Genomic DNA, 72,089 nt, shown 5'->3' with positions numbered 1-72,089 from the left:
TTAATTCTGTTTCTGAAGAATCATTAGTTATAATTTTTCTTGTTTAATTAAAGATTGTTTTACTACAAATTATGCAAAATGCAGCGTAATTTAGTTATTATTAAGTTTCTATAAGTACAGTTTATGGTTACAAAGTAAAATAGTTTTTATATAATTAATTTGTTAATATAGACACAAAATTAAAGTCTATTGAGGATGGTAATGACGATAGATTAGAAGATATTATCCTTTCTATATGCGATATATCGCTTGAATACGCAAGTTTGAGAAAATCTAATTGATGAACTACACATTACATTATTCTAACATTATTCTAATTAATAAACTTTATATTATTCTAATTATCTACTTAAAAAATTACTATGACATCTACATTTTAATATATGGATTTTTATTTTAAGACTTGGAAAATACATATATCATCTAGTGTCGCGGAAATTTTGAGGTTACACACATATGAGTTATAAAAACTATGTTGAAAATTGAATATTACATATAATTTTTTTTTTACTATCTAAAACATTATTATAAATATTTATTATAAATTTATAGAGATAATTATTTTAGAAGAATTTTCTGATTATAGCAATAACTTTTATTTTATATAAATAATGATCCATTGATTTTTATAACTATATTTTATGCTATATAATAATTTATTATATTACGTTAGTTATTATTTAATTCCGTCAACCGAAATAAATAACAGTTCAGTATACATATATTATATTATATTATAATGTATATTTCAGTTAAATAATAATGTTTTTTATATTTTATAAAAAATAATATATACTTAATTAGTTTAATTATGTAACAATCAAATCCTTGACAACAATAAATAAACTTTTAATATAACTTCTACGCAGTTTTTAATGATTATACAAATATAATTGAAACATCCTTGAAAAATACACGTGCCTGCTTTTTATTGATTTTTTTATACATAGATTATGTTAAAAAAAAGATTATGTAAAAAGAAAAAGAACAATCTCATTTCAATAAGCAAATTATATTAGTTCCTCGACTTGATTAGTTGATTAAATAGCAACATATTTTTGCAATTAAATTGTTTGTTTAGTGATGTTATATTTATGATGGACGTGATCTAATTTATCTTAAATAAAAAAATCAAATATATTTATTAATATTATTAAAGTTTACCGTTTTCTGCATTTATATAAATGTTTTTTTCATATTTGTAAGGAAAATACGCGTTGTAAATAATAATGTAATAAAAAATTATGTAATAAAAAATTACAGCTTGTAATTACGCGTTGCAATTATTCAAATATAAACGTTTTAATTTTTTATTCGTACTATATATAAATCTAAATTTTATTTAAATTTTAATTTTTTAAATTTGCATGTAGCTATATGTAGTTAATTTAAAATAGTATAGTGATGTTTAATTTACATTAATTTTTACATTTATTGAATAAATATCGCAACTGATTGAATGTTACTGTAAATCCTGTTAAAATTACAGCACGTATTTATTTACGGAATTTTTATATTTTTTTGTCATATACATAAATGTTATTATAGTAATACACAACATATTTATAATTCTTCATGTCTGTATAATTGAAATGATTATAACATGATTATTATATAACATGATGATTATAACATTGTAAAAGTGTTTGCGGACTACTTTGACAAAAACCTTCGCTTAATTTTTCAAACAATTAATATAAATATAAATAATACTTCTAAATAATTAATATATAAATAAAATTATTAAATTTTTTATGATGGTATATGTAGAAATTTGAATTATCGATGCATTATTTTCCGTAAAATTAATTCCGCTGTGTTGAGAATCCAAACGCTCGCGTAATACTATTCACGGAGTTCTGATTGCTACCCATAAAGTCGATCTTTCTTATCGACCGCTCTCCCTCAAAGGGACTTCGGGTGTCGCTTTTGTCGTCCCCTATATCTCTTACATATATATATATATATTCTAACCGCGCATTGTTGTTCTCTGTATCGCGTACATAATAAACCTTTTGTACTCTTGATATAGATCTCGTGAGTGATTATTATAGACACTATTGCTGCCCTAACAACGTCTTACTCAACAGGTTATGGGCCCAGGACGAAGTCTGTAGTGAAGTGATTAAGGATCTTCAACCGAAAGACCAAGTACGTGCAGATTCAAGGTTAGGTGGAAGAATCGACACCCATAAAGAACAGCCATGGAACTTTCGGGAAACACGACACGAATTCCTCTACTATCAAGAGATAATTATGAGACATGGAAACTTCGCATCCAAGCAATAATGGTCAGGAATAAAACGTGGCCATACGTCAGCGGACGGAATCCGAAACCGGAACCCGCGGCGGGAAACGCGCAGGCAGTAGCAGTGTGGAAGGAGGAAGACGAGAAGGCAAAGGCGGATTTGTATCTCGCGATCAACGATGCGGAACTCAAGCAGGTAAAAAAATGCGAAACGGCGCAAGACATCTGGCAGAAGCTAGAATCGATTTTTGAGTCAAAGGGGCCCGCTAAAAAGGCCTCCTTATGGAAACGACTCATAACGCATCGACTCAAGGTAAGCGGCAACGTACGCATGCATGTCGATGAATTTTTCGACATCGTCAATAAACTCTCAGAATTAAACATTGAAATTGGCGACGAATTACAGTCTATCATGCTTTTGCACAGCCTACCCGAGAGCTTCGACAATTTTCGATGCGCCATAGAATCAAGAGACAATTTGCCCGAACCTGAAGCACTGAAAGTAAAAATCTTGAATGAGGATACAACAAGGACAGAGAGGTCTCGAAATAACGACCACGACGCCGCCCTGTTTGCACGGAAGACACAACCAAAATCGAAAAAGAAGAGGCCGGACAAGACAGGAACAAAATCGACCGACGAAACCTTCAAATATAAGTGCCATAAATGCAGGAAGGTAGGACACAAAGCTATCGAGTGCCCCGACAAGAAAGAGAACGCCAAGGCTGCTGAAGACGAATCCTTTTTTGCGCTGCAGTCTGTGAATCTCGCGCTGATTGCGACGCAAGGAAGGCCAGGTGGTGCTTAGACAGCGGCTGCACGTCCCATCTTTGCAACGACGGAAGGCGCTTTACCCAATTCTCCGACGCGGGAAGTGCCAAGCTGAATTTGGCGAGCCACGCGTCAGCGGAAGTGAAAGGAAAAGGTACTGTTAGAATCGAGACCACAGACGGCGATACTGTCAGAGGAATACGGCTGGAAAACACATTACACGTACCAGATCTCCGAAGCAACTTAATGTCGGTAACCAAAATCGTCGACGCTGAGTGTATCGTGACATTCGATAGGAATCGCGCCGAGATAAGAAAGAAGAAAAACCGCGACATTTTGCTGATTGCGGATAGAATCGGTGACCTTTATTACGTGCGAGAGTCACCGGAACCGTCGGCCTGCACATCGTCGACAGACATCGAGAAGTCACAACTACAAATATGGCATGAGAGGCTAGGCCACTTGAACGAGAGCGACCTTCTGGAGATGCACCGAAGAGGAGCGGTTCTCGGAATGAAAATTAAGAAAGGCGAGAAATTACCTCCATGCGAAGTCTGTTCCATCGGAAAACTCACGGCGTCAAGCTTCCCGAAGTTGTCGCAGAAGAACACGAATATCCTCGACATAGTACATACCGATCTCTGTGGACCGATGAGAACCGAATCGAGAGGGAAAGCTAGGTACTTCATCACATTCACAGACGACTGTTCTAGATGGACCGCGGTATATTTCTTGCGGAACAAAAACGACGATTTGCGGATTTTCAAGGAATTTAAGAAATACGTCGAGAAGCAGACGGGAAGGAAAATAAAGTGTCTTCAGTCCGACAATGGAAAAGAATTTTGTAACAAGGGCTTCGACGACTACCTGAAGGAAGAAGGCATCGGAAGAAGATTGACGACCCCATATACTCCGCAGCAGAACGGCATAGCCGAGAGGAAGAATCGGACCCTCGTCGAAATGGCGCGCTGCATGATAGTGCAATCTGGGCTGCCACACTCGTTCTGGGCGGAGGCAATATCGACGGCGAACTACATAAGAAACAGGTGCATAACGAGTGCACTTCACGGCAAGACTCCTTTTGAAATATGGCACAAGGAACGTCCGAACGTCGAAAGCTTCAGAGCCTTCGGAGAATTGGCATACGTTTTAGACAAGAGCCCTGGCAAAGGAAAATTCGAACCTAGAGGAATCAAGTGTCTCTTCGTCGGATACGACGCCTCGGCGAAAGAGTATCGCGTATGGGTACCCAGCGAGCAAGGAGTAAGAGTTTCCCGTGACGTAAAGTTTTTTGGAGTTATAGATTCCGAGGGAGCTCGTGACGAGTATGAAGCTGAAAACCCTGTCATTAAGATAGAAGCTGAAAACCCAGTCATCGAGACAGAAGTTCAAAACCCTGTTGTCGAGAATGATGCTGAAGAAATCCCAGAGAGAAATAACGCACCTAATACCAAGCGGGGACCTGGCAGGCCAGCAAAGGTCCTTACTGGTCAAAGAGGACGGCCGAAGAAGAAATACAATCTGGTGGAAAGCTGCGACAACCTGGAGAACGTACCCGGACCCGACGACGAGTTAATTATAGGCGACGAGCCAGTTGAAGATTCTGCCAACGTTGCCGAGATTTCTTGGAATCAGGCTCTGGAAGGTCCGGATGCCATCGAATGGAAGGAGGCAATACTGACCGAGATAGAGTGTCTAGTTAGGAATGACACGTGGAACATCGTCAATCGACCAAACGATCACGGTGTAATCAGTTGCAGGACGGTTCTCAGGAACAAATACAGGCTAGACGGTACCATCGATAAGAGAAAGGCCCGCATTGTAGCTCGAGGATTCTCTCAACGTCCGGGAATCGACTACCACGACACGTTCGCCCCCGTAGCCAGACTCAGCTCTGTGCGCCTGCTGATGGCCTTGGCTGTCCAATTCGATCTAAAGGTGCGCCAGTTGGACATAACCACCGCATACCTAAACGGGAGAATCGAAGAGGAACTCTACATGGAGAGCCCCAAGTTGTTGATTGATTTTTTACAGGAAATCATCAACAGAAAGGACGAGCACGATCCTGTAGGAAGAAAGGCCAGGAAGATGGTACAGGACTTACGAGGCGGCAACAAGGTGTGTAAGTTGAATAAGGCATTGTACGGCCTGAAACAGGCCGGGCGACAATGGTACCGGACGCTCGATGGACGACTTCAACAGCTGGGATTGAAACCGACTACCGCCGACCCTTGCGTCTACGTCACCAAACGACATGGAAAGGTATTGCTGGCACTTGTGTACGTGGATGATATTTTAGTTGCATATCATCGCGATGCGGATCTAGAATTTCTGCGAGAAGGCTTACAGAAAAACTTCGATGTCAAGGATCTTGGTGAGGCCCATTATTCCCTCGGAATAGAAATCGAAAGAGACAAGGATTGCATCAAGGTGTCACAAACCGGATACATCAATGAGATCATTCGGAGATTCGGGATGGAATGTTCGAATCCAGTCCAGACGCCCACGGATCCAAACACCAAGTTAGGTCAGGCTACAAACGGCGAGGATGAAGGATCGGAGAAAAGGCCCTACCGTGAGCTCGTGGGGGCCTTGAATTATCTTGCCGTAGGAACAAGACCAGACCTAGCATACATCGTGAGTTCCTTAAGTCAATTCAACTCCTGTCACGAAAAACAACATTGGGTCGCGGCGAAGCGGGTGTTGCGATACCTGAAGAATACTGCAAGTTACGGCATCACCTATCGCAAAGGATGCAGAGAGCTGAATGGGTTCACAGACACAGATTGGGCCGGTTGCCCACTGGACCGGAGGTCTTACACCGGTTATGCGTTCACACTCAGCGGAGCAGCCATAAGTTGGGAATCCCGGAAGCAACGAACGGTTGCACTATCTTCAACGGAGGCCGAGTACATGTCTTTGACGGAGGCCACGAAGGAGGCCATGTACCTGCGTAAACTACTAAAGGAGATCGGGATTTTCGAGGCGAACGAGATCTCGATCTTCTGCGACAACCGAGGAGCGCTGTCATTAGCGGAGAACTCGGTCTATCATTCGAGGTCAAAACACATCGATCTGAGGCATCACTTTGTTCGAGACGCGCTGAAGGAGGGCTTCATCGGGCTCGAGTACTTGAAGACGGAGGATATGCCCGCAGATGTCCTGACAAAAGGATTGCCGAGGGAAAAACACTTCAAGTGTATGAATCTTCTTGGAATAAGACGATCACTTACGGAGTAATACCGCGTTCGATTTGAGAGGGGGTGTTGAGAATCCAAACGCTCGCGTAATACTATTCACGGAGTTCTGATTGCTACCGATAAAGTCGATCTTTCTTATCGACCGCTCTCCCTCAAAGGGACTTCGGGTGTCGCTTTTGTCGTCCCCTATATCTCTTACATATATATATATATATTCTAACCGCGCATTGTTGTTCTCTGTATCGCGTACATAATAAACCTTTTGTACTCTTGATATAGATCTCGTGAGTGATTATTATAGACACTATTGCTGCCCTAACAACGTCCTACTCAACACGCTGATTATATTAACAATAGTCGATTTTATACACATAAAATGAAATAATACATATTAATATGAAAACATTTCTGCACACACACACACAATAAATATACGCAATACGATTCATCTGAATCAGCTACCTGATAAATACGGCTGGCGACGTCGTCTCACGAAGTAGATCTCGTCCTTTCGTTAAGGAAGTCTCTTTTTCCGCTCTCGCAGGCCTCTAATCTCGTCGCGCGCTCGCCGAACAGTGACGAGCGGAAAGCCCGCAGAAGTCTCGCCGGCAAATTATTATCTAACAATAAGTAGGCCACGAGTGGCGCTATCGGGGCCCGTCGCGCGGCCTTGTTGATCCTGCCGGCTGTCGCGCTTCTAGAATTTTTGAATTTTTACTTTTTGACTTATAAGGCTTGAAAATTACAATATTGCCGGCATACGCATTACTGATGTACTACGTGAAGGTCTCCAGTCGGATTTACATCTCATGTGCGCGCGCGCGCGTGTGTGTGTGTGTATGTACAATCTATATCAGCAACCACGCATAGTTATACTATACAGCCGACTATTTCCGCTGATGGTAGATTATTATCGCCTCTTTTTATTGTATTGAAAGAAGTTACAGGAACGTTTGGTCCAAAAGTGCAGGAAACATTATTTGAAGCGCCTAATATTTTTGTTATGGCTTCAAAATCAGGCAAATTAACATCAAATCGTGTAAAAACTTGGTTAAAAGATGTATTTTTTTCGAAAGTTAGACCAAAATTGGTATTATTATTAAATTCGTGGAGTGGACATTGTCCTAATATAATTTCAGAAACTAGACCAAATTCTGCAACAGATATTGGTTATTTAACTATTCCGGCGGGTACAACGGGAAAAATACAAGCATTAGATGTATATTTCGATTATGAAAAAATTTTATTAAACATTTTTCTGATACTGTTATATTGTTAGACCTCGCCATAGATCTTCATGTTAGAAATAATATTTTGAAATTGCAATTATTAATACATTATTAATTCTCATCGTCCAGGTTTCAAAATTTATTTAAATTTGCGTGGTTTAAAAGTCGATATATACAGAATAGACCGAAAGAATTTCAAACACCAATTGAATTTTGTTTCAAAAATCATTTAAAACCAACATGCGACATTTGCGGCGAAGTTGCTATAATTGCATGCGCATGGTGTAAAAAATCTCTTTGTATAAAACATTTCTTTCACGATCATCATTTTTGTAATCAAACAATATGGACCATAAATATAATAACTAAAACAACAAAAAAGGGCAATGAGAAGCAATAAATATAATGTTCACATTACTTATATTAACTTTTCTGATATTTTATACACTATATTTTTGGTGTGGGATATCATAATGTACAGTGTATTTTATGTATACTTATAAAAAAATGTCATATAATGAATAAAGCACTTATTAAAGCATTTTATATTATATTATATTATATTATATTTTGTATTATATTTATTTATTTATTTTTCCTTTCCTTTAAAAATAAATATTATATTTAATATATTTATAAAACGGAATCAATCCTTAATTGTTCAAATATACTATTTTTGAATATTGTAATAAAAAAGAACAAATTTACAGGTACAGATATCCTATCGAGTGTAATATAATTTAACATAATTAATCTCAAAAAGATACAATAAAAACGTATTTATTAATATATTAATTAACAAAAAATAGTAAATTAAGAAATACTTTTATCGGCTCTCAGTATAATAACTAAATGTGATTTTTAAATCCGGCCTATAGAGCCACGCACGAAAATTAATTCTAATTTTCTAGAACTGTATCTCTTGATTTGAGAATACTAAATAGTAAAGTTGAAAAATACTAAATAGTAAAAAATAGTAAATGTAATATGTTAAAAAAGTTGTATGTAATTATAAATAAAAAAAGTTGTATGTAATTATAAATAAAAATATGCTATTGCGTCTATGTCATAGAAATCATAGATGAATCACAGATTGTGTAGTTTGTACATAAACATATCTATTTAATCTCTGATCTTTAACATCGAGTCAAAGAGATTTTCCTTGTTGATTTTCCTCTAAATCTATTTTTAAGTGCATAAAAACATATTTTCTCATTCTCAGCTCACATATATGTAAACTATTTATTGCCAGATAATTGCTCTATAATATATTAATACAGTCGTCAACAAAATTAACGCATATGTATTTTAAGTCCAAATTTCGCATAATTTCAAATAAGCATAACTCCGCTAAAAATGATCGGATTTGAAAAATTTTTTTTTCACTGTCAAGCTTGAAGTCTCTACTTTAAAAACCATTCGTCAGATTTTTAATTTATCCTCCTCCCCCGTACGCCACTGCTTCAAAAGTAAGAACGTGTTTTGTCTAAAAAAAATTGCGTACTTCGACACACTCCCCGGAGTGAAATAAATTTTTTTCGCAAATCTTATCATAACTATCGTAAAATGTGGACTTTTTACTACAAATTTAAAAAAAAAGCAAAGTTTGTACGATTTTTTTTCGCGGAGTTATTACATATGAAAGTTACCCATACATTTTTTTCATTTAATGACTCCAAACCCTCTCTGCTGTGTGTGTGTGTGTATGTGTGCGTGCGTGCGTATGGTTAGGAGAGGGAAATGATATATCAATACTTTCAAAAATACTTTAAATCAATACTTTAAAGAAAGAGAGAGAGAGAGAGAGAGAGAAAGAGAGAGAGAGAGAGAGAGAAAGAGAGGAAGAGAAAGGGAGAGAAAGCAAACAACAAAATAAATTATATATATATATATATATATATATATATATAAAATACAAAAATCAATACAGTACAAACACAAATTATGAATTTAAAACAAAAATTAATTTTAAATACGAGGGTGGTCCGATAAGTACTTAGCCTCACCGCCCGATGGTGCCAGTATCACAAGAGAGATTTACTATCGTGTAGTACATTCTCGTAGACGGCTACTGTCAAAATTTCAACCGAATCGGACTCGTAGTTTTGTTTTGACCGCGTGTGGGAGCGAGCGTGTCCACGGATTTTAGAAAAATGGAAAAAGAGCAATATCGGTCGGTGATTCGATTCTTGTTTTTGGAAGGGAAATCGCGCAGCGAAATCAAAGAGCGCTTATCCAAGCGCTCTTTGATTTCGCTGCGCGATTTCCCTTCCAAAAACAAGAATCGAATCACCGACCGATATTGCTCTTTTTCCATTTTTCTAAAATCCGTGGACACGCTCGCTCCCACACGCGGTCAAAACAAAACTACGAGTCCGATTCGGTTGAAATTTTGACAGTAGCCGTCTACGAGAATGTACTACACGATAGTAAATCTCTCTTGTGATACTGGCACCATCGGGCGGTGAGGCTAAGTACTTATCGGACCGCCCTCGTATATCTAATTATTTCTATCTTTTTCTGTCTTCCTCTGTAAAATTATATATTATTTACTGCTGTTCTACACAATTGCTTTCTGGATCAAAATATAAAATAAAAAATTGCTAATTATTACGTTATTTTCATTCTTTCATTTACATCATGTTTATAAGATATTTAAAAAATTTTGGCAATTATACCATTCGATAGATCAAAGTTTTAACTTTGAGAATCTATTTTTTTTTAATTGCGATACGATAATTTTTAACTGAATTAAAAAATTTGCAATTATGCTTACATTTTTTTTAACTTGTAGAAGAATCACGAGATACATCATTTGCCGAAACTAAATCTCGCAATTTGCCTATCGTCAAGGCACGAATATCTCGGAATGATAATATGATATCATATTCCTTTTCAAGAATCTGTTTTATCTCCATATAGGCCAGCGAATCAATGCCCAGTTTGTCTAAACTGTCATTGAAATTCTTCGAATCAATGTTTTCAATACCAAGAATATTCGCAAACATTTGAACAAAATCAACTTTGCTGCCGTTATTTGCAGATTTGTGTTTCTTGGGTATCACCATGGACGATAGTATCGAATACGGTTGTTGAAAAAAGATATCCATAGTTGCGAGGCAGCTACTCATAGCTTGCGGTAAAAAATCGTTTAAGAAGATATTCTTATTCTTCATATCTGTAAAAATAATAGTATAATAATATCGTAAAAAGCGATTATTATTGATTTTGACAAGATCGGAGGGATATTTTATATATTTAAATTTGTATTAATTGGTTATCTTTTTTTTAATAAAACATCATTAACTACTTTGTATTATTTTACTCAAAAACTTATATATATAATAGTTTATCTCGTACACTTTCCCTTTACTAAATTAATATCTTTCTTACATTAAAAAAATACTTCTTTAATAATATAAATTAAATGAAAAGTTTAATTATATCTTTTTAAAAAGTCGTGGAACATCATGATCTATGTATATATTAATAAACAATTCTTATAGAATAAAATAAGGGAGAGAATATTTGAAGATATTTTATAAAAATCAAAAAAGGCAATAAGATTTGGAAAAAAATTGAGAATTAAAGAACCTCATAAATAAAGATAAAAAGATAAAACTCGCCTATATATAAGCCGACGTCTCCGATAGCACCCCACTGAATAGCGAGACCGGGCAAACCAGCAGCACGTCTTTGCTCTATCATTCTCTCCATCGTCGAATTTGCAAAACCGTAACTGGATTGACCCGAATTGCCGCGGCCGCACGACATGGATGAAAACACGACGAAATGATCTAATGACGGACAGGACTTTCTCGACGTCGCATCCAAATTCCACGTACCGTTGACTTTTGGCAACATTACTTTCTCGAAATCGGCCACGTTCTGATTTTCGAACAGAACATCGCGCATCACGGCCGCTAGATTAAATATGCCACCTATTGGAGCCAGTTGGTTACTCTCTTCGATTAAACGTTCGGCGCCCGATAATGTCGTGATATCTGCCGTAGAAATAATGATTTGGATGCCGCTTTCGCGCCAATGTCGCACGCGCGACTCCTGATAACCAGTGCGTATACCGGTACGAGACACGAGTATGATAAATCTGGCACCGCGGATGATCATCCAATTGGCCAATTCCAAGCCGAATCCACCGAGACCACCAATCAGAATGTATGACTTCTCTGGATGCATGTAAGTACGCGGTACGGCAGTCATCATTCTAGGAATCGGTAGCACACGCTTCTGCGACTCCTCATCTCGAATTTTGAACAATACCTTGCCAATATGTTTGGCCGTCGCCATAAATCGAAATCCTTGTTCGAGATTTTGGCCCGCAAATATAGTTGTCGGCAACGGACGCACCACGCCGTTCTCGATTCCTTCCCAGACGAGCCTAACTGTTTCTCGTTTATCCGCGTATTCCTCGAACAGCGTCTCCAGCAATATACCGTGGAAGGTAATGTTCTTTAAGAATATCGACATATCTATGCGGTTGTTATTCATCATGTCGTATTTCCCAATCTCGAGAAAGCGACCGTTTATAGCGAGGCATCGTACACTAGCACGCAGTTTTTCTTCCGCTAACGAGTTCAGCACGACGTCAACCCCATGTCCTTGAGTCTCATTGAGGATCAACTGCTCGAAACTAATGTCCCGTGAATTACCAATGTGCTTATCGGTCAATTCCGGAAAAGTCTTCTTAAGATACAGTCGCTTCTCCAAAGTGCCAACGGTGGTGAAGACTATGCAGCCGGCGTGCAATGCAATGGCGATCGCTGCTTGGCCAACCGCACCCGCACCGGCATGAATCAACACGGTCTCTCCTGCTTTCAATCGACCCCGTACAAACAGAGCATAGTAACTGGTCGCATAAGCGACCGGTATTGTAGCCGCCTGCTCCAACGTCCATTTGTCAGGTACGTTCCAGAGAAAATCGGAATCCGACAGCACAGTGGTCGCCATCCCTCTGGCTTTGACAATACCCATGACTCTACACCCATTTACATCTCTTCCGGAATACTCAATACCTAACATACAGTCCTCCACAGACATCCCTGACATTGAGATTTCGCTCGCTGATATTTTACCGGTTGCAAGCATGATATCTCTATTGTTAATAAAAAATTTAATTAATCACAATGTTATCGATATATAATCAACTGGATGAACAAATGATGCTCTCCAATACTTACTTGAAGTTTAACGAAGCATAATACACATTACAGAGTGTTTTTTGATATTTTGTCTGACAATATGTTAAGGGACTTTGAATCCATGCCAAACTGCTCAAGTCTCCCTTCGTTAATGTATTTACGTATGCATGTTCAACTTGAGCGTTGCCATACCAATCTAGTTGCAAGTGCCGATAACTACCCCATTGACCTCCCTTTAACACATTAGCTATTAATCCCTTATCCAATTGCTCTGCGTAAAACTGCTCGGATAAATCGAATTTGGGAGCGTTATCGTCTTGAATAAAGATGTAACGTGTATCTGTAATCTCACGCCGAATACAATTCATCAATCCAACTAAACCTGCAAATGAAAATTGATTATGCTTGATAATGTATTAATAATAGACGCATGTGTATAATCTAATTTGTACGTAATTTATATCATAATTTTACCAAGTGGCTCTTTGCTTTGCGACACAAAAAGTATTTCTTGATTTTCATTGTCGAATTTTTTTAATGCTGCTTTTGCAATTTCCAACCAAGAGTAATCTTTTTCTATGATTTGTATTACAATTGGGTCTCTTCTTTTTCCTTGCTTTTTCAATAAAAGATAACTCTTTCCCGAAGAATCCATTTGTTCTCCAGCCAATATCAAATTTGCTTCTTTCAATGCAGTCTTTAAGTCGCGTCCTGCAGCAGTCTCTTCAAAAAGAATAAAACAACCGGGTCTTAAAGCAGCAGCTAAGTTTCTGAGAACTGTGCAAGATTGAATTTCCGCTGCTATGATAAGATGCACATTCTGAGCTAAGGATGCATCATTCCACGTCACAATGTTAATATTCACGTTCACTTGATTGAAATATTTCGTATAATTGTTGGCGGAACTGATGGCTACTTGTAAATCCATCTGAAACAAATGATATTTTCATACGCACTTAAAACCGTGTATGCAATAAAGGATAAAATAAAAAATTGCTTTTAAAATTTGTAAATTATTCGATTTACATTTGCAAATTACAAGAATCTCTAAGATAACTATATGTTCGAGACATTTCTTCATTTTTTCAATGTCACAATGTCCATTAAAATTATGCAATTAGCACTTACGGTACAGAAGGGTTCGCTGCATAAAATATCGTGTACAAGCGGCATCAAGAGGTTTTCTGCGGCTCGATTGCCCGCGACTTCTACAACTTTCATTCTTGATGGCATTACATTCTCGCACACTATTTGTAACAGCACAGTGAGCGCATGGATTTTTCCTCTTGTCTGATCTTTCAGGTTCAAATTGTACGGATTTTTGTAAGGTAGAAAATCGTAACGTTCGTACTTGGGTCTAATTTGAACTTGTAGTCGTAGAGGTGCGGTAGGCTTTACACCTCTAATTTCGATACCACCCGATTTGATAGTATTGATGTTCTTGTAGTAATATACTGGCAATCCACCGTGCTTTGGTAATTCATTTACCAATTGTTTGTGAAAAACAGGATCAATTACGATATATCGGATCCTCGACATATACACCAATCTTCTGTCGCTAGACAATTCTTTAAATTGAATCATACTATCTATGTACGAGGTCCATTCGTTAAACCAGTATAGTTCACCTACGGTGTTGTCGCAATTGCAGGACTTTATCCCTTCGAAAATATCGTTATATTCATATCCGCGCAGCCTCAGTTCCTTATAAACGTCCTCGGCATTCAACGATAATAAGAGCTCCTTATTGACGAGCGACATCGGTGGCAGGTTTAGGTTCTCTTTTTCGATAGCTTTGGCTACGCGGATGTTTCCACTGACAACGACCTCACCGGACTCGCAGATCTCGAAATCACCCGTTCCTTCAAAGATGTTTACGGAAAATTTGATGGTTATTTTCTCCAATATAAAGGTAGCACGTTGAAACCATATGTTTTCGAAGATTACCGGTAATTGCTCGAAATTGGTGTCACGTAATTTGGCGAAAGTTTTCCAAGTTATCATTATAAGACCGGCACCAGGAAAGATAAGTTTTCCATCGATTTTATGTCCAGCTAAAAACGCGTCCGTCTCCCTTGTTAGATTTATTTCCACTATGCGCTTCTTCGACAATTCTTCTGATCTGTGCTTGAAATTAGGCACCTCCCAAGTAACCGAATGGTCCCATTTGACCAAAGATCCGATCATTGGTGTTCCGCGACCAACAGGAAAACTGACCGGCGGATACAATTTGGAGATATCAAATTGCGCTCCGGCATTATACAGTTTTCCTACATTAGATAACAAGAAGAGCAGATTGTTTGAATGATTCCGTTTTTGAAGACTGACATTTGTCACCGTCGATGGTAGCGATCTACGAAGAATAGCCTGCAGCAGACAATGCGGTGAAATCTCGATGGTTATCGCATTTTCTGGGATATGCGCGATCGCTTCCCGGAAGAGTACGGGTGACAACATATTGTTGACGTGATAATCAGTTGAGCTGAATTGTGCGAGCGGACTATTCCACGCGGCCTCCGGCACCGAACTGGAGATCCATCTGTGAGATCTCTTCTTCGGTTTCATTATGATCATGTCGAGTGAGGCGCGAAACTTGGATTCGGCCGGGGCAATATATTTGCTATGGAAGGCAAAGCCGGAGCATTTAACCATCTTGGTAAAAATATCTTTGCTCTTCAGCTCCTCTACAAACTTGTTTAGAGATATAGATGGGCCGGAAATGGTGATCAAATATTCGGAATTGTGACAGGCTGGAATGATATCGGGCGGACATATTTTCTTGGCTTCCTCCCAATTTAAATCAATTGCCGCCATAGCACCTGGTTCCAAGTTAGAATCTACAATCGCCTTGCCTCTATAGTAAGCTGCCAAGATGGTTTGTTCCAGAGTAAACGCACCGTCGGCGTAGGAACAGCCTAATTCACCGACAGAATGTCCAACTATGCCGTCTGGTTGTATGCCTATAGATATCAACATATCGACGAGAGCGATCTGGATGGCCACAATTGACACGAAAGCTATTATCACGTTCTCGTACATCTCGTCAGTGCCATTTATAATGATATTTATTAACTCGATATCTTTGCTCTTCAAGACATCCGCACATCGCCGTAAACTGCGTTGACAAATTTCAATGTCGAACAGTTTGCGACCCATGCCTGGCCATTGAGAACCCATACCAGAAAATAGAAACCAAATGGGACGTTTCTTATCATAATTAACCTCGACTATATCGCGCGTATCGTCATGAGCAAGAATCTCGTAACCGCGAACGTTGTGTCCTAATATATTGTCGCTGTGTACGGCATGTAATAAAGATAGAAACTCGTTATCTTGTCGATACTCTTTTGCCTTATCCAATAACACGTTTACAGCATCTTTTGTTCGACCTGACACGATAACTAGCTTCGGCAGCAGCGGTTCGACAATATCCGGTACCGATGACATCTTTGCTTTTGGATTACTGCGCAGAATGACGTGCGAATTAGAGCCACCAAAACCGAATGCATTGATGCCTACGAGACCGCCGTTCCAAGGTATGACTTTGTCGACCACATGCATGCGCCCTTCGTTTAGGGCAGGAATCATCGGATTTGGAAAAGCAAAATGTAAATTCGCGGGAATCACACCGGTTTCCATCGCAATCAGCACTTTGGCAATCGAGCATAATCCACTAGCGGGTTCCGAGTGGCCCATATTTGACTTGACCGAACCGATCAGCAGTGGCGTCTTCCTGTCTTTACAGAGCACTCTATCGATGGCAGCGAGCTCTTCTGGATCACCCGCCTTGGTACCGGTACCATGAGCTTCCATGTAAACGACGTTCCTGGGATCGAGATCCACCTTGCTGTATACTTCGTGCAACATCTGGTATTGAATGTTCCCGTTCGGATACGTGATACCTTCAGGCTTATAACCATCCGTGTTTACTATCGTATTCATCACTGTGGCGTACAATCTGCGCGCATCAGTCGCCTTCTGCAGATATATTGCAACCACTGCTTCGGCTCTCGCGTAACCGTTAGCCGTGATGTCAAATGTTTTGCACTTGCCATCGTTGGACAGCATATTTAGTTGATGAAAATGAAGGGCATTCGCCGGATCGAGCAAAAGACTCAATCCGCCAACGATCGCGCTATCGCATTCGCCGGTGCAAATCGCGAGGACTGCTTGATGCAAAGCGGTCAAAGACGAGGAGCAAGCTGTGTCTATCGCATAACTGGGACCATTCCAATCGAAAGCATAGGAAATTCTGTTGGCGAACATTGATCTGCAACATCCAAGCAATCCATATCCTGCAAACAGACGATAAGTATTCATGGTATAATCATGGTAAATTCATTCACTTAATCTTTGAAAATATCATACGTAGCTAAAGTTTTTAAAGCAAAAAGAAATTCGCTAATAATGATTAGAACTTGCAGAAATAATAATATATACAGGGCATGTTATTTTAAAATAAAATACACTAGAATTTCTCCGAAAGTAATGCCCTGCGCACAATAGAGAAAATATTAATAATAAGAATAAATATTAAGCATTAGGCCTACTGCACAATACAAGAGTATAAGACAATAAAACCAGAAAATAAAAATATCCATGCATCAACAGAAGCAAATAGATATTAGGGGGATAACAATAGATATTCCTTACTTTTATTGATAAATATTTTCTATTTTCTGTTCCTATTGCTTGTACTTTTGTATTGTGCAGTAAGCTTAATGCTTAATACTTATTCCTATTCGTAATATTTTCTCTATTGTGCGCAGGGCCTAACAAAAAGTTTTAAGATACGAAAATGCAATTTAAATATTGATATATATATGATTCCGAGAGAGATTTAATATTAATTTTTAATAATATTATAATCTTCATATTTAACCTTGGTGTTTATCTCAATTTTTAATTGTATTATAATATTTCTATATCTTATGTTTCTCTCTCTACATAGAATTTATGATTATCTAACATCTGATATCGTATATTTATTACATTTATATATAAATTATATTTATTATTTCTAAAAAAAACTTTTTATAATATTATTTTATTGGTCGAAAATTTTCACGGAAAATTTTCAAAATGTACAAACCGTTCGCATCTTTCTTCCAAAAATTGTTCGCATCTGAGGAGGAAACACCGACGAATACACCAGTGCGTGATCCTTTCAAGGTGGAAGGATTGACGCCAGCGTCAATTAACGCCTCGTATGTCACTTCTAGCATAATGCGAAGCTGCGGATCCATTACGCGTGCTTGTTTGGGATGTATCATAAAAAAGGAGGCATCGAAACTGCCAAGATCCTTGAGTTTGCCGCATCTGGATGGCACTTCGTAGGTACCTGTAGACCAACGGCGTTCGTCCTCGGTGACCATGTCTATTCCTTTCATTAAATTCTCCTTAAACTCCTCAATGTTTGAGGATTCAGGTAAACGCCCTGGAAGAATGTCGATGCGTTACTTCTATAACGACATTGATTCATTGTGACATCGGCACAATTACCTGAAATGCCCGTGATGACGATATCACCTTCAAAACGAGCAGTCATATTGATGTTTGAGTATTAACTTCGACTTTTTTTAATCTGATTTCTCGATCTGCAAAAACAAAATCAACTAATGCTTTTCGTATAATTATGGGTGATTAAATATATATATATATAAGATCTGTCATAGAAGTAGTGAGACTAAATATGCAACGCATAATGTAGCAGCATTGAAAAATTTTAATTACGCGGAATATATAGCGCAATCCTTTCTCTAAAAGCACACCAAGTTTCGATTTGTTACTTTGCGGCAGGAAAAAGAATCGAACAGAAATAAAGTTTATTTAAACTCGATTAATATTTTTTACAAAATACAAAAAGTACAAAAATCAGTTGATTAAAACGTTAATTTGCTAATTAAATTTTAAAATAAAAATGTTATAGAAATTATAATAATAATAATGTTGTAAATAATATATTGTGGGTACCGTCGCTAGGTGTCGATAGGATAGACTGACTTTATATTTTGTCGCTTCCTCCGGCACTGCGTAGGAATGTGTTTAACAAATGAATATTTTGGAGTAAAATACCTCCGAGTAAAATCTCACCGGGTTCGCTCTATTAATTGCTACGAAAGGAGTCTGGGCGATACATGCCGAAGACAATGCGCCTCGGCCATGTGTGTCGAACCCGCGCAGCAGCGCGTACCGGTGAAAATCTTGGATTTATGGTAGGTAAAAGGATGAGAGATATGTGCCTTTATTTTACAACAGCAGTGTGTTAATAAATAAACTAAAGCGACAAAGGGTGGAAAAATGAAAGTTAAGCATTGACGAGCAGGCGTAGCGCATATGCGTCGATACAATATTATAATACTTTAAACTCGAATAATATTTTATGACAGATATCAGCTGATAGCTGTCAAAAATATTAATCGAGTTAAAAGAACTATAACATATTATTTAAATCATATTATTATTTTAATTTTTAATTTTTAAAACATTATTTTAAAATTTAATTAGCAAATTAACGCTTTAATCAGCTGATTCCTGTCAAGAATTATTAATAAATATATATATATATATATATATATATATATATATACGACACTATTGTCTAACTTTACTGTCACTTATAACATTTGGTCCAAAAACTTCACAAAGTTGTCTATTCAATTTCCTAATGGCAAACTAAAGAACGGCGTTACTAACTGGTTCAAGACACAAACGACGGACTTTTACGACAATGAAATTAATAAGCTGTTGAAATAATATCAAAAATGCGTGGAAGTCAATGATTATGTGAAAAAATAAAGTAAGCCTGTAGAAGTTTTTTGGCTATAATAAATTATTTTTATATGTTAAGATCTTCTTTTCATTTCAAAACGGACTTTACTTTAAAAATGCGCCGTGTGTGTGTGTGTGTGTGTGTGTGTGTGTGTGTGTGTGTGTGTGTTTATATATTTATATGCATATATATACACAGTGGTTCACGTAACGGTCGCCACGATTTTTGAGACATTTCCGCCAGTTTAAAAAAACGTTTATACAGTGAAAATTAATCTGCTTTACGCAAGCTATAACATGCAATTAAAAAAATTGAAAAAAAAATTTTTTTTTATAAACAAATCAATGTTACCTTGAATTTTTTTAATGGAACTACCATATTTTTTATATAAATCGATTCCTCACAATATTCTGCATAAAAAATTATAATGGTAAGATGGTCAAAAAGTGAATAGTTTACGAGATATTTTATACTTTAATTTCACATAATCTTATAAGGATGGTTCTCGTAACGATCGCCATGATTTTTAGGGCACTTACAATAATCTGACAAAAAATGTCATGAATCAAAATTTTATCAGTTTGTAACCGTCAACAAATTGCAATAATAAAAATTTGCCGAAAATACTTCTTTTTATAAAAAAGCAAGGTTGGCTTGATTTTTTTAAATGAAACTATTGTTTAATGGAACTATGTATTTTTTAATAGTAATGTAAAATTAATAAACACGTATTCTTCATATTTTAACAATTTACTCGCTAATTGCAATTATATACACAAAATCCCTTGATACACATAACTTTCAATACACTATTAACCCCTTGATGCACACAATTGTCAAAATATGCAATGACAGCCGCTCACGAAATAAACGCATGACAGAACCAATCGGCAACGCGAAAAAGAGACAATACACTTTGAGATTTTCAAGAGAACTTCGAGACTTTCGAGATTCAATAACATGTTTTTTTAGAGAGGGATTACTGTGAAAAAACTGATTTTTTTGCCATTTTGACGCAAAAAAACGTTAACGTAAGTTAATGAGAGAGAGAGTTAACTTAATATAATATAATACAATATTCTTACATTATCATAATATAAGAGATGCCTAGAGTATACAGAAATCTAAAGTAGGAAAGTAGTGACAACTACTACGATTCGGCTGTCAATTGTTTATATGGAAAATAAGATAAAGAAAAACGGATTTTTATACGATTCTCTGATATCGCGGCAAAGAATGTTACAGTCTTGTGCGCTCGATGAGTCTGTGGAGAATTGATATGAGAAACACATAAATAATTTTCTACGTTATCTCTCTTTATTACAAGCAATATGCTCGATCAAATTAAATCTCACCGTTAGCGAAAGTAGTCTATTTCACGTCTGGTTGATATTATTAATCAGTAATAATAGACGATACTAGACGAAGACTAACAATGAATGGAAAAGTCGTTCGTTTCTCGTGTCATTATTTTTGTCAATTACTAACAAGATTATTATTATTAAATAAAATATAAAATCAAATTGCAACGTCGGAAAAAATAAATAGCGATTATAATGATGTTATTCAACTTTTTTTTAATAAAAATGAAACGTATTTAACAAATAAAAAGTCGAAATTTTCTACATTAGTGCGTAATAAATAATAATTAGAACTTCTAAGTGCATGTTATATATATATGTAAATATGTATGATTTAAATAATTATGTTATATCAACAGTATGGTGAGTTTGCCAGAAATAAGATTTAAATCCTATATCTCAAAATTTATAGAAGTTGAAGCAACCACATTTTTGGATAAATTAAAATTGCATTAAAATTTAAAAATACTATATAAAGTTTTATAAAAATGACAGTAAATAAAAGTGTTATCCTATTTTATTTGTATGCCAAATTGGAGCGCTGTAACTCAAACAGTTCTTGAGACGTTTAAATTTTCAGAAAAATCGGTGGACCCATACATATATACACACATACATACGGACATTTAAAAAAAAATATGATTTTTCGATATTTTGAAACATTCTGAACACACTGGCATAGAAATCTGAGAAATAATTTCTTTACGAAAACAAAGCTTCCTCTATGAGGAAGCAAAAATCTATTATTATTATATACATTAAATTAAATCTATCTTTAATTCTTTGATTCCCTAATCTTTTCAAAAGAATCTGATACAAGCGGAATCGAATATCGATGTGTATGTACAAACCTTCTAATAATAATCCGTTCGACAATCCGTTCGAATAATTTGTTCGGCTGTAACAATGCATATTCGAGTTGTGTTAAGTATATATATAATCTGTCCCCCTCTCTGTCAATTTACTCTTTCAAGACATAATGCAACTGAATAGACAAATCTTATTAATAATCTCGGTGATTAAATCTTAAGATTTATTATCAAGCGGCACATCACCAAGTATATAAAAAACTGAGACTAACGTCAGAGGTACATATTTAGAAATGGAGATATATTCCGATTTTTCTTTTTTTTGAAATTATATCTATAATTATTCTTCAATTATAAAGCTCGTTTATGCTTACCTTGAGATGCAATATTGAGTTATGTGATTAATAATCGATATTTGAAAAAAACAACAATTTGCATTTATTACTACGATTTCTAATTTCATATTAGTTGAGTCGGAAACAATTACGTATTACTATTATTTAAGTGTGATTTGAAGGTGACTTAAGAAGATATTGCATTTAAATAGAAGTGCATTCTCAAATCACAGTTTTATAGCAAAATTAATAAAAAAAAGAAATAGAGGAAAGTTGGGTCAAACCGGATACCTCTATTCCTTTGTGATAAGTATATTGTCATTTGTGGCCAATTCGTGTTATTAGTTATAAATTGACGCCATTATTATTCTGAAATGAACCGTGTCCACATTATACACGATACTTCTCTTTTGAGAGAAATTTAAAATTTTCGAAACAAAAAAAATTGATATCGGAGCAACAATCAAGCCGTTGTGGACTTTTTCTATACACACAAAGCATTTATTTTGATAAGTGCAGAACTGAATTCTGTACATATTAGAAAATAGATCGCATTAGTTTTCATCGTTTCTTTTACGTCGGGATATACAGCCGCCGTGTTTATTATTTTCCTCGTGTTAGGACAAAACCGAGTATCTACGTGTGGGGCAAAATCGGGTACAAAAAATATAGGATTAAAAAATTAAATAATAAAAAAAGCAAGAAGAAAAAAAGATGTAGCCTGCATCTTTTGCAATAATTGTACTCAACGTCAATCGAAGGCTAGTTACAGTGCATTACATGCCCACGAGTTCAGCAGCTATGTAGAGCAAGATATTTGTTTTATTTGTGATTTTTGTTTATAAAATACACAGAAAGAATTTTCTCTTAGAATTTACCCTGAAAATCATAGTAATCGTGAGACAATATGGTATGAAAAGAATTTTAAAAATATGTTTGATTAATTTTATCATACTTTTTAGTAAAACTATACTTTTAGTAAAATTAATCAAACATATTTATTGTGATAGATATTATTATTTTTTATTGTGATAAATATTAATCAGAGAAATTCTCATTAAATTCTTTCCATACCGTATTGTCCCACGATTACCATGATTTTTAGGATAAGTTCTAAGGGAAAATTCTCTCTGTGCATTTTTGTATTGTATTATGATTTAAATAAATCAAGATTTCGTAATTGCACAGTGATTTACACGCTTTTAAATGAGTACTCGATTTTATCCTACCGGTAGGGCAAAACTGGGTATTTTGACTGCTTTAAAAAATCTTGTCCTTGATAAGCAAATATTTTTTTTCAGCAACTAGCCTCATTTTCTCATAGTTTAAGGTTCACTAAACACTATTAACGGTCAGTAGATTTTTTGTAGGAAGACAAATCCAAAAAAATACCCGGTTTTGCCCCACTTTTCACTATATATATACATATATGCAGTGTTAGGTAGATACATGTATCTAAATACAGTATCTAGATACATTTTGTGTATCTGAGCCTGTATCTGAGATATATTCGAATTGAAATATCTGTATCTGTATCTAGATACAAAACATATAGTAACTGAATTGCTTTTTTCAGATACATTTTTAGATACATTTTTACATATTTCTTTGAAATGACTAATTCTTTAAATTTTTAAAAGATCAAAACCACGTAGAAACAGCTGACCGTGCTATCGACATTCTCTATTTGTCAGACAAGCAAAGAGATATTGCATTAATATATCGCACGTTTTTCTCATATGAAACATTTGTTTTCCTCATATAAAACATTTGTTTTTAAGTTTAAAGTTTAACACAATTATATATTGTCATCAACACCGGTTGAACGATTATTCAGCATTGCTGATTAAATTTTAGTATTATGAAGAAATAGTTTGAGTGACGATATCTTTGAAGCACTTTTGATGTGTTAAAACTAACGAATAAAGTAAACCAAAAATATCCCTGATAAAAAAATTGATAGAAAACAATAGAAAACGATTGCATCGTTTTTAATCGTATAGTTATGAATCGGAAGTTAAAGAAAAAATATCGTAAATGTACGATTGATTCTTTAGCTTTTCCTTTCGTAATACCCTATTAATATGTTATCGTTTCTTATCATTTCTTTTCGCTAACCCATACAACATTGAATGATTGCAGAAACATATTGCATAGATCTAACATTATAATAGTTCTATAATCTATAATGTCATCGTTCTGAAGATTTTAGTTGCTTAAAGCCAGTCTTTTGTATTGTATAATAGGCCTAATATTTAATATTTATTCCTATTCCTATTCCTATTCCTATTCCTATTTTCTCTATTGTGCTTTGGTTCTAACACGTAAAATCGAAATTAGACTGAATTAACGAAAATCATCAAAAGTTGGTGGCGACATTAGTATAAACAAACCCTGAACGTGATACATGATTTACAATTTAAGAAAGTAACCTCACCAGTTCTATTCCGCAATGATCTAAAGGAGAAGGCTGAAAGACTCCTTTCTTTGGGACACTGATAAAGTGGGACCACAGAGGGTTCTCGAGAATGCTCTTCTCTCAAAGGTCTCGATTCTTCCGATTCAGTTAATTATTGAACTTTATACGTCGAGTTTTCGCGTCTGTCTATTCTTAGAATTTTTGCGATCACGAATTAATGGACTGGGCCTTATATTGTAAAACAAGGTACATACATGCGTAATCAAATCACGTCTTATCATCATGGGCGGCGCATTCTCCGACATATCCCATACAGCAAGATGATAACAAAAAGAACTCTTAATGTTCTCTCCATTAAAATTTGGACATCCAAAAAAAAACCTTTAGAAAGATAACTTAATGAGATCTGAAAGAGCTCTGATGCGTCATATTTAGAAGAAAAAAAGACTTCTTCCGATAGTCATCAAACAGATAACTTTTTTGAGATATCTTGTAATAGATATCAATAAGATATCTAAAATTAGATGTCAAAAAGATATCTAAATTAGATACCTTTAGGAATTCATGTTTATGATGTCAATAAGACATTTATTCTAAGTCATTTAAAACACTAAGAAAACGCAAAGCCTTTGGTGAGATATTTAGTAAGCCTCCCAACTGGGATTTTTGACAATAAAGATCAGAGATCCTTCACATTGTCATTCATATCCTTCCCTTTGGAAAGCTTGCTAAATATATCTCACCAGAGGCTTCGTGTTTTTTTGGTGTTCCCAATTGTCACCTTACATAAAATTATCATTAAATGGTTTTTTAAAAGTGACACTGAAATTTGTTTAGTGGTCATTAAATGAAAACTCTATGCGTTAGAATTAAATTTTATCGATTTTTATAGAATTAATATTTAAAACAAGCCATTTTATGTTAGAGACATATTAAACTAATTTCAGTATCATTTTTTAATGGCTATACTTTGAAATAATATATCCCAAGTAGCACGGTAGATCGGTTGTAGCATTCTAAATTCCACAAACTAAAAAGCAGCTACAACCGCTCTCCCTATACGTTCCTCAATGCTAGCAAGTCGTAATCAATAATGGAAGGGCAAATGTTGTTCTCGATGAGGAAGTTCATACAATATCTGAATTGTATCCGAACACGCTTTTTTAATTGTATTGCCTCATTTCGATACTGTTACTTCATATTAATGAAATTGTAGCCAATTTTTAGTATGCTCTCCAAATGTTAGGAATAATACACATACACTATCGGATTAATATATTTCTAACTGAAGTAAGAATATAGAAACTTCGAAAAGTTATATACAGTAGGATACATGTAGAATGCTTTCGGCAGGAAATTGTTGATGAATTTATCGTGCAAGAATTGAAATAATTTAGTAGAACACAAATGTAGCGAAGAAACAGGTAGCTTCTTCATTAATTTACTATGCGTGAAGAATTGTCAAATATTATTCATGTACAGGTTGTGCGTTCTCCTTTTGCTACCTGGGTATATCATTGGATTATTTATTATATTATTATTTATTATATTATTTTGCTATTTTTTTAAATATAAACAATATAATATAAACAATATTGAAATATTAATTAACAATATATTATATAATGTACAGGGTGTTCCAGACCTACCATATAACCTGTTAATGGCAGATTCCTGGGATTATTTGGAGACGATTTTTCCTCAGCAAAAATGTCGAGGTATCAATAATTTTCCAGTTATAAACAATTGAGAATAAAGGGTTTTCCACAAACTAAGCCTTGTAGAAATAAAATATTAACAAACCTTGATAAAAAAAATCGATAGAAAACAACAGAAAACGATTGCATCGTTTTTAATCGTAGTTATGAATAGAAAGTTAACGAAAGAATATCGTAAATGTACGATTGATTCTCTAGCATTTCCTTTCGTAAGTGTCCTATTAATATGTTATCATTTCTTATCATTTCTTTTCGCTAACCCATATAGCATTGAATGATTGTAAAAACATATTGCATAGATCTAACATTATAATATTGCATGTGAGTTGTGAAATATTCCTGCAATATTACTGCAAGAAAGCGGCAACAGTAAAATGTCCGCTTTTAAAAAAATTACAATGTAATGTTATGGTATTATTACGGTGCAATATATTTAAAATAATATTAAATAATACTTTTTATTTCGATATATTACGCGCTTTCATCATTATGTTTCAGTGATGGATAAGACATTTAAAATGTATTTCGATACAGATACAGATACATATGAAAAAAATGTATCTAGATACAGATACTTAGATACTAAATATCTCAGATACATATCAGATACTTTTAAATTATATTTTATCATAATAATGGTAATATGCACAAAATATATTGAATAAATCTTTTATTTATTAATATTTTTTGTTTACATTACGGCTTTGTTCTTTAACCTTAATACATCAAAAATACCTCAAAAAGATATCGTTACTCAAACTATTTCGCCGTGATACTAAAATTTGACCACCAATGGTAAATATAATCGCTTAACTGGTGTTGATAACGATATAATTGTGTTGAGCTTTAAGAACAAATGTTTCATATATGAGGAACACGTGCTATATTGTTTGTCTGACAAATAAGAGAGAAACTCCATGCCAAACACTCTCAGCTGTTTCTACGTCGTCTTGATCTTTTAAAAATTTAAAGCATTGATCAATTCAAAGAAATATGTGAAAATGTATCTGAGAAAAACAATTTAGATACTATATTTTTTATATCTAGATATAGATACAGATACTTCAATTTGAATATATCTCAGATACAGGCTCCGCTACACAAAATGTATCTAGATATTAGCCAACACTATTAGTAGTAAATATTTACATCCTATCCACTCTTGTGACTCTAGCAGAAGTAAATATTTGCCTATTTTTATCATATCTACTCTTGTGATATTTCTGTGATTTCTTTTATTAGAGATCAAAAATATTTAAATTTGTAATCTATATTATATATATATATAATCCCTATTCTGTCGTTGAATTGATCGGGTACTTCCCGACATGCTAGAAACACCAAATTTCGCATGGTGATAGGGGTCCACTCCCAGGTAATGGGAAAATTCTTGAAATCTGGCTTTTCCCTTAGTATAATATAAGTTATGACTAAACTAATTGATTTATAATAAAAAAGCTTCTTGGAGAGTAAGGAAATCCTATTAAATGCAAATTGTATAGGTGTATTAAATGCAATTATATAAGTAAGTGTATCCAAAGTTTTAGTCAGTAATGTGTGTGCATATATATATATATATATATAATATATAATATATAATATGTATATATATATATATATACAACATCACATACTCCTATTTTATTACCATGTATAGTATAAAATTAAAAATGTAGAGAAAAATAGTATTAACAAAAAATGTTTATTTTGAAGTCTTCTTCTTTCTCCCTTCAAAATTTGTCGGTCTAATTTTTTAACACCCTGTATATATTGGATTAAAAAGTGACAATGAAAAAGTAGCTCATGTATACTTTCACAACAGTTAAGTATCTAGATTGAAATTGTGTCACAAGAAATTAAATGATTTTAACGTTTTTCTTTATTGCCAAATATACTATATATAAAATAAAATACAATTAAAGTATAATTATAAAAGTCAAAGTTTGAGTGAATTCGATTAGGTGCATGAAAATCTTATCGACTCAAAAAACAATTGCTGTATACACTACCGTCAGAAAGTTTAAGACCAAAGTAATAAATAAAGATCCTCGCGAGAATAATTTATTTTTACGCGTTAAAATATGACATTCCGCTGATTGTTTCTTTTTTTTATTATAATAGCTAAAAAATCACGTTATAACACCATAAAAGTAAAAATAGCTTGCATTATTTTTTGGGAAGAAATGATAAATTAAATTTACAAATGTTTTGGTCTTAAACGTTTTGACGGTAGTGTACATACAGCTATATAGATACAGGTGTATACATACAGCTGCATACATACAGCTGCATACATACAGCTGTATAGATACAGCTTAATTATATTTAAGTGAATATAAAATGATATTTGAATTACATCTGATAACAAATCGAGCGCACACAAATCAGATATTTATATTGTTATCGTGTATTAATTAGCAAAGTTTTGATCGACAGTGACGCGATAAACAAGCAACGATTTAAAGTATTTGATCATCTGTGACCTTATGTTTTACGAGAAATACATACGCAAAAAGTGATTGATTTCGATATTTTACAACAGAGGCGCCTCCACTGTCTGATAACTCATAAATAATTAATAACAACTTAAGAGTAAAGTACATAAACCTGCTTTTAAATTTTCTCATGAATATGACGCAAGTTAGGATAGAATTAAATATTTTACGAATAAGTTCAAATGTGTATGTGCATTTGTTTCAAATTCTCTATGATTACTTCGAAAAAGAAATACTTTTAAATAGACTCAAATCTGGACGAAATAGGTTCTCTATAAATATCTCGAAAAAGCTACTTCTAAGTACATTCGATCCTAGATCAGGTATGTTCCAGCTTTCATATGTACTTTGAAGAAAATTGAGGTAGGTGTGAGAGTGGGATCTAATTAAAATCCAAATGTAACTGCCAGATTCGGTTACTTCGTAAGTACTATATATAAAATATTATTTTTTCTGAATTATTCGAATCCTAGAAAGTAGAAAGTAGAAACTTGATTATTGGATTTGACTCGGATTTTTAAGTATATATTGAACTTGATTCTATTTCTAAACACGAGATAAAGATGAACCAAGTTCTTCTAAATCTAGCTTCAAACGTTTTCACGATCGCGACACGAGAACAAAATAATAGCGCAAAATCCGTCAATTCAAACATTTCCACGAAAGCAACACGAGAATAAGCACTTTTTCAAAAATCCATAATAGTCCAGTCAAATTAGATCAAAATATAGCGATTTAAAAAAATAACCGGTAAAAAGCTATAAATTGGTGGAGACCTTTATCTTGGCATACTATTGAACGTACTGAAAGTCCGGACCTCTATCTGCAGGGCTCGATCCGCCATCTTGGAAAAAAGGTGCTTCAATTCAGTTTTTTCCTCATATCTCGGTAATCGTTGATCCTATCGTTTTGAAGGTTATAATGAAAAATGAAGCTCATTAAATTCTTTATAAAAAAGGTCCAATACATTTTTTTCATATCTTTAATAGTTTCTATGACGCTGAAACTAGCAGCCGCTAAGTGATAACGGCGCGGCGCGGCGCGGCGAGTCAGACGCGTGTATCGCGAGTCACAAATGTTTGAATTCGCAGGTTTAATTTTTTTGCAGTAAAAAAATTAACACATTTTTATAATTATTGATCCACTTAATCGAACAGTGTATGTTAAAATCGGGTGCTAGATAAATTTATTAATGTTTTGAGCGAATAAACAGCATTCCAGTTCTCCGATCTTTACATGCCTTGTTCGATGTTTTTACAGTAAAAATAAATTATGAAAAATATACACTAAGAATATAAAGGCTCGATATATATCAAATATAAATCGTCATCAAATACAAAATGTGTTTATTTTTTTACTGCAAAAAAATTAAACCTGCGAATTCAAACATTTGTGACTCGCGATACACGCGTCTGACTCGCCGCGCCGTGCCGCGCCGTTATCACTTAGCGGCTGCTAGTTTCAGCGTCAAAGAAACTATTAAAGATATGAAAAAAATGTATTGAACCTTTTTTATAAAGAATTTAATGAGCTTCATTTTTCATTATAACCTTCAATACGATAGAATCAACGATTACCGAGATATGAGGAAAAAACTGAATTGAAGCACCTTTTTTCCAAGATGGCGGATCGAGCCCTGCAGATAGAGGTCCGGACTTTCAGTACGTTCAATAGTATGCCAAGATAAAGGTCTCCACCAATTTATAGCTTTTTACCGGTTATTTTTTTCTTTTTTGCTAATTTGACTGGACTATAATGTTCAAATAGATTCGATAATTCTATAATCTAATGTCATCGTTCTGAGGATTTTAGTTGCTTAAAGCCAGTCTTTTGTATTGTATAATATAGGCCTAATATTTAATATTTATTCCTATTCCTATTCCTATTCCTATTCCTATTTTCTCTATTGTACTTTGGTTCTAACACGTAAAATCGAAATTAGACTGAATTAACGAAAATCATCAAAAGTTGGTGGCGACATTAGTATGAACAAACCCTGAACGTGATACATGATTTACAATTTAAGAAAGTAACCTCACCAGTTCTATTCCGCAATGATCTAAAGGAGAAGGCTGAAAGACTCCTTTCTTTGGGACTGATAAAGTGGGATCACAGAGGGTTCTCGAGAATGCTCTTCTCTCAAAGGTCTCGATTCTTCCGATTCAGTTAATTATTGAATTTTATACGTCGAGTGTTCGCGTCTGTCTGTTCTTAGAATTTTTGCGATCACGAATTAATGGACTGAGCCTTATATTGTAAAACGGGGTACATTTGCATAATCATATCACGTCTTATCATCGTGGGCACCGCATTCTCCGACGTATAGTCATTTTATATTAAAGACATATTAAATTAATTTCAGTATCATTTTTTAATGGCTACTTTGAAATAATATATATCATTGGATTATTTATTATATTATTATTTATTATATTTATTATATTATTTTGCTATTTTTTTAAATATAAACAATATAATATAAACAATATTGAAATATTAATTAACACTATATTATATAATGTACTGGGTGTCCCAGACCTACCGTATAACCTGTTAATGGCATATTCCTGGGATTATTTGGAGACGATTTTTCCTCAGCGAAAATGTTGAGGTTCAATAATTTTCAAGTTATAAGCAATTGAGAATAAAGGGTTTTTCGCAAATTAAGCCTTGTGGAAATAAAATATTAACAAACCCTGATAAAAAAATTGATAGAAAACAACAGAAAACGATTACATCGTTTTTAATCGTAGTTATGAATGGAAAGTTAACGAAAGAATATCGTAAATGTACGATTGATTCTCTAGCATTTCCTTTCGTAAGTATCCTATTAATATGTTATCGTTTCTTAACATTTCTTTTCGCTAACCCATATAGCATTGAATGATTGTAGAAACATATATTGCATAGATCTAACATTATAATATTCAGGGATGTGCATTTTTGAAATAGAAGCATTTAAAATGGAAATATAAAATGTAAAATGCCTATTTTGTATTTTGCATTTAAAATACATGTTTTCAAAAACTATTTTATATTTCCATTTAAATGGTTTTTATTACCTATTTTCTATTTCAAATGTATTTTTCTTGCAAACCAAAAATTAATCAAAATTTCAATAATATATATGTATAACGCAGTGATGCTACGTCCTCATTTTAGCATCACTGCTTTTGAGCGCGCAGAGCGCGCATGTATGTACGCGTTATTTTCTTTTTGAAAGCATGTTCTAAAAAGAATCAAAATATCATAGAAGACATTAAGTAAATGTTTGTTAATAATAATAAATTTTTTTTTGTAACTCCCCATATGTAAATGTATTTATATATTATGTAATTTTTTGTTTCTCATTTATATACATTTATATTCAGAATATATAAAGTTTATTTTATATAAAGTTTTTAAAGAGTTTAAAAGAAAGTTTATATAAGTTTGATAAAGAAATAAGAATTTAATTAAATATAAATAAATATATACATAAAAATGTAAATATTTGAAAAAAACATTTTATTTTAAAAAACCATTTTAAAAATGCCTATTTTCCATTTCCTATTTTAAATGGGTATCCAAAAAGCATTTTACATTTTGCATTTTCAAATGGAAAGCTTCGAACTATTTTGCATTTTTTATTTTAAATGGATTTGGATACCCATTTTGCACATCCCTGATAATATTGCATGTGAGTTGTGAAATATTCCTGCAATATTACTGCAAGAATGCGGCAACAGTAAAATGTCCGCTTTTAAAAAAATTACAATGTAATGTTATGGTATTATTACGGTGCAATATATTTAAAATAATATTAAATAATACTTTTTATTTCGATATATTAAGCGCTTTCATCATTATGTTTACTTATAGTAATTTAATTTAATAAAATATATATATTTTTATAATTATTAACTTTAAATATAAGTAAATGCTAATTTATGCTGATGTTATGAAACATTATTGATGTTATAATATCAAGCGTAAAATCTAGTATTTACTCAACATTTAAAGTTAAAAGGCAAGTATGATAACCTTTAATCTTAGAGCTATTAATTTCATCAACTATATAATTCTCCTGACTAAAATTTAATTACGAGATAGATAGTGATGAATCGCGCGTGGCATAGCGGTAAATGAAGGAACTAATGATTATAAATCACATTCTTCGAATTATTTCAGATAGTTTACTTAAATAGAATTTTAATTTAAGGCTTACAAGGAGAGGTTGAGGTTGACCCTTCACCGATTTTGATCTCCTTTTTTGAGGTGAATCTGTATTGAATTTAAGTTGATCCGTGTTCGAGCTTTTCGTCCAATGCGCCTTCACAGTTGAAAAATTTGTGTTAAATTTAACAAATATCACATGTCCCAAACGGTCCACAGAAATTTTTGTGTTAATTTAACATAATACGGATATGTTAAACGATGGCACGAATATTGTGTTAATATTTTAACATAAAATAAATGCAAACTTCAAGTAAACTTAAAATAAATTTTGTGTTAAATTATAATCGGCCAATAGAGCCAAGCGCGAAAATTAATTTTAATTATAATATTTTTTTATAAAAATTTTTTATTTATAAAAACATCTTATTTATTTATTAATATAGAGAGCCGATTAAAAAAATAATTTCTTAAAATTATATAATGCGTTAATAATTAATTAGACATGATGCAATCGATTCGAAAATGTTTAAATCGAAAATGAAGACATTTTTTACGCCATTTATATAAGTTGTACATATTATCGGAACAAAAAATGAATCTAGAGAATATAGAGAATTATAATTAATAGTATAGTTTTTAAAAGACACATATAGTATAGGATAGAGAGAATAAATTAGTAATAAATTTATAATGTATGTATGTTGTATTAATTTTAAAAAAATGTAATATTTTTTATTCTATATATATTCTATTATATTATATTAATATGTATATTATAATATTTAAATAAAATTGCAGACAATTGCGATTTTCTATTCTCCCTTATTTTATCATAATCTATATATCTAATTGTAAGATAAACATAGAGACAATAAGAATATAGAAATAAGAACTATTAAAATAAAACATTGAAAACACAAAATATATAATTAATGAGCCGCTTAATGACTCGAATGAATCTATTTGTTAATAATTTATCCACGTTCTTTATCATGATGTAAAGGGAATGGTGTAAAACACAAAGAGCAAATTACTTTCTTTTCAGAAGGATAATAATCAGCGCCCGTTATATTGATAGATATAGATCGGAATAAATTGAACGAAGCGTGTCAGTAGTAAAAGTTTCTCTCCAGTGGGTGGAGAACCGTCGACTTTCGATCTCGTTTTCCCATTGAATTCGACGCGCCGCTTGGCAGCCGATTTATTGAAATTTTATGGAAGCGGATCGCGAATACTTTCTTTCACTCAGACGCGGGACCTAAGGAAGGTCACTCTTTTCACTGCGGCGAACTAGAGTGACGAATCGCACCGACACGTGATGGAATCATTGCGCGTAACAGGGAACAGCCTCGATAAATAATTCATCTTGAAACACTATTTCAGTGTGTATGTGTGTGTATTAGAAAATAAATATATGTAAATTTCAAGATTGAGTATTATTTTACGTCATTATTATTATTATTATTCTCTTGTAAGCTCTAAAAAAAATATATTATTAAAAAAGTTTTTTTTTAATCATTTTTTACACGACACTAAATGTAGTAAGGAGCTTTTAATGGATTCGCGGCAAATCTGCAAGATGAATCTGCATAATAAATTTTAAAAAAACAAAGGAGTATTTAATTACAAATGAGGAAGTGAGTAGCGATATGTGAGAAAGTCATGTTTTGGCGTGTGATTTTTTTTTTTAATTGATACGTAACGCTCGAATGAAAATATGTTAAACCCCAAGTAGCAGTATACAAAGAAAAAATCAACTATAACTTACATAACAAACGCGAAAATCTGGTTATTTTCATTCTCGGGATATCACTTCAGAATTATTTTACAAGTTCAAGAGATCTTAGACCCACAGAAATTTATCCTTATAATGAAGATATATCAATAATTTTCGAAATGTAGATGAATCGAAAGTGAAAGTGTAAGAAGAAATATAAATTCAAATTCCGATTCTTCTATGTTCTTCTAATTTTAATTAGTCACTTAACTTTCACATTTTAATTAAAATGTTTAATTAAAAAATTTAATTTTTATTCAAAATTTTAATTAAAATATTTAAAAATTAAAAAATTGTGCATACACAAGGAGAGTGTCTAAAAGCTGGGTTTCCATATGCAAAGATTACTGGCACCAGGAGTATACCAATTTAATGGCGCCAATATTAGTGACACCAGTTATTGTTTACACAGTTTTCAATTTGTTTATTACTGGCGAGGTATTTAACATGCCGTCAACTGCTGTTAAGCTGAGTTTCCAGATGCAAAGATTCCTGACGCCAGGAGTATACCAGTTTAATAGCGCCAATATTAGTGACACCAGTTATTGTTTCCACAGTTTTCAATTTGTTTATTACTGGCGAGGTATTTAACATGGCGTCAAATGCTGTAACGCGCGCAAGTATTAATGTTGTGGTGCAAAATTTGTCGTTAGAGCTCTAAAAAATATTAAAAAGAAAGAAACGAAAACAGAGATGGTGGATCCGCAAATGGGATTTCACGTAGAGATAATCTAGGTACATCGAATTTAAAAAAAGAAAGAAGCCCATGAAGATCAGGAAGTATATGTTAATCATTTGAGGATGACAAAAAAAACATGGATATTGTTTGTATGTCTCCAAGAACTTCATTATAAGTTTTGATGATCATTTCTTTGACGTTTTGGCCATTGTTAACACTCTTCACACTCTAGATTCCTGTTTACAAAGGGAGACTGGCGCCAAAAAGTACACCGGCTTTGTATTTTACTGGCGCATGGATTAATGGCGCCAGTTTATTTAACAAGTTTCCATATGTAACTAAACTAGCGTCAGTCAAATGGCGTCAATAATCATTACATGTGGAGAGAGAGAGAGAGAGAGAGAGAGAGAGAGAGAGAGAGAAACCCTTTATTTTATAAAGCTCTCTTTCTCTCGTTACAGATATTTTTTGTAAACTAGTGTGATTGACAAGATTTATCTATTTAGTTGCATCATGTCTTAAAGAAGTAAATTGAGAGAGAAAGAGAGAAGAGAGAGAGAGAGAGAGAGAGAAGGGGAACAAAGTATAGACACATGCTTTACAAGATCAAACTAATTTATATATATACAACTAAAATCATTACATATCAAAAAAATAAATAAACATATATATTTACTTTTTTATATATTGTACATTTATTTTTTATTATATATACATATATATGTATTATAATATATAATATATTTATATTTAATTTATTTATTTCTATTTTTATATGTATATTTATTTATTTATTATTATGATTAATTTTACATGTATATAAATTATAAATTAATTTTATATGTATATGTATATAAATTGTTTGATTTTGTAAAACACGCGTCAACATTTTATTTCTTCTGTTTATAATGATAAGCTATCTTTACTCAGAATGAGATGTAAAATAAATAAGTATATAAATAATATATCAAACAAGCATATATATATGTATATATATATATATATATATATATATATATATATATATATAGAACAAGCAATCAAAAATTTCATAAGAACCATATCGTAAAATGTTTTTTTTTAATTATATCACTTTTATGTAACTCACATATGCATCTTTTTCTTTGACACTTGAAGATCTACTTACTTGTCAAACAAAGATCCCAGCAGATCTATCTCTCAGATATATCTCTAATTTGTCAGACATCTGTGATTAAATCAGATCGTATCTCGTAATCTCATAAATACACGCGCTCTCTCATTATATCTAAACGCGTATACTTCAGAATAAAATAAGCTTCTTTATCATCTATTATCTATTAACATCTACGATCGAGGCTGTTAAATAAGAAAAAGTATGAGGGAGAAAAAAGCGAGACGCGGCGTTGAAAAAAAAGGACGAATAAGATCCGACTTGATCTTCCGGGACAATCGATAAATCAGATTAATTAATTACGTTTCACGCCACATTATACAGCCCATCTATCACGCATCTTTTGCATTTCCATCGTGACACGCGATCCTGGATTCTACACGTTTATCGTGAGATATATCAGAATACATCCTGCTTCCTCAGAAATTCCATGGTCTGCAATTTTATACTTTCTTCGGAATCGCGCCGTAAAATCTTCAATTCCGCAAGTTTCACGTGAGTTTATATCCCTCTGTTATTTTTTTTTCTTCTCATCAATTTTTAATTTTGAATGTAAAAGGCTGATCTTAATCGCGAGATATCTCATTTTCATCGAGAAAAATGCGAAGATGGCAATAATTCGTTTGAGAGTTAATGATCATCTTAATGAAATTTCATCTGAAATTTTTCAATTCATTGCAAAACGATTTTTTTCTTTTCCAATTATCTCGGTAAACTTTACCAAGCTTTCAGAATCGCCAGATGACTCTGTAACATTCTTCTTCTAAAGAAGATTTCTTCTTCAAAATTGAAAAATCTATCTAAGGAAAATTATTTTTCTCGTCCAAATGTACATATTTCTTTTTTTTTTTTTTTTGTTATTAATCACACAACATTTCATTTCATCATCATTTTAAATAGAACCACGTTCGCACGAGTATTAATTTATCTTTTCAGGTTATAATAAAATATATATAAACATACAAACATATAAACATATATAAAAATACAAACAAATAAAATACACATTTGACCTTCGTACATCGACATAATTGTATCTTTGAAGTAAGAGAACTTTGTATTATAAAATTCCACTTAACAAATATTTTTAAGTATTTCTAGAACATCCTCTAAAACTAAAAATATATTTTTAATAACAAACTGTAAAATAATGTACTTTTATTTTATTTTAATGTAAAAACAAATCCATTTTATTGACATTTTTATAAATTAAGGATATCTTATACCAACACTGAAAAAATTATATTTTTATCTTAAGTATGCCATTTATCTTTTTATAATCTTCCACTAAAATAGATGCCAAAAGGACCCTCTTAATTTAAGAGGAAAATTCTCTAAAGAGATATTCTTATTAGATATTTTTATTAGATATTCTTATTAGATATTCTTAACATGCAAGAATATATAATATACTTAGTGGGATGTTTTATATCAGTGTATATTATTGAAATTATTAATCGTGATAACAAAAAACAGTCTTGCAAATGGACATTAAAATTGTTATTTATTACATGTATATTTAAATGTTATCCGTATAATTGAATATTTTTTATGTATTTGACATTTAAATACACATTTTTGCTTATTATATTATTATTTTTAATATTAATTGATAAACTTATAAATTTATTATAAATTTAAATAATTTTAAGTAATTTTATTTTATTAATTTATTTTACATTTATTATTAATTTATTATATTTATTTATTGCAGCGCTAAAATTGCAAAAAAAATTATAATATAAATATAAAATTATAATATAAATTAATAAATTAAGAATATATATTCTCAATTTAAGAAGATATTCCAAAAATAAAGATGGAAATATCCTTATTCATTAAGAATATCTATTAAGAGGACTTATTAAGTATGCATTTCAAGAGAACAATTTTTTTCGGTGAATTTTTAAAGGATACCCCTCTTAAGGTAAGAGAATCCTTTAGACACCTATTTTAGAACAGAGTATTCTAAAAATAATCTGGAAAATTCTTAAAATAAGAATACAATTATTTTCAGTGTAAGATCGACTTCGCCTTTAAACAGGTGCTTCTTGCAGAAGCAATACAAGCGATTGTGTGCAGGGGGTCTATCCCACTACCTTGACGAGAACCGAATTTACTTCATCTGGTGGAGGCAACTTTCAACGAGATACGCTATATAAGAGAGTGGCATGTCGGTTGAGATAAAACACGCGCGTGTTTGTTGGTCTCTCACGGTGTTTTGACGCTTATTCTATCCCGCTATACCTTCGCTGTCTCACTTGACAGGTAAGTGGGCTTTTTTAATCAGTGATTACTTCCAACGTTATAGTGAAGTGCATCTCGAAGAACCGAGCAACATCTGCATTACTATCTTTGTCCATTTTGAGTAAAGAAACTTGGATTTTATTGATACCTTTTCGTCAATAATTTTACACTCTTTCGTGTATCTCCTTATTCGATATTAACTTCTCAGTTCATTATAATAGTTTCTTTATGTAATATTTTTGTGTAGATCGCTTATTCGATGAGATATAATCAAAGATTATGTTAATGTTGTAACCTAAATAGTTATAATTACAATTATATAATTATAATTATAATTATATATATTTATATATTTTTTTATTTTTAAAAAAGATTGAGTAAACAATATAAACTACATAAACAATTTTCTCAAATTTTATTAAATTATTTGATTAGAAACCTAGAGTTTCTTAAAATGAAAAATTAAAAAATTCTTTTTTTCCTCTTCACTTGTGTGTGTGTATATTCAAAAAATACAATACAATAATATTAAAATATGTTACATTATTTTTTTCAAATATATTGTTTTTGTTATTCTATATAATTATTATACATATATATATATATATGTATAATAATTATATAATTATATATAATAATTATATATATACATAATTTATAATTTTCAAAAAAATTTACGATTTATTGAAATTTAAGACTCATTCTTTATAATTTATAATCTTTTAAAAAATTAATTAATTAATAAAAAATTAAAATAAATAAATTTTTATATTCTTAAATATATTAAATTTTTACTTAAGATTATTATATTTTTTAGATTACTATTTCTATTTCAAAATTTCTTAAATCTTATTTTTCTATTTGTATATATATTAAAAAGTCACATCTCTATTGATATTTAAAGATCAAAATATTAAAAAATACTATTTCTCTATATTATGTACATATATATATACATACATATATATATATATTATTAATAGAAACAATGCAGATTTTTATATATCAAAATTTTTAATTAAAATTTATCAATTTTATGTTAAAATCTGACATAGAGCCTTAGATAGAAGAAAAATATATTTAATAGAATAATAATTAACTGTAAAGCTAGAGCAAAAGAGAAAAATTGTAGTAAGAAACAGATATATTATGTATCTAAAGGATATATATCAACTTTATAGCTTCATATGCAAATAGCTTCATATGTTTTATAGCTTCATTTTAAATGCGCCGAAAATATATGTGTATATATATATATATATATATATATATATATACCTAATATATATATTCTCTAGATAAATTTCTAAAAATATTTTAAACTTTCACTATTCTTTAATGCAAATAATTAAGACATGACGCTCGAGATTAATACAAACATTTTAAGAATGCGATAGGTATTCTAGGGGGTTAACGACTGCTACTATTGAGATTTAAATGCTCGACTTCCTTGTCTCGAAAGCAAATAATTTCACCCGACTGGTTCTCGCCGAGCGAGAACTGCTCGCCACAAGCACGTGTCATAATTCTTGTTTCACCATGCGTGACCAAGTTAATTTTATAAAGTTCTTGAGGCTTTAACGGCGCCCATGGTGGCCTCCCCCTTCTTTCCTCTCCCCGGATTTATCCAGTTTGGCTTCTAACGCGAAACTGAAAAATATTATCGCCGGAGAGAAAGTATAACTCATTCGCCGTTCAAATTCCTATTTTTCTCTTTTCCTTCGTACAGTCAAGGATTAATTTAATTAAGATAGACCACGCGAAAATATCTTTTACGATTCGCTGAAGAGGCTGCGTACAGTAAAAATTAAATCGAGGCGGATAAAAATATGGCGAATGTCCCGCCATTATCATATATTTTTTTTAGAATCGATCTTTCTTTTACTGCTGAAAATGCTGAAGAAGATCGTCATTTTTTACACATTTTTGCTTATCCTTAATGATACATATCTTCGTAACTGAACCTCAAATCTATATTCTGTAAGAATCCTCTTAAAATTAATTGAAGACTATGATTTTGTTTTACTTGTCTGTATCTTTAAAATTTAATTTATAAAAAGGTTTCTATTTTTAATTGCTAATTATTTAAAAGTTATTTTTATATATATAATAAAAAAATGATAAATATTTATATCTCTTATTATATCTTCAAAATAAGATAAAATGGCAGCGTATTTAAAATTAAGCTACATTTTCATATGAAGTTATTAAGTTGATAACCTTCAGATACATAAATATCTTCTGTTTCTTACTACAATCTTTCTCTTGCTCTAGCTTTATAATTAATTATTATTCTATTAAATATATCTTCCTTCTATTTAAAACTCTATTTCAGATTTTAATATGAAATTGATAAATTGTAATTAAAAATTTTGATGTATGAAAATCTGTAAAATTTTGTGTGTGTTTCTATTAATTTGCACATAAAGAAGTTAACATATGAAATTAATTAGAAACTGTTGTTACGTCATTGTAATCCACATTTCCAGAACTAAACAAAAAAATTTTCTAATTAGATCAGGATTTAATCATTGGCAAATATAATTAATGTTTAATTTTGTATTAGAAGCAAATTAATTAGGCCTCTCCTTCTAAGCACAAACTTAATAAGTTTTTTAATATTAAAAGATATCGGTTTTGAAATCTATAGTTGTAGGGAAGAGCAAGAAGATTTAATTTAATTATAATGGAATTTAATCATAGATAAATAAAATTAATATTTAATTTTTTATTAGAAATTGATGCAATTCTATATTAAAAGGAAATTAATTAAATTTTTTCCTAACCAAAAATTCAATAAATTCTTTTTAATGTTAAAAAATGTCGGTTTGAAATCTATAGTTATAGGGAAGAGGAAGAAGATTTAATTAAATTAGATTTTGGATTTAATTATATGGACGAATAAAATTAATATAATATAATTATTGTTCAATTTTTTATTAAAAATTTTATACAATTAGTAGAAGCAAATTAATTAGATCCTTTTCGAAGCAAAGTTCAATAGATTTTTTTTATTTATTATTAAAAGACGTCGGTTTGAAATATATATTTGTAGGAAAGTGCAAGATTTTAATATCGATATGATGAGAAACGGATTAATCGATATAATGTGTATCGTGCGGAATTCTAGGAAAATGTCGCCGCTCTCGGTTGCTCCAGATTTTTCCTAAAACCACAACCGGTTGACGTTACGCGCGTTATACGAATACACAAACACCGCCTCTACGTAAAGTCGCTGGACAACTATCTCTTTTTCCATTATGCAATATTGCTTTCTTTGGGTGGTATATAGACAGAGGAAGTCGGTTATCGTGAGGAGAACGCCCTTCTCTGATATGCGCACTTGATGTGCGCATGATATGTTACGGAGATCTCGTTAAACAGTTGATTACGACCGGAGAGATTATGAATAATAATAATAATAACGATCATTCGAGCGATCTCCTCGACGGAGAAAGTCCTCGCGATTTTCCTGCCGGCGAAATCGGAGAAACCGATCGATTCGAAACAGGCAAAAACGATTATCTGGAATTGATCGGATTCAACAAGAAAAGAATTGAAATAAAAAAAATCCATCTAGTCCGAAATTATTAAGTTTGCAGATTCCAATATGATCTGTATATTAAGTAAGCCTTATAATTTTATCGCAGGCATAAATAAGTCATACATATGCATACATATTTTCTTTTTTTGTAAAAACATCTCTGTAAACATAGGAATCTGCATGTAGAAAAACTAATAAAAAGAATAATTGAAAAATTGTATAATTAGAAAAACAATTTTGGCATTATTCTTTTTTAGAAAAAATTAAATTTATGAGAAAAATGCTTATATATCTATATGATTATATATGAACATTTTTCCCGAAACTTTTTTGACATTCCTGAGAGAAAAATGTCTGACGAATTGAAAAGCTGAAAAACTAAATTAGATCCGCAAAATGACGATGATCGTGGCCTTGACAAATTATGTAAAAGTTCATTCGGTTTCGTAACCCCTCGACCATTGTGCATCGTTTATGGAGACGCGAACTGAACCTTGGAGCAATCATACGTCTCGTAAGAAAGTTTCATGTTGGGCGCGTTACGTGCCATTTTTACACGAAAGCCCCTCTCACTTTCACTCCGATCGGATTTTAATCGAGGAACCTTATATCCGCATGACAAGGCTATCGGTGCCCTCATTAAACGACACTTTTCTGCCTCATTACACTCTGGCGATTAGCAATTAGCTAATTCGATGGAATATTAATGGTTTCCGGGCATTGCTAGAGAAATTCTTTTTTCTTTTTTTTTAATACCTTCAACGTCATCTGGAATGTCTGTAACAATTTTTTTCTTAATCTCTTAACGCACACAAGTTACCCAAGTAGAACAGAAAAGTCAAAATGATGTCAATTTGACGTCATATTGATCAAATTTGGAATCCAAATTTGGTTCCAATTAAGTTACTCAAGTGTAGAACAGAAAAGTCAAAATGATGTCAATTTAACGTCATATTGACCAAATTTGGACTCTAAATTAACATCATTTTGACTCTTCTGTTCTACTTGGGTAACTCGGGCAAACGGTACTCGCAGAATTGTGCAAGCTCAAGTTTACGGACGAGATTCGAGATCCGATAGCTAATTAGCCAGTAAAACACTAAGATTTTCTGATTGATAAATCGTGCTGGTGACCCTAAGCATCGGTTGATATGTGTGTTAACGAGACTTCCCCAAGTTAATTTGAACAGTGCTTTACTTTATATTATCATGAAAAACCATTTTTTTGCCGTTTTGTTGCAAAAAAATGTGCGTTAAAGAGTTAATGTAGTTCATGAAACTGTAATATAATTAATAATTTCCGACATTTGGCAAATTCTATCTAAAAATTCTAAAAGAAATAAAAGCATTGTCGATATAAATTTATATTTAACTAAAATATTACAAAACTTGCATTACACATAACTTATATGTATATAGAAAAAAATTGACAGAATTTGTTCTTTCAATATCCATTGGTGTAGCTATATAATAGTTTAATTAAATTATCTATACATTGGCAATATTTTAGATGGATTTACGTGAAATTAAGTTTAGACTAAAAGTCCCGTGACGAGAGTTCGTGGAAAAATGATATTATGCAATATTACGCAACATTATTACGGATAGAAAATGGTAGATTACCTTCGACCTATGTATTATACATATATGACTTATATAACTATTATTGCTCTTTCGATATTTCGATAAGACTTTCTTCTCTCTGGAGTTATTTTAAAGAGGAAATAATTTATTTACAGATATTTCATTAAATATTTGAATATCAAGCTAAAGAGGTTTTTTTCAATCTACCTATATTATTTATACATTAATGTAAAACCTGTTTTTTCTCATTTATTTTTTTACACTTTTCTTTCTATTCTTTTTAATATGCAATCATTTTGCAATAATTAAAATAGTTCTGCACTAATTAATTCTGAAACTAGAAGAAAAATGTAAACACACACACTGAATTCAATTCGTATCTTACAAAATCATCTTAAATGATTTATAGATCAAAATTCACGATAGAATTCTATTTATAATGTTACGTATCATCGTCACATAAAATATTCTAATGCATATATATATATATATATATATATATATATATATATTTCATTCTATTTCTGCATCACAAAAAATTACACTGGTCAATAAAAATAAACTTTTGTTTAATTGCCAAGAATGTTTGAACGAACTTAGGGTATTTTGGGGATGCTGAATCCAAAAATAACATTAGTTTTGCCGAATTGGCTCAAATTTTTAAGACATTGATTGTATTATCTCATTGTCAATACGACCTGCAGCTGCTGACATATGCAGGGTGTGGTCTGGCTTGTTATTCTTTAACATTTTGTTTTTATCTCTAACGTGATCCTGATGACATACATCACATACATAAAAGAAAATCGTACAAACAACATTTTTCTATTAATTGTTATTATCTGAATCAGCTTAATTTATTTAATGTCATTTTACTGAATATGCAACGCCATTAAATTTCATATATGTATAATACTTTTGTACGATTTGAGACAGTTTCCATATGATTTAAAGATAGACTACGCCATTATATTTTTTACATTTTTTATGTTTTTCATGGGATACTCATATTATCTTAAAAATTAGAGCCAACCTAAGAAAACAATGCCATATTCGCGCGCGCGCAGAAATCAGCGACACAAAGTTACCCTAAAATCGATCTAACATAATTTGCAATAAAATTAGTGTTGACCAGTATTATGAATGAAATTGTCCGCGAATATAGACCATCTATATAAGTGGGCGCTATAAAAATGAAAAACGAATCTCTCTCTCTCTCTCTCTCGTAAAAAAAGGAATAAAATCATCCGAAAGCGTTTTCAAGGCAAAAAGAGATTCGTGTCCGATCCAACCACGTGAGCAGCAGCAGCGAGATTTGAATAGAGCAGGTGTAAGGAAAGCGTGTTACTTTCTATGTGTGCGAAACTCGGACGGCGGTTTCACGATCGGTTAAAGCCATTTCGGTCGTGACGATGACGTGCTCAACGAGCATAAGTGCTTTCCATAATAATTCTTGGATATGGCATGTGGCACACACGCACCTGGAAAGCTAGTTTCTAATTGCTTTAAACGATCGAGTCGCGATAAAAAAAGAACGAGAGATCTTCATTAAAAAAAAATTAAAAAATATCCAAAATTCTCATCCATATCGCACCAAATATGACAAGATGTTATTTCCGGGATCCCAATTTGATAGGTCATTTTCATACACAGATAACAATTGTAATCATTATGACACATTTATAAAATTAAGAAAATAACATTCTTCCCCTCCCCCCCTTTCCCCAATATATTCATTATATTCGATAAGCTTTTAAACCCTCGCGTTTACGTTATTAACAATTTTTTTATCTTTTTGAAGAGTCCTTTTAGATTTCTTAATCATTCCTTTTTATATGTGTATATCTTTTTATACTTCATTTATTTTTATATTTTTCCTTAGATCTCTATCTAATTTTACTCTTGGTGTCTTCACTAAGAACTTGTAGGATCAAGGATCTTTTAATTTTTAGATCATTAAACTTTCGATTCGTCTATATATACTATATATCTACTCTTGTCATTATATATACGAAGAATTCGCGGTCAGTGACTTTCAATGGAGTTAAAATGAGAAACGAGGATCAGGCTGTAATCGTACATATCGATGTCATTACAGGAATAAAGGAGCATTTCTTCGAGAAATCGCAGCCGCACTTTCTCGCAAATCGACACTCATTAAATTCATATGCACGCACGTGTGCACGCGAGGGAAAGTGCCCTTGACCGTCGATACCCTAGAAAAGTACTTACCTACGTTTACGTTTCGTTTTCAAAATGGAAAGTCAAGATTGAGAGCCAAAATTTTATGCAGAATGTGTGTGTGTCAATATACGAACAATAATAATTCAATTCTATTATTCTAACTCCTACTCTTCAGGCGTCGATTTTAATCAATGTATTACACAGAATATCTGATAATTAACTGACCAACCCCCCAAAAGGTGATAGTATAGGTTAGATCAAACTGAAAAGAAAAGTCCACCAATAATTATTGCGAATTTAGCAAAATGGTACAGGATTTTTCTTTTCAGTTTGACTCAATCTACCATCACTTTTCGATTGATTTCAGTTATAATTACCAGACGCTGCATATATAGTGTGACGTAAAAAGCAAAGGAATTTCCTGTAGACATTCTTATAGAAACAGGTTGCAATTACAATTACAGAAAGAAATTTAGAATAAATAGTTAAAAATTAAAAAATCACATGTCGCATTTTTCATCACCGATTATATGTTTCGCAGGATGTACTGGGTGTTTCTGGGATTACTGGGCTCCGCCATAGCGGCGCAGAGTTCCTACGATCTGGAAACGAGGGCGGTTTCGTTCCCCGGAAAACCGAGTAGCTTAGGACCCCTTTATTCGCCTGGCTTAAGCTCGGCACAAGGATTCCGTGATAACAGTTACGAAGACAACGCGGTGACACCCACACCTTCGCCGACACCGATCTACAGGAGTCAGCAACCGGTCAGTCCTAAAACTATGTATATTTTTATCTACATGTGCGTGCATGTATCTGCGGGGACGAATGTTCCTAAATCCTCAGAAATCCTAGTAGTAGTAGTAGTATGTTTATAGTGAATGGTTATTACAGTCCCTGACGACACCTAGATCCATATTACACTTCCTCACTCTGTAATTAGCTAGGTGTTTGAATCTAACACTTGAAGCCTAGCACCCTATATAGTTAGAGTTGCTTGTTAGGATGCTGTAATAACCAATCACTATAAAAATATTACTACTACTACTATTATTACTATCTTCTACAGTTATATCGCAAGCCGACGGCAACGCCGATAGACGCTCGTGATTATTCTCAATCAGCCATCCGCATCGGTTCTCCATCGCGTGCTCCTGCTCGAGGCCAATATGGACCTAATGGACCTACGCAAGAGGAACTCGAGGAGGAGAAGGAGGAACCCGATCGTCTCAGCCTTCTTCTACCCCAGAGCAGATTCGATTGCGTCAACAAGCAAACCGGCTACTACGCCGATGAGGACCTCAACTGCGAGGTCTTCCATTATTGCCAGGACAACGCCAAGCACTCTTGGATCTGTCCGGAGGGTTTCACTTTCCATCAGGTTAGTGAAAGCGCAGAAAAATATCACTTGTGATTACGATAAAATTATAATAGATTGAATCTTAGATACTTCAAGTAATAGGAAGTTACAGTAATCTACCCCATCACAATTTGCTATTATGTTTCTAATTTTATATAATTTTTTTTAGAAATAACACAGACAAATATCGTTACAGGTCGTTATGCAAAGTGCCTAAGTACTCAAATCAATTTGGAGTTCAAATTTGGCCAATATGACATCAATTGACATTATTTTAACTTTTCTGTTCTACTTGGGATGCTTATCATCTATATATCTTGTATCTTCCTGAATATCTGAACATGTGTTTAATTGTGTTTAACTATATGTTTTTTGTGAAACTAAAACACAAACATATATGTTTGATTGTACCAGGTGCATTTAATCTGCATGCCACCCGGCGGCGATATCAGTTGTAAGAAAAGTTCGCAATATCATTTCGTCAATGAATATCTGTACAAGCCGCTGAATCTTCAAGAAGCCGAGACCAAGCCCAATGTTACCTTGAGGTACAGCGAAAGGTATTATCCCGCTGACATCTACACGGACGAGAGGGAGGTCGGTGACTATCAGATCACTCCTACGGCTGCTCCAACACGTCGTCCTGCCCCGCAGGTATAAATCATCATCATTATCTTGATCATCCCAACGCATATTTAGAATCTGTCCTATTTAGAATCATTCCATCTGTGAATTAGAAGTTGCAAGGCCCTCTTATGATTGGTTAAACATTGACACATTAACAATTAGGTCTTGTACAGGTCCTTGTGAGTCCGCAGCCCCAAAGTTTGAATAGCATTCCCACGTCGGCTCGTCCACAGCCCACAGGACTCCCGCAGTTCCGTGTCCCGGTGAACCAGGTATTCCACAGCCCCGAAGAAGTCAATATTCCCCTTCAGCACAGGCGACCGCAGCCCCAGCAGCATCAAGTTCTTAGACGATACCCCCAGTTCCGGCCCGAAGAGGAGGAGGAGTACGAGTAGATTCTTAGAAATCTTTAGCTCTCTACGAATTCACTTCATTCATTCGAATTTTTTCCGTTTTTCACAATAATCAATATTCGTCTCTTCATCTATAATATTCCTTTAAATTTTTTTTAATGTGAGATTGAACTGAAAATCATGAAATTCAAGAGAATTTTTAAAATTTATTTAAAGTATCGTTAAATTATATATAATGATAATTAGCACATCTTCTTTCTAATTAATTGATACTTAAGGCTAACGCGAGGACAATTTAATCTGCAGAGCAATTATTATTGTGAAGGTAATTTAATTGTTGTAAATAAACGATCAGTGAGATAATTAAACAATACGCTAAGTTTGCCTGTATTCGTAGTGTGTAATTGATTTTAAGAATTGATAAGCGAGAGAATGGCCAATAAATTGTTGTTGCGTTATTTTTAATCGCATTTATGATTTTAGATAATTATATATATCATGCGACCTCATTATGTAATCGATTTTTATTCGCAAACCATTCCAAGCAAGATCCTAAATGCTTTGTGGTGGATCATTGTAATCAATCCATTGGAATATTTCAGAGCTCTCAAGTTTAAGACAAAAATGTTTTAAACAAAAGTTGTTTGGTGTTGAAAGAAGTCATCTGATGGCGATCTTTATTTAGTCTTGGATTAAAGTCCAGACGGTTATTTCAAGGTCATAAGTCTTTATTTTTTTAAATCACTAATTTTTTTATATAAATCGATTTCTTATTTAACAATATTTGGCATAAAGTTATAAGGCCATAAAGTGAATAATTTACGGGGTATTTTGTATTTTAATGCGACAATAATTTTACATAAACTATGAAATATCTCATAAAATATTCATTTCTCGATGATTTTACCTCAATACTTTTATGCACAGATAATAATGAGATGAATCAATTAACGTTAAAGAAAATACATAATTGTTCAAAAAAATATGTAATTATAGTTGCAAATTACATATTTTTCTTGTATACATATATTAAAACTTGAACGCTATTTTTCACTTAATTTTGATAAAAACAATCTTGCTGCAAGTACACGCATTTTATTACTATTGCGATAAGCATGTCGCATATTTTACTCCACTTCCTCGCGAACTCGAAGCGCCGATCAATATGGCTTCAGGGTCTCCGCGATTCTGCGTCTCCAATGTATGTCGCTTTGCTTCTTCCTAGAACTGTCCTGAGAATCCTTCGGTAATATCGTTATCTCCGAATCATCACCGTTTGCCGTGGAATTCAAACATCCCTCAGCCACTTGCTGCGTAGTGTGCTTCTTGATCGTAGAGACACAATTAGATTCTCGAAGAAAAACTATATCATTCTTCTTACAGACATTACAATTTTCTCCACCTTCGCGATTCTTTTCATCTCTTCTTTTCACAGTTTCGTCTTTGTCACGATTATTTTTCCCCTCTTCATCATTGCTCGCGATCTTCTCTTGGACGTTAGCCGCGGAATCTCTTCGCTCTTCTATCCCTCTCGGAAGAAGAGTAGACTCGATTCGTGAAGACGTAGCTGCGGTAGAACTGTGGTTCTCTTGCAACACGAGCTTATTGTTGGGATAAGAGTTCACCCTGGAATACCTATCCTTGAGGCAGCTGCGTACAAAATAATTGTGGCTGCTGGCGCTCTGCGGATATAATTTCTCTTCGATCCGACAGTTAATCACCACTGCCTCGGCGATCGGAATCGGCTCCGTATAGGTGAATGTCTTCTTGTCAGTCCTGTCCTCAAGCCGTCTGTTGATAGGCCCGTTGATCACCGGTACCGCGTTGCTTACCTCATTCGTAGTCCTTATTACAGGCGTGATATTACCCATGGAATCCAGCCGAGAGTTGATCTGATCGACGTGGGAACTCGGAAAGGTTGCGGTGACCTTTCCAGGACTTTTCGGCTGCGTTTTCCTCGGCTGCTTCGGTCTCGGTCTCGGTTGCTGATTGCTTTTTGTCGAACACCTTCGCGAGTCCGCTTCGACGAATGGCCTTTCGCGAGTTTCACAACCAAAATCTTCGGTATGATGGTGTCTGATGTGCCGATTCAGGTTGTCCTTCCGTCTGAATGGCGTCTGGCAATACTCGCAGGAGAACGGCTTCTCATCTGGAAGAAGATTACACAGATTAGCGAATTCGAAGATTCTCGCCGACAAGAATGTTCATCAGCGATGAGATTAAGTGTCTCATATAAGTACAGATTGAACTTGGTCCTATCGTTAATTTCGCATGATATTTAAGACTACTGGATCCTCACCGCGGCTGTGTTAGATGTCAGAGGCGAGAAAGCACACGCTGAAAATTCTTAGATGCCATTTTTAAATGAAAAATACCTTTTAAAATACCTCGAAAACTATTCTTTTCCCTTGACAGTCAATCAACAACCGTAAAATGATCGTGATATCAGACTTTGCCATGCGGAATGACTGCGCATGTGCAAAGACTAGACGAACTGGGTCTCATATTATAGTCATTTTACAGCTGTTGATTGATTATAAAGGAAAAAGGATAGTTTTCGAAGTATTTTAAGAGTGTGCTAAAGCCATCTAAAGTACTTTTTCATCGAAATATCTTTTTATTTCGATTTATCGAAATAGCATCTAAACATTTTTAGCGTGTATTTTCTCGCCTCTGACGTCACAATTTCGACATGGTCGGTGAGGAGCAGGGAGCCTTAACGCACCTGAATGCACGGTTAAGTGTCGTCTCAATTCGCTCTTCGACAGGAACACTTTATTACAATGGGCGCAAGAGAACGGCCTCTCCTTCTCGTGAGTCCGTTTGTGTCGTTTCAGCAGAAATCGGTCCTTGAAACTCTTGCTACACTCGTCGCACTTATATGGTCGTTCGCCTATGATAGTAATCATCAACTTATTTTTCTTATTTGCAGATTCTTTAGAAAATCGAACTTTTTATCGTATTTTCTAAGATTTAGAAAAATAAGATGTATCTAAACTATAATTCGGCGAAAAACAAGATTTCTTTTCCGCTTACTTGTATGCGTTCGCGTGTGACGTTTCAGATTAGTTAATATGCGGAAAGTTTTATCACAGGACTTGCAGTTATACGTCGATGTTGCATTGTGCATATTTAAATGATTCTTTAAATCATCTCGTTTACTATATCGTTTGTCGCATTCAGAACATTTAAACTGCTTCTCCTCTAAAATATTTAAATTATATCACACAAATGTGTACAGATCATTTTCTTATAATTCTTAAAAAAAGCTTATAATTTTTATAACTTTCCTACACTCTAATTTTCATTTATTTTAATTATTTAATATTAATATATTATACATCACTGAGAGAGAGAAAGTAAAAGTTGAATTTCAAAGTATGCTTACTGTGGGAAAGCATGTGCCTATTGAGTTTGTTCCGCTGAGGAAAAGCCTTTCCACATTGATTACACTTGTGCGGTTTGTATCCTTTATGAACCCTCTCATGATATTCGAAGTGAGAGCGTTTAACAAAGCCCTTATCACAGAAGGTACATTGGTACGGCTTAACGCCTGTCACACATGCGTCATGATAGCACTTGCCCTTCTTGTTATGAAAGATCTTACTGCATACATTACACTTATATTTTTCCGGGTTGCCCGGCACTATTGTTATATGACTGCGATCGCGGCACTTGACATTTTTATTCTTCTCCACAGTCTCCTCATCGAGTTTTTCTTCCGCCTGATTGCTCTGAAAAAAAACAAATATTTTCAGCTAACAATCATTACTTTCTTTCATCAATAATTGTTCCTCAATCTTAGTTCTTAATTATTAATATATAGTAATATATAGTAATGGAATTTAAAAGATTAGTACTTTTTAAAATACTTCTTATCAAATCAATGTAATAATAAAATTGGACATTATATATATATATATATATATATATATATATATAGACACACACACACACAGTCTCATTTTCTAAAATATGCTCAAATATATAAAAAATCTCGTGTTTTAAAAAACAATATTTCGAACAAAAATTATTTGGATTTAAGCGGAAAAAGAGGTTGACAATTTTGAATTTTAACTCATCATTTTTCAAGGCCATTTTAAATGTCAACCTAGTTTTTTGTTTAATGGAACCATATAAATATATATAAATTTCCTTAAAATCTGTTTTCTTACACGAGGAGTTTGCAAACTTGCAGAATTGTGTGAATCATTTCCATAAGTGTATAGCTCGTTAGAATCATTATTGGCAATTGTATCATTTGAAGCAGACTTATAGATTCCTTCTTTCTCCAAAGTGACATTATCATAATGAAGATTTGATGATGTGCGTTCAACAGAAGTGGAGTCTTGGCTCTCCTTGGATTTAGAATCCTTGTTAATAACAAGTTCTAATGGCAATATAATCTCCTCACTAGACGATTTGTGTGTATCATTTGAATCCCTATTCACGGAACTTAGTTTTTCTACAATATATCAAACTTATTACTATAGGATACAAAAAAAAGAAATGAATAAAAAACAAATTCAGATTAGAAAGTCTGGCAAAGATAAAACTCCAGAAAAAACATATATCTAAGTAATCTTGAGTGCCTTGAGCATGATGTTCAGCTTGGCAGATTTTACAACCATGCTCCTCGTATAACAAGCACATTCGACATTTGCTATGACCGCAAGTATCCTTCACAAGTCTCGAGGAAGATGCATTTGTAAGTTGTCCACAATTTGGACATTCTTCGCTCATTATAGCGCATATTCTGAATTCCTTGGGATATAGCATACTCTGTTCTATGCATACTATTCAGAAGCTTGTATATTCCTTAATTATGTAAATCTAAAAAGAAAAAAGAAAATTATTACATCAAATAATTTGCGCATATAAAAGAATGCAATAAAATGAATTACAAGTCTAATAATAGTAAACAATGGATATGTAACAATCTAATTAAAGAGCAATTTTTTAACTTCACAAAGCCAATCCAAATCTTCCTTACACATTCCCATTGATGTTAAAATATTAACAGACAAAAGTAATAAGTCACATTGTTCCACTTCTCCGATCATGTTCCTGAAAAAATTTTACCAGCTATTTATTTATTATATGAATATTGTGTATATTTATGCTTTATTTACACATTATTTTTTTTTTTAATATCAAATTAATTAATATTTACTTTTATATATATTACACGTAATATTTTAATATTTTATTTATATTTGTATTTCATAATTGAATTATAGAGCCTAAGCTTCCAAAAGCGCAGATTACTTTAACAAATTTTGTTATTCTACAACATCGCATATCGCATCTCTTTGTCGGCTACGGAAGATAAGTCGGAGTCGGACTTGCTACTCCCCCCACCCTTCTCCGTCACGTGCAGTGATGCCAATTTCAGGGGCGAGCCGTGAGCGGCGGCGGGTGGTGGGGGGAGAGGCGTGGTGGGGGCTGGTAGGTGCGCGCGCCGTTTCGTCACGTGTCCGCGTCACGTGGTAGCGTCACGTGGTTTGGGGTGCCCCCCACCACCACCTCTGCGCAGCCGCCAAACGCGCCTGACGCGTCCTCTGTACAAGTTGTTTGGCCACATGTCTAACCTATCTCAAGACTTCCGCTTTCTTTTTCGTCGCGGTGCTTTACGTTGCTAAGGTACGTCGAGGAAAGGTGCATCATTTTTCCAACATATTGTAAAATTTATATATTTCATATCCTGTTTTAAGGTCATCAAAGATATACTGCGTATATGTTTTATCATTATACATAAAAGTAAGCACAAAAATATGTGCGAGATAAATATTTAAACAGTGTTGTATGAGTTGAGAGGTTAATGAAACCATGTGGTTTTGGATAATTAAATATTCGTTTGTTTCTTGCTATGTGTACTATATATATTGAATTTCAAGAGATTTTTAGACACTCCTGTATCGCATTTGTTTAAATATATACTAAAGTAATGACGAGAAAATGCATCCTAAAAATTCGAGACGCCGTCTCCCCCCCTTCGTTTCTCCCCTTTACTCTTTTGCGGAACAGTCTTATTTTATACATGAATTTATTATTTGAACAAAATATTAATATCACTAGTTTTGTCGCTATATGTTGATATAATCTCAATTTTTATTTTTTTTTTTAATGATTTTCAGTCCTTAAATTTCCACAAGATATCCCTGTGCACGTGTTTCACGATGGGTAGGGAGGACAAAACAACATGGAAGTCAAATTACTTCACTAAACTTGTTGTAAGTACTTTTTTATATGCATTTGATTATTTTAATCTTGTACACTAAGCTCCAAAAATGTATTAATACAAAGTTATGTAAATATATAGATTACGATACAATAGATTATTTTCAAATGTATCAAGAGTAGGAAATATAATAATTTCTGGTGGCCAGTTTCATAAAAATGCAAACTACAATTTATGATGTTGCTTTATATATATATATATATATACATATATATATTGTATAATTTACATATATAACATAATCTAATTATTTTTTAATTCATGCAAGCCTTACACATTTGAATATATACGTATTAGAACTAGAAATATCTGAACTCACTAATGCGTCAAGATAATGATTGAATTATCGCGTGAAAATAATCTGAACTATGTACAAAAATAAACAACATACAATACACATGTATATAAAGTATAATAATTATAATAATTTTTCTTCTTTAAATATTTTAGCAACTATTGGACGATTTTCCCAAATGCTTTATTGTGGGCGCGGACAATGTTGGCTCGAAGCAAATGCAACAAATCCGTATGTCACTGCGTGGAAATGCAGTGGTACTGATGGGCAAAAATACCATGATGAGAAAAGCAATTCGTGGTCATATAGAACGTAACGCAGCACTGGAAAAGTTATTACCTCACATTCGTGGTAACGTTGGATTTGTCTTCACTCGAGGGGACTTGATCGAAGTAAGGGACAAATTGCTGGAGAATAAAGTACGCGCTCCTGCCAGGGCGGGAGCCATCGCGCCCTTAAGCGTTATCATCCCTGCCCAAAACACAGGACTCGGTCCTGAGAAGACCTCTTTCTTCCAAGCTTTGAGTATTCCGACCAAAATTTCCAAGGGTACTATTGAAATTATAGTAAGTATTAATTTAAAAATTCTCTGTTACATTTAATTCTCTTGAAATTTACTGTTTCGTGAGCTTTGTTGATATAACAATGTGAATATTATCTTTCAGAATGACGTACACATCCTCAAACCTGGTGACAAAGTGGGAGCTTCCGAAGCTACTCTCTTGAACATGTTAAACATTTCTCCATTTTCTTATGGATTGTTGGTCGAACAGGTGTATGATTCTGGTACCATTTTTGCACCTGAGATTCTAGACATCAAGCCTGAAGATCTTCGTGAGAAATTTATGGCCGGAGTCGCAAATTTGGCTGCAGTTTGTTTGTCAATCGGTTATCCTACGGTCGCCAGCGTACCGCACAGTATTGCCAACGGCTTCAAAAATCTGTTGGCTATTGCTGCTGTTACCGACGTCGAATTCGCGGAAGCTGCTACTATCAAGGAATACATCAAGGTATGATTTCGTACATGCATATATTATATCTTACATTTTTTCATTTTTCAATTACGAATAAAATGTTATGATGAAAACATTACGCGTCTAAAGATCTTGGATCCACGTGTCAGAGCTAGAAATAGCTGAACCCACTGATGCGTCAAGATCACAGTTGAAATATCGCGTGAAAACACGCAGTCTGAACATAATATGAACATAATATTTTTTCATACACAACTTGGTTGCATCTATTAAGAGCACTGGAATTATTTGTAGGATCCGAGCAAGTTTGCTGCTGCCACCACTGCTGTAGCAACTCCAGCTGCTGCAGCTGCCGACGTTGCTGCTGCAGAAAAGAAAGAAGAAAAGAAGGAGGAATCCGAGTCGGAAGACGATGACATGGGCTTTGGATTATTCGATTAAAGTACATTAATGTACATAATCATGAAAATATTTCTGACGAAATAAAAATTCGACTTTAAAATAATTAAAAAGTTTATATTCTTCATCGGCAATTACATTATTGACAACTATATAATTTAAACGTCCAATTTTTTCCATTACAATAGAGACTCGAATTTACTTTCACAATCGCTATTTTTTCTTTTGTGATGCTATGCTATTACTTTACAATTATGTAATTATGCAATCATATCATCTGACGAAATAAAAAGTCGACTAAAATAATTTAAAATTTTATATTCGTTATCGGCAATTACATTATTGACAACTAATTTAAACATCAAATTTTTTTCCATTACAATAGAGACTCGAATTTACTTTCACAATCGCTATTTTTTTCTTTTGTGATGCTATGCTATTACTTTACAATTGTGTAATTATGCAATCATACGTAGAACGAAGAAATAAAACTATGTATGCATACAAGGTGATTCAGAAATATTTGTACAAACTTTGAGGTTGAGTTCTCCACATATAAACAAGAAAAAAATGTCATATGCACATATGGATATAAATGCCTTCATGAGTTACAATCAAAAGATTACATTCAATAAGAAAAACTGATAGACTATATATTTATAATGACACGACTAATGTAACACGTCTTCTAGTTCAATTGTTTATCATTGCTAGAGATTCCGCAAAATCGAAAAGGTGGCAATCCTGATTATGACTATATATACTTGAAAAACTTTCAGTTCAACTTAGCAACGAATTAATTCGCGTATATCTGCTTTATTTAAATGGATAGCAACACAGAGAAGATTTTTCCGTATATAAGCATTAAAAACTATTCTGATTGACTAATTGAATGCTACTCTGTTAGATTTTCGAATAATCGTAATCTCGATAGCGAATAATCGAATAGAAAGCGCATGCGCCTTCTTTTGAACGCGCATGCGCGCTTGCTTATCGGCGCTGCGCGGCGTGCCGCACATTCAGTAACGCGCGAACCTTCATAAGAGGAGGGTGTGTGTTTAAACGTTTCTCATATCTGAGAAAAAGAGAAAGTGAATTGCGTTCTTCGCGTTGTTGAGAAATCATCTCGACGACAATATGTCGTTTTACTTTCGCGACTCTCCGAAATTCTCGGACCGGCTCCGCGGCATGAATGACGACGAGCTGCTGCGGGAGGTCAAGCAGAGGTTCAACGAGAACAACGAGGACGCATTTCCGCCGTCCGGTAGGCGCACCAGAGGTGACTCCTTCGATCGGCCTTTCCCACACTTTCCGAGAGTGAGTACGGTATTTATTATTCGCCCCGACCGTTTTTCCTTTACCCCTTTTTCCTTCTCCTCTCGCGCGCGCGTGCTTGGAATTCATGTTCGAACGTGCCTGTTCGCCTTTATTCTCTTTTATTCCTTTTCTTTTTGTTTTTTTCTTTTCCTCTTCATTTCCTTTTGCCTCTTTCTTTCGATCGCGAACGAAACGAATCTTCTAACTTAACATTCATTTTGTCCCATCATAGTTACCGATGAAGATCTTCAGCTTCTCATCCATTAACGGATGTTTGCGATCACATTTTTCATTTCCTCTGTCTGTTCATTGCTGTATGTTATGTATTAAATTTCTTGCAGTATATTTAATCCGCTCGCATATTGCGCGGAGCCATAATATCTTCTATCTCAAGGGTACTGAAGATACTCGAATACCAATATTGCAAAACGCTTTTACTCTTGCGTTTTTTTTTATTCTCACTTTTCTCACGGTTAAACAAATATGTGTGTACTTAAAAAGGGAAACCTCAGTTTTTGAAGTGTACAGTTGGAGAGCGAGATATAAACATTAATAAACAAACATCAACGTATTGATGTAAACATCGATGCAAGTACGTGAGAATGTTTTTGGCTGCGATACCGTGTTCGCGCGCGAAATTTAAATCGCGACGGACAAATCGGAGCGACGGAGTGAATTTTTTCCATATACAAGGTGTCCATTAATGATCGCTGCACCTCGTGTGCAGGATAAAATGGGTTAAACCTGCTCTACATTATTATCGAACACCCTGTATAATGCCGTTCTAAAATCGTTGCCGACGATCGTCTCGATGGGATCTCTTCGCTTTTTCTCCTGTTATTCTCGTCGTCGCGAGATTTTAAAAAACAATCCGCGATATATATACTTTTCGATGTTTTCGCGAGCGAGATACAGATCGAATTCGACTCGAATTTTTCTCTCTCTTTCTTTCATTTAATTAGAACCGAGTAAATGTGTCGTTATAATGGAGTTAATATCGATATACGCGAAAATTAAGATACTGAGAAATTAATTATTAAGAAATTAATGACACTGTCATTGTGATAGATCTACTTTAATATCTCATAGCAATAATCATCTTTCTAGAGGAAGATCACTTGATTATTATCAGTGTTTGCTGTTATCTAAATAAAATTATATAGATGATCATCTAGATGAAATTTTGGCGTTATCTTATCTTTATATAGATAATTAAAAAATGTATTATCTATATCTGCATCTTAGATAAAAAAAAGTGTTATCTTTACTAAATTATCTAAAATAATATTCAGATAATTTGATTTAGAGTTTCATAGCACATGAAAATATTTTAAGTATAGTAGAACTTGAGCAGTAAACGATAAAAACTTATAAATAAAAAACTATGAATATATTTTTATATCTCTTTTATAATTTCCATTTTTTTTATTTTACATTACATTTTTATTCATTTACATTTTTTAACTGTGTGTTTACATAAGCGATTTTAAAAATAATATTATCTGGAAGTTATCTAGATGAATCGTCATATAATTTTATCTTTTATCTAGATATATTTAAAACAAAATCATCTTCATCTTATCTAAGATGAATTTACATATTTTTATCTCATCTTTATCTAGCTAATTTTAAAATCATCTAAGCACAACACTGATTATTATCGAAGCGGTTGAAGAAACAAAGCTTCCCTTTTTTCCCCTTCCTCACTATATGTAATAAAGGAAGAAACGAATTTCTGATATTATCGTGAATGTCGCCGCAATGGAAATACACTGAGATCGTAGAGGCGCTTTCTGGACACCCCTTAACTTCAATATCCCACGCGAAAGGGCGGTTTTATCGTCATTCGTGAATAGGTCTGAGAAATAGCGTTCTGTCTAACTGGACCCTCCCGAGTTTCGACGGTACATATCGAGGGTAGGCCACCCCTATCGATCTCGGCTCTTGCTGAGAGAAGTAGCATATTTCCGACCCTACTACGTGTGTGTATATATATATATATATTTTTATATATGTATATATATATATATTTTTTTTTTTTCTGTATATGTATATATATTTTCTGAGTGCCTTAATGGTGAGAAATGCATCTCGTGACGTCGAAATTGTGTATTACAAAAATTTGTAAGCATTAAAATTTCACATAATAAGCGAGTCTAGTCTAGTCGCAAGTTTAAGCAAGTTAAATCTTTAGCAATTTTATGTATTCTCGCAAAGTTGTCCATCTCGATTTCTCTTTTTTTAAATATGTCTTTATCTCGTCTCTCGTATTTCTTGCCGCAATAATTATCGAAAAGTGGCTACTCAAGCGACTGAATTTATCAGTCAGTAGAAGATACCCGGTGATCGATAACCTTCACGACACAAGGTATGCTAATTGGCGCGCTGACAATGCGGAACAGGTGATTTGGTTATATGTACAGAGAGAGAGAGAGAGAGAGAGAGGGAGGGAGCGAGAGAGAAAGAGAAGTATGCCTCATTACGTAAAACGAATTGTTGTATCGTCAGTGCATATGTGTTGCGAAGAGATCTCTTCGTCATCTCCTCTTTAAGTCTTCTTTTATCCTGGCCCCGAAAGGAAGAATGATTCACCTAATGTTTGTCTGAAAATATGTGAAATATTTATATTTTAAGGAATTTTCGAAAATTTAACTCGAAACAAATTACAGAATATAGAAAAAATATGTCTTTTTATCAATTTTTCTCTTGTGCAGCTTTAAAAACAGAAAAGAAAGAGAGAGAGGTAACTTCTCGTAGAACGTTAGATGACTCAATAAAAAATTTTTTATTGATGAAAGTGATAAAGTGATAGTAATAGAAGAATGAGTCTACAAGGACGAAGAAATGTAGAATAAAATATTCGGTTTTTTTTTGTTTTTTTTTTGCGGATGAATCTGGAGGTTGTAAGACACGTGTGATTTTCGTGATCTTAATACAACTTGCAACAAAGTGCGTTGTCGTTCGAATCTACGCACAGCTGTATGTACAGTTGGCAATAGAGAGTTGCATTTACACACGTTAGCGTTATTTATACACGTTTAACGTATTAAACTTCGTCGCGTTACACAACGTGTCTTGCGTAACAAAAGAGCGCGATTGTCATTCGAACAGTTTAGCTTTACAATAAGATAATTTCTAACACTACCATCTTATAGAAATGGCTTCAAGTTGTATGTGTCATATCTCGAAAGGAATGGAAAAATCGGGAAAAATTATGAAAAAATTATAAATTGCATTTAAAAGTGACAGCAAAAATTTGATTGGTAATTTACGATGTGAATTAAAAGTTATTTTAATAACAAATAGAGAAGTGTTTTTATATAATTTTATATTGTAAAAATTATATATTATAGATAATATATTATAATTTTATCTTATAAATTTTATATTATATACATATATAAAACATTATTATGTATACACTCTTATGGAAACAATATTGTTAAACAGCAGAAAAGAAAACAAAATGTCAATTTGTTTGTAAAAATATTCAAGATGATTTATGCCAAATTTTGCTACCATTCACAGATAAGTTTTTGTAAATAATTAAAATATACTGGAATTTTTAGAGTTGTACGTTATTTTTGCTGTCGAAATATTTATATTTTTTTTAAGTTGCATATAAAGAGTATATTCGTGTCCAAAATTTTTAAAATTTTACCCTCCCTCGAGACTATTAGAAAATCGGAATTATTTTTATTTGAAAAGTATAATATTTTCAATTCAGTCAACTTTTTCCGAGAACTATACAGCTAATACAACTTTAATTTCTGATGCGAGAAGGGATATTGGGACAAGCGAAGAAATTAATTATTAATTTATAAATAGGAAGAAATAATTTTATCGAAGAAGATATTGAGTTAATTGAAGTATTTGTTAAGTGAAAAATTAAGTTCAAAGGCTTATCTAAAAATATAACGGATATAAAAAATCAATCACTTGTTAATCATACATCTACTAATATACAGAATGCAGCAATATGGCATTTTTCTTTTAATTTTTTAATAAATCATAATTTAATTTAAATTTAATCAATGGGCAAATAATTAAACCTAATGCACAAATTCAAATAAAATAATTATTAAATAAAATAAGTAAAATTATAAAATTTTTTAAATGCACATTAAAAAATAGTTTTTTTTAATTATATAAATTTGAATTCATGTTAAAAATATAAGAATATTAATATAATGAATAACGACACTCTTATATATGAGAGATATATTGCAATTATATTTACAATCATGTTCTAATTTTGCTATTTTAGCAAATGCTTTGAAAAAGAAGAATCGCAACTTCAATCGATGTGTGTAGTTTTGCATTTATTTATTTAATATTTCGTTTCTATCGTAAATTTTTAGAAAGATCGTTGTTATATCAATAATTTTTTCAACAACAATTACTCAACTTTTGCGTTATCGGTGTCATTAGAGATTCGGTTTCTGTTTCTTAATGGATTAACGAGCGAATTTCATGCTACGCGCCGCCTTCTCCCCCTCCTTTCTCTTTCTATATGAATACCCGACTTGGCTGACTCATGGCCACCTTCTCGCGGCTTATGCTCTTCTGGCACCGCTATCGATCATTGTAGATCATCGATCATCATTATCGATGATCCCGCGAACAATCAAACGAATGTAACGCGCGACACTTTTCGAAATCGACGTTTAATCTGTATATCTGGTGGTCTTTTAAAAAGGAAAACCGCCGTTTATTATAATCGCGATACTTTATATCATTTACTTTGCGATTAATATACCATATAAGTGTTAAACTCCATCAGGCTCGATCCAAATACCTAACAAGCTATAAGAGTGAGGAGATAAATGGATCACCATATGATCTAGATGTCGTTAGGGATTGCAATAGTACCACTCACTATAGATCTGTTCTTTATAGCTGAACTAATTGCACTAGTTTATCTTTTTTACTCCACATTGGAAAGAAAGAGATAAACTCTGAATTAGTATATGACTGTACTACAGTTATGGAACTTTTGAGGGACTTTTTGGTGAACGTCTCATTTCCAGAAACTTAATTAGCCAGCGTATTCGCCGGATTTGACCGCCCCCGATTTCTTCCTTTGAGTAATATTTGAAAGAACGTTTACATCAACAAATCAACGACCATTTCTCAGCGAAAGAACAATATCCGAGAAAAAAAAATGGGTTTAAACCCAAAAATCCTTAAAGATGTCATGGAAAATGCGCTTGAAAGAACCCGACTTTGCGAAGCTTAAAATGTCGTCACTTACATATACATATTACGTATAGATATAATATTTCACACTTGACTAAAAAAAATCCATTTTTTAAACTTTATTTTGTAAAAAAAAAAGTAAAAACAATTAACAAACAAAAAAGATATTAATGTTTAAAATCCCTTCGCGAATTATGCGCCAGCCTGTAATATACTATTACTACTATAGGATATCCAATGTAAATGCCATTTAGGGTTACGTTGTGAATATCGCGCCGAGTCATTTTCGTCGAACTCATTAATTTAACTCGCGCATAACTTCGCGATTCATTCATCGCTAATTTCGCTCTCTAGTCTAGTTTTCTTTAACCGGACGACCGATTTCCTCTGGAAAATATTCCGCCATATCGAACTCTGCTCGATTTGCGTGAGCGCGTTACGCGGAATATTCGACTGTAGTTACGAGTCCCTTCCACCTAAAAATATAGGTCACGTGTCTCTCCCTTCCCATCTCGCTTTTCGATCGTTCGAGAAGGGTCTGGTCGTTTCACCCACTTTCCTACTATTACTTTCTACTATTATTTCTCTGCGCTTCTTGCACTTTGCAGAATAAAAAGCAAATCACGTTTCCATAAGTCTGTTCTCTATAGCTGAACTGGCTGCATTAATTCAGAGTTTATCTATTTTACTCCACTTTGGAAGGAAAAAGTTTTATAAAAACAAAAAGCAACCATTTTTTTAAAGCGCCAAATTTAAAAAACAAACGTGCCAATTTAAAAAAAACGAAGATTCTCGTCGTTTCCTCGATAAAGAGCGAGAGGGGGGAGGGGAGATATGGAGAGAGAGAGTAAGTGCGAAAGAGAGATAGAGATTAAACGCGAGAAGATTCTAGCAAGTTCTCGCAGTCGCCTCCGCTCGCGCGCCGCGGCGGCGAGTCACGTGGTCACGCGACCCACACGTAATCGCGCATTTAAGTCATCCCGCGGCCCGCGCCTGCTGTCAGTCTCGCTGTTGTCCGCGTACGCGACGGTCGTATATGTGCGCGCGTGCATTGAAACGCAAACACGTGCGTCGTACGCATGTTTTCCTTCCTCGCAAGAGAGAGAGAGAAACAGGTCGACCTTGAAAAAGTATACCAGTGACGGCGAATGAGAAAGAGACGGCAACCAAGTGTATAGTGACTCGTCGCTTATGTAATCGCGACCGGAGGCAGAAGCGTGCGAGGAGGAGACGAAGAAAAGCCGAGATAGAGAAAAAAGAATAACTTGTGAGTGTCAGTTATTGCGAGAGAGAGAGAGAGAGAGAGAGAGAGAGAGAGAGAGAGAGAGAGAGAGAGAGAGAGAGAGAGAGAGAGAGAGAGAGAGAGAGAGAGAGAGAGAGAGAGAGAGAGAGAGAGAGAGAGAGAGAGAGAGAGAGAGAGAGAGAGAGAGAGAGAGAGAGAGAGAGAGAGAGTCCCGAGCAAACATATACTCCGATATTCGGAGAAAAAAAAAGGAAAAAAAAAATTAATTATTATATAGTACAAGCGAGAGAGAGAGAGAGAGAGAGAGTGCGCGTGTCACGAATCCAAAAGCGGACGCGGGCTCAAAAACAAGTCCAGAAAATGGACTCGCCTGTCATCATGGATGCAGCATCCAAATTTGGACGGGAGATCGATCTGGACCGCTCGTTCCTCGTAAGTGACGTTGTATCCATCTTTTTTTTTTCGTCCCCCTTATTTTCTTTGCGGCCGGAAACCACGAGAGGATGAAGGGTCGCGATCCGAAAGATGAAGGCGAGTAGTTGAGCGTCAGCTTGAATGTCAATTCAAGTTTCTTCATCGAGAAAGACTCGTTCGATCACTCGGTTAATCGTTGACCAGTACAAGTTACACGTCGCGAAGTAAATATTCCGCTATATCATGGATTAACTCTCGGCATCGCCACTTAAGGTCCCGATATATACAAAACTATATCGATAGCCAGCTTTATTCCGCTCTCGCTAACGTTCTCCTGCTCCTCCCAAAGATATATGTATATGTATATATCCTCCTCCCTTCCACCTCTTTCTCACTCTCTCTCTGTCTCACTCAGCTTATTGCTCCTCGCATTTCGCATCGAGATCGCGTGGAAATCAGAAATAGCATTTACGTGGAACGTGCCGTATTTTTCGCGGCGATAAAACGCGCAGTTCTCTTGAAAAAAAAACGAAAGAAAGAAAATCGATATATTACTGCGATTCTCGATTTCTTATTCGCGCCGCGAGAGGTTCGGAAAATTTAAATTATCGAGATAATAATCTCCGTCATAATGATTTTCCGAATAAATTAACATATATTAAATGTTATGAAATCATGCACATATATAAAAAGGAAAAAAAAAGAGATCGACATCGAGGAACTATATGGCGCGCGCGATCGCCAAAATATATAAGTACCTTAGTGACCGTGACGTCACGAACCCATTTAGGCGCCTGGTCATTATTAACGTGATCGATAACCGCTGACGCGATACGACGTACGTTACGTCGCGAGAGGCGCGGCGATTCCGCGTGTGACGTCATTTTGGCGTCTTATCATACATCCTTCGGAAGGGGGGCGAGGGGGAGGGAGAGAGGGGCTCGATCGCTCCAGATCACGGTTTCGTATACGTAAAGGGCGCAAACCACGCAATACACTGCCGTGTATAAAGTAGTGCTTGCTCTTTCTTCTTCCGCACATTCACGGATGACGTTTAACACTGCGGTTCTGGAACGCGTGACGAACAGTTCGTGTGCGTGGGTGTATTTGCGCGTGCTCCAACGAGACGAAGACGGAGAATGAGTAGAGAACAGGAGCGAGCACAATCGTCCCCCCACCTTTCCCTCCCCTTTCCCCCCTCCCCCGATCCACGTATGAAATCATCCGATGGAAATAAGAAATTTTTCCAGAAAAAAAAAAGAGAATTTTGTTAACCTTTAGAATTTTGTCTTGTCGAATATTCCTCAACATTTCCGAGATTTCTTAATTATTTTTAAATTATTTCCGATATTTTTGCTAGTTATTATATTTCTGATTATATTTCTAATTTACACAATTCTAATTCCTGATCTATTTCTAATTATATTTTTGATTTTATTCATTTAATGCGCTCATTACAGAACACAAATATGTAGAAATCCATGAAGAATTTATGGCAATTATACTACTGATAAAAATAGAAAGTTCAAACAAATTTTTTAATTTTATTTCTATAGGAAAAAATAAAAGATGTGAAATATTTACATAAACATTAATGTAAATTGTATTAAGCTGCTGCTTAACGAGAATTAATTATTAATAAAATAATTAATTATTTCTCTTTTCTTTAAAGTTTTTATTTCAAATAACGTGACGAATTTATATAATTTACATGAGAAATAAAAATTACCCCCATTTACATTTAGATTAAGAAATGTCAATACGACTATTTTGATTAATAAGAATGATTTCTCGAAAGTATATAAAGAAGTATTTTTCTCGATTTTATTTAATAACTATGTGGCAAATTTCTTGTAATGATTTTTATTATGTATATGATGAATAAATGAGACAGTAATTTTTGTTCACATTAATGAGCTATAACATATACTTCATATACGTGTCTTGTTTACACATGCACTTCCTCTTTCAACGTTTCTTTGAAAATGTAGATTAGGAAAGAGAAGAATAACCTTTTTTATAAATACACTGTAGTTTTGAATAAAAATATTAATCTTTAGCTTTTGTGCCAAATATGAAGCAACGATGAATAAAATTTTTAGGTCGATTTCAGAATTAAAGGCTGAAAAATCACTGAATGGCTAATTATGTATTGTAAAGTTCGCATATTTTGCGGTTGACAGGCGAAAAGAATCAACGTGGCAACGGCGGTGCGTGTTGTGAATTTTGTGAGTGCTGCCCAGTAACGTCGAGCCGGCAACGTCGTGCCGAAAATAGGAAAATCCGATTATCGGACGCGTGTATAAAACGCTCGTTTCCCGTTCTCCTCTCTTTCTCTACCTACTCCATTTTTCTCCTGCGACTGTGACTTTCTTATAATGTCCGTCCGCCGGTCCGCTAAGTGGAACGACGACGTGACCTCGATTCGTCTCAGGAGAAGGAGAAGGTGGAGAATTCGTCACCTCGTGCCCGATTACACGCAATTTCCCCTTCGACGCGCCCTTGCTCGCACTTGCTAGGCGGATCGAAAAGTACGATTGAATATCACGCGTATAATTGCCATCATTAATTCTCATATTAGTATGTCTCAATCTGGTAAAAGTTGGGATGTATAGAGTGCTTTTTAGCAACATACACAGACGGTGTAACACAGTATACGGTCGAGTGCTTTTGAAGTTGACACAAGTTAACACAAGAGGCTTATTTATATCTGAACTTTATAGCTGAACTGACTGCACTAATTCAGAGTTTATCTCTTTCCTTCTAATGTGGAGTAAAAAAGATAAACTCTAAACTAGTGCAACCAGTTCAACTATAAAGAATAGACCTAATCTAAAATGCTATGTTCAACTACGTCATCGTTTTGTGCCACTTCATAGATACCAACAGATACTGTGGGTTTGTTCTTTTTAGCTGAACTGATGTGCACTAGTTCACTTTCTTCTCTTTCCATCTAACACTTAAATATACATGTATATCTGTTTCATTTTCAGTATACACTAATGCAGAAATTCAGCTAAAAAAACAAGCCTTGTGCAACACTATGTCACACATGTATGACTATGTTCTGTTGGTGAAAAACATTCATATACAATGTCCAGCAACTGTATGTGAGTTGAGTGTGATATATATGAAAAAAAAAGTTTATCCTTGAGTTACTATTTCACACAAGTAATGACTTTGCGCAATTTTATCTGTTCTTGCAGGGTTTTCCGTTCGACGACGAGGCCGACGTCTTTGAGCGTCCACGAGGCGACGGCATCCGCGCGCACCTAGACGATCTCGCGGCGCGCCATCCCGAGCTCGCCGAGCACCTACGCGGTCCACCTTGGCCATTCGGTGGCTCTTTATTACGCGATCGTCGCCATCGGCGCCGCGGCTCTGGTGGTAGCAGCAACGACGGACAGCAACAGCAGCAATCCAGTCAACAGCATCAAGTGGACGAGGACGCGCGTAGCCAGGCAAGCGGTAGCAGCGCCGCAAGCGGCGCGAGCGCCGTTAGCTCACACAGCGGCGGCGAGCCAGATCTGACATCGTCGTCTGCGATACCGCAATACGGTCTACGCAACACGGTGGACATAGGCCAGCAACAGCGACGCCGCAACATGGAGACAAGTCCGGAGAAAAGCGAGCGCGGCCAACGATCGATGTCGGCGCCGCCGGAAAATCGGCAACAGCAACAACAGCAGCAACAATATGGCCAAGGTCAGCAGCAACCCGGTCAAGGACAAAGATTCGTGTCCCGAGTGGACATTACACCGCAGCATAATCAGCAACAGCGCGCCCAATCGCCTAGCAAACCAGCCAGCAACATCCGACAAATCCCTATCTTCGTAGAGGGCCGCGATGAGCCCGTGATATCGAAGCTCGTGACCGACGATACGCCGCCGCCTGCCTTTCATCATCCCCAACGGCAACAATCGCCACCGCAATTCCACAGACCGTCGCACTTTAATGAACACTTTAGCAAACAGCAGTGGCCGCCGCAACACTTTCAAAATGCATTCTACGAGCCGAGCTTTGAGCAGCCGCAGATGCGACGGCAGCAACCGCAATATCAACAGCACCATCAACAACAACCGCAATATCAACAACAACAGCATCAGCAACCTCAACAACAGCAACAACAGACTCAACAGCCGCAATATCAACAGCAACAGCAAGAAATACCAAAGTCTAAACCGCCGGTCCCAAAAGATCCTTTGGAGAAAGTCATGCAGGTACAAAAGGAAGTGGATAATCTGGCAGAGCAGGTGCGACGTTACGCCGGCGGCTCTCGACAAGACAAGGAGTACATTTACCTTGACGAGATGCTGACGCGCGAACTGCTTAAGCTGGACGACATCGAGACGGAAGGCCGAGAGAACGTACGGCAGACGCGTAAGAACACTATCAAGAGTATACAGGACAACATCAGCTTGCTAGAAACGAAAGCACCACTCCCTGACCAACAGCAGCAGCAATCTGTTACACGAGGGGGAGAGGAGTGTTCCGAAGAGAAGGAAAAACAAGTCTCGCAAATCCCTGGACTCATGGATATGGACGTGAAGCAGGAAAAGCAAGACAATGAGCCGATACCGCTTCCGCCCGCGCCATCATCACCAACGCAGGTGAGAAATCTTGAAACAAAAATGGTGTTAAAATTCAGATTGTCAGATTTTCCATTACCGATATACACAGATATCATTAGATCTGTTTGTTTTGACTGAACTGGCTGCACTAGTCAGAATCTATCTTTTTTGCTCGACATTAAAAGGAAAAAGATAAACTCTGATCTAGTGCAGCGAGTTCAGTCAAAACGAACAGACCTATACATACAGGTCTTGAAACTCTTATTTCTTATTACTTTTTCTATTGTAAATTATAATGAACTGTCCTATTAATTTGGCGCCTTGTCCTTTTTTTTTTGTAGAAAGTGGAATCTTCGGAAAATGAAAGCGCGGCTGTTGAATCCACGAATCAGAATACCGCTTTTCACCAGAACACCAAAATAGACGTCGAGGCGAAAAGCCAACAAAAAATAGAGAATCGCGCAGCAGAAAGTGCAGAGCAGCCCAGTGCTGCACCAATAGACGAAATGACAAAGCGCGTGGAAGAGACGAGCGACAGAAAAGATGACACGATGACGCAAAACAAGGATGCGACGCAGCAGGCGGAAGAAACGAAGGAGGTAAAAACGGAATCGCCAGGACAGAAGAAGGTAAAAAAAACGAAGAAGAAGGAGCGACAGCAGCAACAGCAACCGGTGTCCGAGCAAGCGATTCCGCTGCCACCGCCCTCGATGGAAGGCACGAAGTAGAAGTGTCGTGTAATACTCGACGAAAGAAAAATTGAGAGAGTTGCCATAATAAGAAGGAGAATGAAGGGATCGCAGAGAAAGACATCGAATAATTGCACCGCAAAGTGACTTTTTCTCTTCCGACAACTGCGTAAAGGCATTGTCAATGCTAGCGCGGCAGCTATCTTCTCTTTCTTCTTATTTTTTTTTTTTTTTTTTTTAATTTTATCTCATGCCAAGCTAGGATCAAACTAGTCGCGTGCGAGTCGTGCAATGAACGAATCCTGCGAGTTTCGCTCGTCATTGCCTTAGGATGAGGCCTTCTCTTTTTTATAGAACGGAATAAACGCGAGCAAACGTAAGTTTGCACGAAATTAGCTTCCTTGCACAAATGGAGTCTTTTGGAGTTTTCTAGAAACGGCTACGCGTATTCCGTTTATATTTTTTCAAAGAAGAAGTACATATATAGAAGAAGAAATCCGCCCAGAGCGAACAAAATATTTTTCTCTTTCGTCGAGATGACAGAGTTCTTCTAACTTATTTATCGTTTGCGGACTATGATGATGAACGATTACGAGATGGAAGACTTGATTTGCATGAGATGAACTCGAAATCGCGGGCCAAAGTCGCGCAGACGTTATTCTCTCGTCTAGACTAAAAAAGAAAGAATCAAAAGAGCTCCCAGAGCACGTGACTTCGGGGACATCTTATATATAGAAAGAGAAACGTAGTTCACTATAAAGAGAAGCGCGCTATATACTCATCCGTCAAGCAGACCAGGTTGCATCGTAGGCATTTATTTATTGAAAAAAATAACTTATATGATTCTACACGCATAGATCGCAGATTCTATACATAAATAAAATATGTATAATAGTATTCACGAATTTTAAAGGATTAGAAGAGATTGTATTTTATAAAAAAAATAACACATGTTCGATATATGATAAAAGAAAAAATTCTTCTTCCATCCTGTATATTCTTCGCGTTCCTCATCGCAAGTGTATAACGAATGACAGATTGGTCTGCTCGGTAAGTATATAATGGCCACGTTGTATTCGGTACAGTATTACGTGGAATGTGTACACGTAACGACAACGATAAGTTAATACTGATTTCTTATTGTACGCCTATTAATGATTAATAGGAACGCCTATCATTAATTTATTGTATGCCTGTCTGCGAGGTAATTTCATGTTCGCGAGTTGTATGTTTGTTGTTGACTCCTCTAAATAATATTGGCCGCATATTGCACACATTATTTAATGTTTCATCACCGCGACATGAAGTGTATATATACGTATTTCACTGAAGATATCAATTGTATATCATGCATATTGATTTCTTAAGAAGTTTTCTTCAAGTTTTAATTTTAAAATCACTGCGTAATTGAAAAAACAAATATTGATCATCTCAAAGATATCAGATATTTACAGTGTAAGTTTTTAAATTGTTAGAAAATTAACGAGAAATTTAAACAGTTTTCGAATCACGAATGATTGAAAATATAAATCTTATTTTAATTTGAGATTTACTTATATATCATCAAGATCCTAAGTAGCAAACTGACGTCATTAAACGTCAAAATGACGTACGCTTGCTACCTAGGATATTCAAGATTGAAAATTATCAAGCGAAATGAAGATAAAGGCATCGTGTCTTCGTGAAGAAGTTTGCCGCACGAATATCCAGATTTAGCATCCGTTTGGAATTCTCAGAGCGTGAGATGCGCGTGAGATGCTTGAGAAAAGTCAACTCGAAATGTCAGATATTCAAATTATGTTATATATAAGATCTAATCTTTATATATATAACTTAATATTCTAAAATCTAAAAAAAATGTCCTCAAGTCAGAATTTGACTACTACTCGACTTTTTATATTGATCGGCGATTTTATATTGAAATTTTTTTTTTTAATCGGCTGAGGTTTTTATTTAAAAAATAGCGAAATTATTCAGAAATATCAGTCATAACTCGTCTGTAAACAGTACATATAGAGTACATTGTGATTATGATATTTGGCCAAGATTAGAGCAGTGTCTAGATTCTAACTTGAGAGTCTCTAATTTCTCGTCTCTAAATTCTCGTTCATGGTGATGACACTTGTTCACCTCCGTCTTCTGTTCTCTCTCTTACATCTGCACCAATGTTATTTTCCAGATTGCCGGAAATTTTATATATTTTTCTGCTATATGAGATGTGTGAATGAGAGAGAGAGAGAAGTACGTGATAAAATACATATAAAATACATATATACATACGGCGAAAATGTGTGACTATTTTATGAGATTAATCAGAAAATGAAAATACAAAGTCTGCTCTATATCATTCCACTCTTTTTATTTCCCAAAAATCAGAAGCGATGCTTCAGCTAACTTCAAACAAATAATTTTAAATTTCGTGTAAAAAATAAATAATCTCCATACGTTGTTATCACACAACAATATGTTTTAACGATATTTTAAATCTCATATATTTTATTGTACTACAATTTATATCATCATTTTTCTTATTTTATTTTCTATTTTTTACTTCTTTATTTTTATTTC

At 34.2% G+C, this 72,089-nt stretch overlaps 6 protein-coding genes across 8 annotated transcripts in view; 3 read left to right on the top strand and 3 right to left on the bottom strand.

The window, feature by feature from the left end:
- Positions 1-6,823, bottom strand: part of LOC145944984 (cytochrome P450 4C1-like) — a 28,659-nt gene extending 21,836 nt beyond the window's left edge. Inside the window, exon 1 of the mRNA XM_083053721.1 lies at positions 6,682-6,823. The gene's annotated coding sequence lies outside the window, so the exon portion shown is untranslated. The remainder of the gene's footprint in view (positions 1-6,681) is intronic.
- A 3,230-nt stretch (positions 6,824-10,053) lies between these two features.
- On the bottom strand, positions 10,054-21,631 carry LOC145944951 (fatty acid synthase-like). Its single transcript, XM_083053661.1, has 8 exons — positions 21,592-21,631; positions 18,110-18,204; positions 17,700-18,044; positions 13,736-16,902; positions 13,082-13,535; positions 12,647-12,989; positions 11,075-12,561; positions 10,054-10,626 (listed from the first exon to the last, which is right to left on the bottom strand). The coding sequence occupies exons 2-8, from the start codon at positions 18,153-18,155 to the stop codon at positions 10,232-10,234; spliced, it is 6,237 nt and encodes a 2,078-aa protein (XP_082909787.1). The 5' UTR covers positions 18,156-18,204; positions 21,592-21,631; the 3' UTR covers positions 10,054-10,231.
- Positions 21,632-38,457: 16,826 nt separating this feature from the next.
- Positions 38,458-48,638, top strand: LOC145945049 (uncharacterized). 2 transcript variants are annotated; one of them, XM_083053865.1, is made up of 5 exons: positions 38,458-38,551; positions 46,384-46,606; positions 46,909-47,220; positions 47,614-47,853; positions 48,000-48,638. In XM_083053865.1, the coding sequence occupies exons 2-5, from the start codon at positions 46,385-46,387 to the stop codon at positions 48,219-48,221; spliced, it is 996 nt and encodes a 331-aa protein (XP_082909991.1). In that variant the 5' UTR covers positions 38,458-38,551; position 46,384; the 3' UTR covers positions 48,222-48,638. The 2 variants fall into 2 exon arrangements, with proteins under 2 accessions (XP_082909991.1, XP_082909993.1); XM_083053867.1 differs by having other exon boundaries at positions 47,989-48,092.
- Positions 48,639-49,046: 408 nt separating this feature from the next.
- LOC145945048 (uncharacterized) lies at positions 49,047-53,542 on the bottom strand. The gene is made up of 8 exons (XM_083053864.1): positions 53,353-53,542; positions 53,173-53,246; positions 52,772-53,012; positions 52,355-52,644; positions 51,568-51,913; positions 51,216-51,383; positions 50,905-51,072; positions 49,047-50,328 (listed from the first exon to the last, which is right to left on the bottom strand). The coding sequence occupies exons 3-8, from the start codon at positions 52,956-52,958 to the stop codon at positions 49,340-49,342; spliced, it is 2,148 nt and encodes a 715-aa protein (XP_082909990.1). The 5' UTR covers positions 52,959-53,012; positions 53,173-53,246; positions 53,353-53,542; the 3' UTR covers positions 49,047-49,339.
- A 135-nt stretch (positions 53,543-53,677) lies between these two features.
- On the top strand, positions 53,678-56,201 carry Rplp0 (ribosomal protein LP0). The gene is made up of 5 exons (XM_083053868.1): positions 53,678-53,822; positions 54,317-54,412; positions 54,871-55,281; positions 55,381-55,725; positions 55,984-56,201. The coding sequence occupies exons 2-5, from the start codon at positions 54,359-54,361 to the stop codon at positions 56,128-56,130; spliced, it is 957 nt and encodes a 318-aa protein (XP_082909994.1). The 5' UTR covers positions 53,678-53,822; positions 54,317-54,358; the 3' UTR covers positions 56,131-56,201.
- Positions 56,202-57,117: 916 nt separating this feature from the next.
- On the top strand, positions 57,118-71,868 carry LOC145945715 (BAG domain-containing protein Samui-like). 2 transcript variants are annotated; one of them, XM_083054858.1, is made up of 3 exons: positions 57,118-57,405; positions 67,468-68,871; positions 69,174-71,868. In XM_083054858.1, the coding sequence occupies exons 1-3, from the start codon at positions 57,226-57,228 to the stop codon at positions 69,558-69,560; spliced, it is 1,971 nt and encodes a 656-aa protein (XP_082910984.1). In that variant the 5' UTR covers positions 57,118-57,225; the 3' UTR covers positions 69,561-71,868. The 2 variants fall into 2 exon arrangements, with proteins under 2 accessions (XP_082910984.1, XP_082910985.1); XM_083054859.1 differs by lacking the exon at positions 57,118-57,405 and adding an exon at positions 63,578-64,279.
- Positions 71,869-72,089: the final 221 nt, after the last annotated feature.

This window comes from Prenolepis imparis, unplaced genomic scaffold, assembly GCF_030444845.1.
Source record: "Prenolepis imparis isolate NDT839.2.m4 unplaced genomic scaffold, iyPreImpa1.0 SCAF_14, whole genome shotgun sequence".
Lineage (NCBI taxonomy): Eukaryota > Metazoa > Arthropoda > Insecta > Hymenoptera > Formicidae > Prenolepis > Prenolepis imparis.
The sequence above is the reverse complement of the archived record's forward strand: the minus strand, read 5'-3'. Positions and strand labels throughout refer to the sequence as shown.

What these genes read in the sequence shown, in the direction of transcription:
- LOC145944951 (XM_083053661.1), bottom strand. Translation starts at nt 18,155, where the DNA reads ATGACTGCTCGTTTTGAAGGTGATATCGTCATCACGGGCATTTCAG. An exon ending in GCAGCGAACCCTTCTGTACC is followed by an intron (nt 13,536 to 13,735) that starts GTAAGTGCTAAT and finishes CATTTGTTTCAG; the next exon opens with ATGGATTTACAAGTAGCCAT. An exon ending in AGACGTCGGCTTATATATAG is followed by an intron (nt 10,627 to 11,074) that starts GCGAGTTTTATC and finishes TTATTTTTACAG; the next exon opens with ATATGAAGAATAAGAATATC.
- LOC145945049 (XM_083053865.1), top strand. Translation starts at nt 46,385, where the DNA reads ATGTACTGGGTGTTTCTGGGATTACTGGGCTCCGCCATAGCGGCGCAG. An exon ending in TCTACAGGAGTCAGCAACCG is followed by an intron (nt 46,607 to 46,908) that starts GTCAGTCCTAAA and finishes TATCTTCTACAG; the next exon opens with TTATATCGCAAGCCGACGGC. An exon ending in AGGGTTTCACTTTCCATCAG is followed by an intron (nt 47,221 to 47,613) that starts GTTAGTGAAAGC and finishes TGATTGTACCAG; the next exon opens with GTGCATTTAATCTGCATGCC.
- LOC145945048 (XM_083053864.1), bottom strand. Translation starts at nt 52,958, where the DNA reads ATGCTATATCCCAAGGAATTCAGAATATGCGCTATAATGAGCGAAGAA. An exon ending in CAAGTTTGCAAACTCCTCGT is followed by an intron (nt 51,914 to 52,354) that starts GTAAGAAAACAG and finishes GTTTTTTTTCAG; the next exon opens with AGCAATCAGGCGGAAGAAAA. An exon ending in TAGGCACATGCTTTCCCACA is followed by an intron (nt 51,384 to 51,567) that starts GTAAGCATACTT and finishes TAAATATTTTAG; the next exon opens with AGGAGAAGCAGTTTAAATGT.
- Rplp0 (XM_083053868.1), top strand. Translation starts at nt 54,359, where the DNA reads ATGGGTAGGGAGGACAAAACAACATGGAAGTCAAATTACTTCACTAAA. An exon ending in ATTACTTCACTAAACTTGTT is followed by an intron (nt 54,413 to 54,870) that starts GTAAGTACTTTT and finishes TAAATATTTTAG; the next exon opens with CAACTATTGGACGATTTTCC. An exon ending in AGGGTACTATTGAAATTATA is followed by an intron (nt 55,282 to 55,380) that starts GTAAGTATTAAT and finishes ATTATCTTTCAG; the next exon opens with AATGACGTACACATCCTCAA.
- LOC145945715 (XM_083054858.1), top strand. Translation starts at nt 57,226, where the DNA reads ATGTCGTTTTACTTTCGCGACTCTCCGAAATTCTCGGACCGGCTCCGC. An exon ending in CTTTCCCACACTTTCCGAGA is followed by an intron (nt 57,406 to 67,467) that starts GTGAGTACGGTA and finishes CTGTTCTTGCAG; the next exon opens with GGTTTTCCGTTCGACGACGA. An exon ending in CGCCATCATCACCAACGCAG is followed by an intron (nt 68,872 to 69,173) that starts GTGAGAAATCTT and finishes TTTTTTTTGTAG; the next exon opens with AAAGTGGAATCTTCGGAAAA.